Raw genomic sequence first — 72089 nt, 5'->3', positions numbered from 1 at the left:
ACAAAAAAAAGAAGTTATTAACAAAATGGTATATAGTACTCACAACCCTCATGATAGTAACTTTGTTTGTATCTATGTGATTTAAATGGTAATCTATTAGCAGTTCTTCCCCTACACTGATTGATTTTATTGCACAAACAAAAACTTCATTCCTCTCACGCACCTCAAATATGCAATTGGGTTGCTTACTAGTTGAGGAAGGTCACATACTATTTATAAAACCTACAATATTACTTGTTTCTTTTGGTCTCCCATCAATGTACATAGAAAATCTTTGACTTTGATCATTTTCTTTTCGTTGTACATAATTAGCTAATAGTGCATACCTATGCATACTTTTTTTATATTGAACAATCCACATCCAATCATTGTAATTGTTATGTGGACTAACATACTTGAACAATTCAACAACTTTTTTGTAACATACCTTTATCCCATCCATGGAAAATAGGCCCAAACCATGTAATGAGGATGGAGCAATGTGATATATCCTCTCATTATCACAAAAATCTGTGTTAATTGGAGGTAGCTCATTGGGTACCCATTCTTTCTCAATGTGTGTGTACCAAAAGGGCACCTTGATTTTGCCTTTGGTCTCATCATCATAAGAACATGACCCCCCATTAGCAAGGAAAATGTGCATGTGTTTATCAAATTTTTTTCTAATTTTTTGACCTCTAGTTGATCTCCCTATTTTAGCCGTACTACATGTAGAGCTTTCATATACCATTTCCTCATTTCCCTCATTCAATGTAGATAGATCTGTTAATTACCTATTTGATGGGTCCTGCAATCCATCAAATGGAAAGTGAAAGTGACAAATATAAATTGTAGTAAGTTGAAAGTGATTATACAATTATATTTCTATACAGACCTTCTTTGTCTATATATATATTATATGATTATATAATATGTCTATTTATAACATACATGCTCAATGATAAGAAAATTATGTCTATTTATTGACTTATACCTATTGATCCATGTCACTATGCACGATCCATGCCAAAGGGGTCAAATCTCTTGCATATGTTAATCATTTATCTTAAGTTAACTAAAAATTACATGATATGTGTAAACATGAACAAATTTACCTTATATATGGAATGCAAGATCGTCAATAGAAGGGGTGATGATGTACTTGTAGTCAATTGACTATTTGCAAAAAGGGTGATAATCATATGGTATAATCATTAGAAATGAACACAATAAATATGTAGTCAAATTTCTTGCATATGTTAATCATTTACCTTAAGTTAGCTAAAAATTACATGATACACGTATGTTACAAATAACTTAGAAGACAACATGAACAATAGGAAACATCATAAACATGAACAAATTTACCTTATATATGGAATGCAAGATCGTCAATAGAAAGGGTGATGATGTACTTGTAGTCAATTGACTATTTGCAAAAAGGGTGATAATGAGACACAATATAAACATTGGTAATTATAAATAACATATGTTGTAATCATTAGAAATGAACACAATAAATATGTAATCAAATTTCTTGCATATGTTAATCATTTATCTTAAGAAATTACACGATACGTCTATGCTACAAATAACTTAGAAGACAACATGAACAATATGTAACATCATAAACATGAACAAATTTACCTTATATATGGAATGCAAGATCATCAAAAAAAGGGGTGATGAAATTTGTAGTCATTGACTATCTTCTTCTTCATCATCGTCATCCTCATCATCATCATCATCATCATCATCATCATCATCATCATCATCGCCATCATCACCATCATCATCGTCATCATTGCCATCATCACAATCATCATCACCATCATCACCATCACCACCATCATCATCATCACCATCATCATCATCATCATCATTATCATCATCACCATCATTTTCATCACCATCATCATCATCACCATCATCTTGATCTTCATCATCTGCTTCTTCATCATCTTCAATATCTTCTTCTTCCATAACATTATACTTTATCGGCCTTCCTCTTGGATCATGTCTAACAACAAATAACCAACCCTATTTATGCGGAACCTCTGAGTAAAATAGTTGCTCACATTGGCTTGGAAGAACATAGGGCTCATCTCCAACTGGCTCAAATGACCTTGTATTAATCATTGTAAATCCATTATCATGTTGAATAACTATTCTATTTGGATCATTTTGATTTAGTTGTAACTTGTACCAATTGACGACAAATAGAACTACTTTGAAGGTGTTAAAGTCACACTCAATTATATCATCCAAGGTGCCATAGTATTGATTTTAAGATTGTTGAGGATGTATGTCATTTCTAGATGATATATTGGTGACCTCGAAAACTATAGTTATCCTAGAATCACAAGTTTTCTTTGTCTCATCCAAATTTTTTATGTGAAATTTGTGGCCATGATAGTACATAGCTTTGTGGTGCTTGACCTACTATTTTTGAAGTGTGTGTAAATTATTTGCATCATGAGTTGATACGAAACATACGTCAAATTATAATCATTAATAAATTTTTATGTACCTCTCCACCTCTTAAACCCTTTACTAGATTAACTATCATCAGCATAACATTGGAATCTCCATTACAATGAGATTCTATGACCAATGAAGCAACACCTTCCCATGTTAATGAGCAACCATTTTGTTGACATCATTCAATCCATTCTGTCATCCAATCGAGATTTTTCATAATATACAAATGTATTGCATCCCACTCTCGACCGCCTATTTTAAAAAAAAACACCAATTATAAATAACTTATATTGAATATTATAAGAATTAATTAACTACAATAAAATCTTAGATTTACCTCACTTTCCTCAATCTACCTTTGCCCATCAAGTACTCCCCTTCAAATTTCTTAATTGAGTTGGGATCCCAAATACGATCTACATGGATCTTTGCTGCAAACTTAGAAATATATTCACTAATGTACACCATGGTCTGGTATACCATATATCCCTTGACCATAGAACCCTCAGGATGTGCTCTCTATCAAACAAATCCTTTCAAAAATTTCAAGTTCCTGTCAACCATCCACATTGACCTGGTTGGTACAGGTCCACACAATTCAATCTCCTCAACTTCATGTATGAGGTAGTGTTCTTGTGCATTGAAAAAACTTGGAGGTAGACACTTTTGCATTTCACACATAAGAAGATAAATTTTTCTCTTCCAATATGTTATATCTTCTTTATTGATTTCTTTAGATGACAACCACCTCATGTGTTTTCCAAGATCATATATAACCTATTTGACATTGTTGGTGAAGTGGTGTGAGAGAGATAGATGTAGAACATACTGCAATATTTGTAAAATGATATTGTCAATATTTTATAAAAGAATGCAATTAAAACTACATGTAATATATAAATATATAGTGAATACAAAATAACATGAATTACCTTAATAAATGTATGCCAATTGTGTGTTTTCAACCCTGGCCCAAATTCACTTTTCTTTGATATGAGATTGTTTATGTTCGTAGCAAATCCTCTAGGAAATCATATTTTTTTATGACTTCTTTTATAGCATTGCTTTGCTGCTCTGACAATAACCAACTAAGGGCACTTGTATCAATTTGGTCTCCATTTTTATTTGATCGAATGCCATTTTTCATTGCATGGTTGGATTCTTCAATGTGACTACAAGTTTTGACAATTTGGTCTTTGTCATGCCTTCCATCCAAGATTTTCCATAATGTCTCTATTACATTCTTTCCAATATGCATAAGATCCAACAAATGCACAATTGGGAGTTTCTCATAGTATGGAAACCTAGTAAATTGTGTAAGATAAATTTTTAGTCCTTTTGGAAGTTGGTCATTAATGCCTTGATGACCTTCTCAAGCATCAATCACATCATCAATAAACAAAACACAATATCAAAATATAATTTGAAACAAAAACCATCAAATGGAATAATATTACCTCAACAATTTATTTTATTGTATGCCAACTTCCATAGGTGAGGTGTCATTCATTATGGCTTTGACATAGTCTGTTCTTTCCCATTGAAAAGATGTCTTTTGGTTATTCGGTACTTATTATTTATGTGCAAAAAGTGTCTATTCTCATTGAATGTCTGCTTTCTTAAACTTTTTGAATGATGAGATTTTTTCTTTGGACCACAAACTAGACATGCAAATTTTCCCTTTGTTTGAAGACTTACAAGATCATGTATAATTGGATTAAATGTGTTAACTTTGACATACCAAAAAAGAGGTGTTAAGAAGAGAACATACCACAAAAATGTGTTATCCCTGGGGCGTCATGTATTGTCCATACAAGCATTGCATGAAATTGAAATTGTCTTTTTCCTATTGGTCTACAGATGTCATACATAGTAACTCCATTCTATAACACAATCAACTCGTCGATAAGGGGTTCAATATATACATTGATATATTTAACTTGGTATTTACTTAGTTGAATGAACAAAAACATTACATAATTATTATGACCATTTTGATGGATTAGTAATAATAAATTAATTTAAATGACCATTTAATCAAAAAATACCTGGAATAATCAGTGTCAACATTATGTGCTCTCTCTTTATGGACAACCAAGGAGGTATGTAATTGTTGATAACAAAAACAAGCCACACTGAGTAAGTAGATTGCATCTCTCCAAAAGGATTGACACCATCTATTGCCAATGAAAGCTTGAGATTATGAGGTTCTCCTTTAAAGTGTGGCCATTTTTCCTCTATTTCCTTAAATGCTAAACCATTTGTAGGCATTCACATAATGTCATCTTGACTTCTATTGCATGCATGGTAATCCATAAATAGTGCCAAGCTATTGCACTTGAATAATCGTTGCAAACGTGGAATAATGGGAATATGTTGAAGAACCTTGCAAGGCACCTTTTTTATTAATCAATCTGATTGATATCTACTAATATGAAAAATAGGGCATTGTGTTGAAAATCCATGCTATTTATGATATACAATACAATCATTCAGACATGCATGTATTGTTTGATACTCCATTCCAATATCTTTCATGATGGCAGATAATTCTTGGTACGAGCAAGGTAGAATGTTTGATGGTGGTAACAATCACTCACCTATCAACCTATGACCAAAAATATAATTTGTTAATTTAAAGAATATTAATTGCTACACATACCCAATGTTAATTGTAAGGGAACTATGAGTAAAATAATGAAAGACGATGGCATACCTTAACATACGTGTCATTGTTGCATTGGATAAACCTTTCATAACCTTCAAGTTCACCAAAAACAATATTGCGGCAAGAAGATTTGTTTTGGAGCCTTCATATAGGCACTTGTGTTCCTTCTCAAGTATAGGTACATCAAGCTTTGCATCAACATCATCATCATCATCATCATCATCTTGATCATCATGATCTTCATCATCATGGTCTTATTTCATGGTATCATTACCTTCAACTTCTATATTCACACCTCCATGTTCCCTCATTTGAAATCCGCATTCTCTGAATTCTCATGGTCCATAACATGAAACTTAGGGACGTTGACCAATATGAAAATGATGACCTTATATTAACCATGACCATGATATCATCATCAAATCATGTCTTATGTAATTTATAAACTATTAAAATACATACCAATGGATGATATTCATTTCCCCCTTCAATGTGACCATGTTGCCTACAATGTTGCTCAGTTGTTGTGATTAGATATCTTCGAGTCTTTAAGCCCTTACAAATTTTTAAAGGAAAATAAAATTTTCCATCACCTTTTCTTTTTAAGTTAGACCACAGTCTAGCAATTGTCTCCCTATTTTTTTGTGCATTGATATCATCAGACATGGTCTTTCTTGAATGGAATGACTCATTGGTGGAAGAAGGATGATTTGTTTGCAACCTGCAAATGGAGTAGTAAGAGGAAGACACATATAGAAATGAATATTAAAATGAGATAGATAGAAAGAGGTATAGATAGAGTGATAGATTGATAAAGAGATAAAGAAATATAAAAAATGAAAAGAAAAAAATACTTAGTTGACCTTCCATAACTCTACCTCTACATATTGCACTTGCTACATATAAGCACATCCTAAGAAAATGGGCACGAAGAGCCAAGAAGGGAATAGGTGAGTCCATTTGGCTCAAGAGAAGGATGCACAAAGTGAGCAAGGGGAAAGAGGAAATGCTAATCTAGAGAGAGGAGAGTCTCTAATGTTCAATAGAACCCTACTAAAGACTATCACAGAGCAAGAACCTCCCCAAAGAAATGCATTTTTCAGAACTCTTTGCAAGGTAAGAGGTAAGGTCTGCAAAGTTATTGTAGATTTTGGTTCAACTAATAATATAGCCTCAATAGAAATGGTTGAGAAGCTTGTATTGAAGAAGTTTCCTCATCCTAACCCTTATAAGGTTTCATTGCTAAATAATCAGTAGCAGGTCATAGTAAATGAACAAGTTCATGTACAATTTCAAATAGAGGAGTACAAAGACAAGATTGTTTGTGATGTTGTAGCAATGGATGCTTATCACCTATTTTTAAGCAAGCCTGGCAATTTTTTGTCAATTCTAAGCCAAAAATGGGAAGGAATACACCATGAGACCACTACTAAAAGATAGGAAGGAGATCCAACATGCATCTAGTGTGATGATGGTTGGAGAGAAGGATTTTTTGAAGACCCTCAAGCTCACAAATATCCCTTGCTTTGCCATAGTAGTAAAGCCAAAACTTGAAGAAAAAGGAAAGGAGTTAGGTCTGTGAACCAAGGAGGAGTTAGGACATGTTGGAGTGGGGTCAGCCCAAGATATTTTGGAATCTTCAAGAACCTGGTAAATGGTATCTGAAAAGGTGAAAATAAACAAGTATTTTTATAGCTACAAAGGAGGAATTTATAGCATTATAAATAATGAAGAAGAAACTTAAATCCATATGGCTTCACCTCTATTTACAATTTGACCTTTCTGCATGTGAAATATGACAATATAAAAAATTTCCAGTCGCATTTTCACTTTAAAAAGAACACCAAATATATCTTTGCTACAATATCTTCTTCAGATTCTTCACTATCAGATTCTTCAAAACTGCAAGCTCTTGTGTAGAAAAAAGATGAGATGTACTAAGTAATTTTTGATGGGCAATATATAAACAAATCAACTATCAAAAAAATAATTTATGAAATTCAATTTCTTTATTATGTACTAAAGACTTGGCAAGATGTTCTCACTTCTATCTATAGAATGCATATTTGCATGGTTGTTTGCAAATAGTCTAGTATGGTGCCACTTTTGAACAACAACAAATGTCACTAGGGCTAGTAATTTTCCTCAAGAGATGCACAAGCTTGTTGAAACCACATAACTTTTAGTTCATGTAGCATTCAATTTTTTTCTTTAACAAAATCCAAAGAGAATACAAAAAACTAATGAGTCGTGTCAATCTTGATTGAATAGAAAGTACTATAGTGAGTATTAGGAAACTGACCCTGCAAATAGCATCCAGTTTATATAGTAGAACTTGGTAAAACTGTCCTTCACTTACACCATCTTTGAATAAATACCAAAGTTGTCACTAAGGAGACATAAGAAATGCAGAACTAAATCTCACCACAAAAACCAATCAAAATGAAATAAATTACCTATAAAATATGATTCGTAGAGGCTTTTGTCCTATTGCTCTGTGAAAAGAAATTAGTAGCTCCCTATAAAGAATCAAAGTGAAATAATCATCTAAATTTCATAATATCATACTTTAAATTTTGAGTAGCAAGTGAATTTCCAAAAATCATATTTTTAATTTTGAGAAGCAATAACTTGTCTAAGAATTTTCAATTTCATTGGTTGGTTCAGTGTTAATAAAATGCATAATAATCAAGGCAGAAATTGTGATCTAGAGGGTTTTCTCCTCTTCATCATTTAGTAATTTAGAACGTGTCCCTCATCCATGGTGTGTGAAGTTGTAAAAGTTTTCCCCAAGTTAATTCTTTTTTATTTCAGGCCAGTCTTGAAATGCAACCACCTAACATTTGCACCAAACGCAAAATATTGAGATAAGCAATTCTCATATATGAATTGTGTGAACCAAAACAACAGCAAACAATGATCTATATTGAAAACCTACTGCCCCTATTGATGTACTAGAATATTCTCTAGGGTGTGTGGATGTGTAACATCTACCCCACAAGAGTCTAAAAGATATTGTGAAATTTTTAATCAAGTAATGTTTCTTACTTGTAAGAAAACCTCAAAAACACAAAAGTCGATAATCTAAAAAGTTCTCCACAATTGCACATTGAATAAATAGCAATAGATCTACAAAATAATAAAAAGGAAATTCGACATCAATTTGTATCAAGAATAATTGATCAAACTTGGATCACCTTACGTGAAAATTCATTTAAGATATGGTGATTAAAAGTTAGGTTTTTTCTCAAAATCATTGCAACTTAGAGGACCAAAGCTTTGTTGAATAGTTTAACATAGATTGATGAACAGAAAATTCATAATAAAAATCTGATTTTTTTCCACACTTGTTCAAACCATATAATGAATGACAAAAAATGAATTGTATACGAGTCACTCCAAATCCTTATCTTTTAATATGCTTCATAGATGAGATTGCATTATATGGTTTGAACAAGATATGGAAAAAAATGAAATGACAGAGTCACTCCAAATCCTTAGCTTTTAATACACTTCATAGATGAGATTGATCATGACTCTATTGATGATTTGGAGTGATAAGGATACAAATAGAGTGTAGTTTCTTTGTAAGCTCATGGTTTTTAAGTCATTTTGAAGGTCACTATGTTGGAATAGTCATAACCAAAGGAGTGTATGGAACAATTAGAGCTTTAAGTAATATATGAGATCTAAAATCACATGTAACATCAAACAACCACTTTGATATGGCTTAGAGAACCTAAAAATCCAAACATTATAGGGAAGCATCCAACACAAACAAAGTATTTTTCACAAACATTATAGGGAAGCATCTAGCCCAAACAAAGTATTTTTCACATACTTTGCATGGATGATAATTTTAAAAACTTGGAGACAAATAAAGTTCACTTAACCTTGAACAAAACTAATATTTGTTCTTCAAAAATAATGAAGATAGTAGAATACCCAAAAAAATTAACTTAGATTTGGTTGTATTTAATAAGAAGGTTCTAAAGACAATTCATTAGAGAAATCAATTCAAAGGTGATGTCTTGTTGCATATGGTAAGAGAATTTCACTTTCTAAAAGAAATAGAATGATTACTAGCTTTGTGACAGATTTTGATACAAAGAATAATAGTGACTAGTCAAAATATCAATATGCTTAATTTGTTATTATATGTCAAATTTTATAGTGCAACTTGACTTTGAAAGGCATAGGTACTATCTTCAATTTCTTAGCTCCTATTATTTAAGTAGACTTTGATGCAATGAAGCTTGAACTCTATTTTGAAAAGAAAAGAGTTGTTCATTATTTAACTTCCACTAGTGCCACTTATCCAATTTATATAAAAAGAATACCATCAATATTTGATAATAATTTCCATGATAAGTTGATGTAAAAAGAAGTAGAATGAAAGTATAGTAATAGTCCAGATTGAGTTGAAGACAAATTTATGGTATTCATTGATTGTGAAGGATATCAAAATCATAGATAATAGTTCAAAATTTTGAAATAGAAGAAGATATGAATGTTAATTTTAGTTCTAATCCAAGATATAGTTCCAGATATTTTTAATGGTTATATACATACTCTTGTCAAGAAATAAGGTTATTATTTTTAAAATAACATTTAATCTTCAAAGCCACCCAAGTGAAAACACACAATATTTTGGTCTTTTTGTTTCAATAATCCACTTATCCAATGAGCAACCATATTATTAAAAGCTTCATTACAGTATTTATAAAGGTCTTAAATTTTGTCAATTACAATCTTCCATAGAAAGAAAAGAAGTTACCAATTGCCCAGCCTAGATAATTTTGTTGAAGGAGATCTATGTTGTGGAACACTTCCAAGAAATGCAAGTTACACTTCAAAACAAACAAAGAAACACAAAGTCATATGGTACTTTTTGCTTCTATAAATTCCATTTAATCCTAATATTAACATAAAATAGAATGAGTTTAAATGACCATAAACAAATTGGCTTTAGAGACTTTCATTATTTCTTGGAAATTTTTGAAACATTTAAATTGAAACCCAAAGTAACATGAATATTTGGACTTAGTTATCAAACCTTATTTTAGTAACATACTAAGGACTCCAAGAGCCTTACAACAACCAAGGAGGGTGGAAATAATCCACCATTGGTAAGAAATAAAGATTGCATGTGCATATAGCCTCACTCAAAGAGGATGATCTTAACAAGAACATCACATAAGAAATAAGATTAAATATCAGAAACAATGATAAAAAACTTTAGACTGGCCATTATATCAAGCCATCATTTGGATTAAAAAGTGGATCATCACATACACAAAATTGGCGAACATCATAAATAGTGATGAGCATATTACTTTCAGATTGATTTAAAGTTCTATATTTGATTGAAACAATATAGAAATAATATTCAACAATATAAAGCTCTTCGTCAATCAGCAGTAAAAACTTCAAGAGATGATACCAAACCCTGTTGTAGCCCTAGGCTTCTTATATTTTTTGTTGAATTTTTTTGTGTTCAAATTCAATTAGGGTTCAAATACATTTTTCTATTTTAGTGTTAGTTGTCACTCTAAGAATGATTCCATTAATACTTCCTAATATTGTAGTCAATGTCATGAATCTCTCTTATCAGTGACTTGAAAACCTCACTTTTCTTTTATAGATGCTTGTTATGTTGCTAAAGTTTACCTAAAAATTTTGTCCTTAAAATAACAATTTTCTTGACATCTTAATTCTATTTGATCAATAATTGATTATCTCATATATCTTTATATGCACATTTTTAGAAAATTTATGTGATCTATTTTGCATGGTGCTTCCAAATTTGATAGTCTACACATACAATAGTCTACACATACATGTTCAAACTATCTATGATTATACGTTAAAAAAAAGTATCAAAAAACCACCTTAAAAGTGCATATAAATAGAATAGACAATTAAACCTACCTGATGTACCTAAGAAGAGAAAAGTCATCAATCCTTAGGCTCAAATTTAAAAGATTGAAAGAAAATTCTATAATATGCAAAGTCTTGCCTCAAGAAAGTTTGTCATTATTTCCTTAGAATGCTTCAACAAGAGAAATGGCTCAAACAATGAGTGGTTTATAAGATGCATAGACTATCAACAATTGATAACTTATTATGAAATATATAATATAAACTACCAACAATTATGCATAAATATGTATAATACACAAAACTAATAACCAATGTAACCTACAACATGTGCCTAAGGAAAGAAAGTTTCATCAATACATGAGAACATTTTAATGTACAAAGTCTTCTATCAAGAAAGTCTATGCCTATTGCCTAAATATATTTTCAAAAATGTAGCAATTTACCAAACAATGGTTGGTTATATAATGTAGTTATCAACAATAAATAATCATTAAGACATTTGAATGCAATAAAAATTTGATTGAACATTAAAGATCATGATGATGCATAAAAAAAACTACAGTCATCTCTCACAAAATTGCATCATCATTTGTGTGCAATATGCATGCCTACACACTTAGACAAGGAAAATTGTTTGATGAGAGGTGACTGCAATTGTTTTATGCATCATAATATTCTCCAATATTTATTCATCACTTTTATTATACTAATTCATACCTGTATATTGTCAATGGCTATATTAAATTTCCACTGTTTGATGAAAGAAACCAAATATATCCATCGTGATGCTAGAAACTAACTAACAAACTAACTCTGTGTGTGTGTGTGTGTGTGTGTTTGTGTGTGTGTGTGTGTGTGTGTGTGTGTGTGTGTGTGTGTGTGTGTGTGTGTGTGTGTGTGTGTGTGTATGTGTGTGTGTGTGTGTGATAGGTTGCTCTTTGTTACTACAAGGGAAAACCCTACTTTCCATAGCCTAGTTCCATGAGAGCGTCAAGTTATGGTCTGTACTTGTATATAAAGATATATAAATACACTAAGTGTATAAATTGTGAAAGACAATTGCATTTTGTTTACTACATCATTATGATCTTCAGTAATTATTTAACATTCTTATTTCTCTCATTCACTATCTTTTCCTACTCATATATCTATGTTGATTACCTATAAACTACACACTAATTAATGAACTATTTCTCTTCTAAGCATGTGTGGAAAAACTTTTTCTAAAAAATGAGAGAGAGACAACTCCAGTTTGTTTCTTGCATTATCATAACTTCAACATTTTTAGTGCACCATCAATTGTCTCTAACTCTCTGGATTAGCCTATATACTATGCAACTTAACACCAATAAGCAAATAAAATTGCTTCTTGTTTACACCCCAACTGCCATGCACTCTTAACTTGTTCAAACTAGGTAACTGAAATAAATTGTTTACTATTCACATCCTAGCTACTATATATTCTCAACTTTCTCATATTGGGATCTCAATGATCAAAAGAAAAAAAAAAGTGTTATCATTTGTATTCTATTTCTAAAAATTTAGCAAAATAAGCTAATACATCAGCTTGGCTGCAGTACTAATTCTCTAAGATATATTTATTAGACATCCTTCCCAAGGATGGTTCGTAGTCAAATTTCATTAGATTTGATGCCTATAAGAATCTAAAATTTAGATACCAACTTAATGCCTTCTAAGTTCTATAGTTAACATGTATCTAGATTCCAATGAGAAAATGGAGATTATGCCTTCCAATTGATCATTGACCATATTAATTTTGTACAAGTGATTATGCCTTCTAAACTTGACAATAGAACTTATTGATTTAATCATAGTATCCTAAACCCTAAACCCTATCGTAGCCTCTTTTACTGTATCTTGAGGACCTAAGGATGGATACTTGGATAAATCATCTAAAGCTCCCACCTTGGCCACAGTCAATTTGTTTGCACTATTGAATTTTGAAATCTCAGTCAAGAAACTAGAACAAGTGATGTTGCATCTAATTGATTTGGCATAGGCTTAAGCTTCTCAAACTCCCATTTTTTCCATGGCCAATTTCCATATTGGATTTTGAAATCTTAGTCAAGAGAACTAGACAAGTAGAGTTGCATTTGATTGATCTAGCATAGGCTTAACTAAACAAAGAATAGATTTACAAGTAGTGGCAACCACCATAATGTCATACACTTTAAAGAAATATTTATCATCATCCTAAACAAAGTCACACAAAAGAAAATTCTTCAGATAATGCATCAAGTGTTGATACATTCAATTTCTTATAGCCAAGCACTGATGTCAAACCTCTAGCTACTTTTGAATTTTCTTTCACCAAAACTGAATTGTATATGAAAGAGCAGGTAGGGCAAATGAAGAACCAACAAAAAGAAAAGATTTCAAACCATCACAATCTGATGCCCTCAATCTTCCATAAAAACCTCTTCCAATTTTATCAATTCGACAAGGAAAAGTGAAGGATGAAGTTAGCCACACGGGTTGCCAGACCCCAATCATATTCACATTGCAAGCCATTTACAAATAAACTCTGCACAACAAGCCATATTATAAATTGAAGCTACATATACCATAGAAATAGTTGCATTTTTCCCTTACCTTTGATGATGGTAAGTTTTGAAGTGGCCCTATATGCTCGAATGATGCTCCAATTGATGAAGAATGCTAAATTCTTTGCTCAAACGAAATGCTCTCAAGAAAAAATTTAAAGCCCTTTCCTGACTGCATGAAATTAAAAGGGAAGAAATTACTAGAGAAAGACTATACACTATCTTTGAAACATACAGCAAATAGCACTACATAATGTATAAAATCTCCACTGTGCCCTCATGTGAAATGTTGGAATGCTCTAGAACCCTCGATACTAACTTCTCAAATGAAATGTGTTTTTGCCTCTTTTTTTGTCTTTATGTTGCCGTGTGAATCGCAATCAAGACCAACAATAATTGGTCACAATTATGACCAACACTAGCATGTTATTAAAAAAACACAAAAGTTTTCTTTATAAATCCAGCAAGCAAGCCATTTAAAAGATTTGGTCAAAATTTAGAGTCAAAATTTTGGGTTAAATGCACTCGTGATATAATTAATTATCTTAATGAGTTCCTATTATAATTAATTAGGAAATCCTCAAGGCAAACTCAAGGAATTGTTTTGAGGACTTGGTATAAAGGAAGGTTGTTTTCCTTTTGGTAAAGTGTGAATTGCATGTGTATGTAGTGCAAAGTGTGTGAACAAGAGAAGAGTAGTTGGTAAATGAGAGCACATGATCCAATGTATTATTAGATATGAAGTTTGTGATCTAGTATTGAGATCATAAGAAGATAAATTTGGTTGATAGGATAGAGGAAGAGGAATTTTAAGAAAAATTCATTTCTATTATTCTACAAGGAATAATATAGAGATCATTTGGACAATGATTTCAGTAGTCTTGCCCCTGAAGCTATTTGGATAGTGGGTCCATTTGACTTCTACAACTCCTAATGGGGTTGGAATCTCCTAATAGGGATTCATATGAACTGAATGTATTTTATTGACTCCTAACGAGGTCCATCTTCTAACAAGGAACATTTATATTAGGACATAATGTTGTGGATACCATCCCCAATGAGGTTTTCCCTCTGATCAAGGGCTTCCCTAGTTAACTTATATGGTATTATTGTGTATGAGTATCTTTTTATGGTTGTTGATTATATTGTTTACATACTTAAGGATTAATAAGGTTTAAATTTTTTATAATACTTATATAACTAATTCACCCCCCTACCCTCTTAGTTACATTGGTGGACTTTACTTGGTATCAAAGAATCAAGTCCTTGAAGAGAAAGATTAACAACCTTAGGATATCAATGGCAGGTCATTTTAAAAATAAAGTCCTAAGTTTGATGGAGTTAACTATGATAGCTAGAAGGAAAAGATGAAGATTCATTTCCTATGTATGGGTCTAGGAAATTGGCTTTTGACAAAGAATGACAAAGCAATTGTGGAAGAAATCAAGCTTAAGGAATGCGCTGAAGTAGAAGGAGATCTATTTATGTGCAATATGTGAGCCAGAGAAGTAGTACTAATAGCTCTTCCTAAAAATGAATATAGTTAGGTAAGATCTTTGGAAATTTCTTTTAAATTTTGGAATGCTTTAGAAAATACTTTTGAAGGAGATAAGCATACTAAGATAATGAGATTACAAAATTGGATATGTTTGTTTCAAGATGCTAAAATGATGGAAGATGAATCCATGAAAAGCTATATTGGTAGGATATTTGAGATTGTTGCAGGAATTAAGTCTTGTGAAGGATCTAAAGAGGAAGATGAGATTGTATGGAAATTTTTGAAAACTTTGAAATCACCACTCAAACAAGTAGCATAGATGATTGAACTTTTGATACCCTGTATTGAGAAGTCTATCGAGGAAACTTTTCTTGGAAGATTCAAAGCAGCAAAATCAGGTTTGAGGTAATTTGGAGAATTAGCCAAAGTGGAGACAACCTTTAGTGTATTGAGTGTTCACCCTTTCTTTACAAGAAGTCCAAACACCAACGGAGACTATGCCAGCATTAGTAGATCCAGATTTGAAGAAGATAGAAATATTGAAGAAGGAATAGACATGCTTGTAAGAATAGAACTAAATGGTAAGAAAATTTTCAAATTTTGGACTTGTGATGAATTTGGTCATTATGCTTCTAAGTTTCCTAAAAGAGAGAAAAAGTATAAGAGAAATTTCAAGCCTATAAGACCTAGACATTGTTTGTGTGCAAATGAAGATGATGAATTTGAGGAAACAATACATAGTAAAAGTGATGATGAGTTAGGATTTGTGGCTATAAAAGAAGAGAGTTCTAAAATTAAAATTAGATAAGAAAAAGCCCTACTATCTCAAGTTGAAAAGAAATTTGATTGGATTATAGATAGGGGATGTTCACATCATATGAATGGTAATATGAACAAGTTTGTTAAGTTTGGGGATCATGATGGAGGAATTGCTAGAGTGGGAACTAATGCAACTTGTCACATCACAGGGATAGGATCTATTATTCTTGATGGAAAGACTAACACTGATGATGTTTATTTTGTTGATGGATTAAAACATAACTTGTTAAGAGTTGGATATTTGGTTGATAAAGGCTATTAATTGTAGTTTACAAAGAGGACTTGCATTATCAAAGATAAGGATGGTAATCTGATTGGAATAGGTACAAGATCCAGAGGCAATGTGTTTCAGGTGAATCCTACTGAGATGACTTGTTTAGATGTGGAAGTTGATAGCAGTTGGTTGTGGCATAGAAGGTTTTGTCATATAAACCTTGATAACATTATGAAGGGTAGTAGTACATTTACAACTTGGGAGTTTCCTTGAATCATGAAGTCTTCTAATGTTGTTTGCAAAGAATGTATCATGACCAAGTAGAAGGTCACATTTTCTAGCAAGAAGTTCACTACTACTAAAAAGTTCATACAGACCTAAGTGGTCCTACCATAACAAGAGGATTCTGTGGAGAAAGGTATTTTATGATTTTTGTTGATGATTTCACTAGAATGATGTGGGTGGCATTTCTTAAAGAAAAGTCTAAGGTATTTTTTAATTTTAAGATATTTAAGAATAGAGTTCATAATGATTCTCATGTAAAGATTAAATTTTTGAGATTAGATAGAGGTGGAGAGTTCACTTCTAGAGAGTTTAATATGTTTTGTGAAGAGATTAGAATCAAGAGACAGTTATCTTCACCCAAGACTCCTGAGAAAAATGGGACAGTAGAAAGAAGGAATAGATTTGTATCAAAGGTAGCAAGAGTAATGATGTTTGAGAATGGTGTATCTAATAAATTTGGCAGGGAATCAATCAATACAACAATATTCACCATGAATAAAGTGCAGATCAGAAAAGGTACAAACAAAACTCCTTATAAATTATGGTTTGGTCTTTCACCCGTAGTGAAATATTTAAATTTTTTTTGAAATGTTACATAAAGAGAGGTGATGGTATTAGTAAGTTTGATCTAAGAAGAGATCAAGATATATTCCTTGGTTATTCACTGAAAATCAAAGCTTACAGTTGTTTTAATAATAGAACTGAGAAAGTTGTTGAGTGTGCAAATGTGAAAGTAGATGAAAAGTTGGGAATCAAAGAAATAATGATGGATTATAATTCTAATGAGGAAGAAGATAATCCTATACTTTTTAAAGAAAATTTAGAAGTTTTATTTGACGCTAACAATGACTTGTAGAATGATGTACAAATTGTTGAGTAAAGAGGAGAACAAAGAACTAGACCAAGAGAAGTGATAAAAGTTGAGATAGAAACTCCTAGACCAAATAGGAATTTGGAAAAGAATCACCCCCTAGAGAATATTATTGGAACTAAAGACAAAGGAGTGATGACAAGAAACAAAGTACATGAGTAATTATGTCTAGTTTCTCAAGTTGAACCTAAGAGCACAAATGAGGCGTATAAGGATGATTGTTGGATTCAAGAAATGAAAGATGAACTAGATCATATTGTAAAGAATGAAGCAAGGAAATTAGTTCCTAGACCTAAAGACAAGAATGCTATAGGAACTAAATGGATATTTAGAAACAAGATGAATGAACAAGTTGAAGTTGTGAGGAACAAAGCTAGATTGGTATGAAAAGCATATTCACAGCAAGAAAGCATAGATTATGAAGAAATGTATTCCCCTAGAGCTAGAATGGAAGTAGTAAGAACATTATTGGCTTATGCAACAAATAATGTTTTTGGATGTCAAGTCATCCATTCTAAATGGAGAACTTGAAGAAGAGGTTTACATTAAACAACCTGAAGGATTTCCTTTGTCAAAAGAAAAAGACATGGTATGCAGATTGAAGAAAGCATTGTACAGTCTAAAGCAAGCACCTAGAACTTGGTATGCTAGATTGGATAAGTATTTGACAAAATTAGGATTTTATAAGGGTACAACAGATAACAATTTATATTTGAAAGAAATCTATAATGGTTTTTTGGTCATTGTAATATTTTTTGATGACATAATCTTTGGAGGTAATGATGAAGCAAGCGATAAGTTTGTTGGAGAGATGAAGAATGAGTTTGAGATCAGTATGATTGGTGAGACGAAGTTTTTCCTAGGTTTATAGATTGTTCAAAATATTTGGCTTGGAAAGTTGTAAGCATGTTGGTACACCAATCGTAACTGGTCACAAATTATCTAGCAAAGATGAGACACCTATAGTTGAGCTAAAGTATAGCTCTATGATTAAATATTTGCAATATCTAACTCATACCAGACCAGATATAGAAAATGTAGTTGGGATAGTAGCAAGATTTCAAGATTATCCTAAGGAATATCATTATACAATAGTAAAGAGGATATCAGATATTTAAAGAGTACAAAATTATTTTGAAAAGCCAAACTATTTTTATTAACGAATCTCTCAATATATTTTTTATTTTAAATATTATTTACATGGGCTATTATATTGGAATCATAATTTTTGAGCAGAAAATATTGGTGAATCTCAATAATAATACGAAGTTAGCTAATCATCATGGAATATTATAAATCAAACTTGAACATGTTTTATCTCATGACAATTATGAGGATAATTACATTATATTTTAAATCAAAAGTGAAAACTAAATATTGGTAATATATCCCTAAAGTAACTAATAATAATGATAATTATTGGTGAATTAATGTTAATTTCTTCGTTAATATATAATTTGAGTGAATCTAATCTAATCATGTATCAAATATTGTGGAAAATCTTTGAGTTTAAATTTTTCAATAAAATAAACTATTGAGCATTTTAAATATTTTAGAACTAAATTTAATAAAAATGTGGTGATTTAGGTTGCATCAAATCTTAAATTATTAGCCAAATTTTTTAGCAAAAAAATTCTAAAATTCACAAAATTACCAATATTCACCACTAAAAAATACCCTACCATTAAGTATCATGTTTTGAGAGAAAAAGTGGTAGAGAATAATCAAATTGGAATATGTAAGTACAAAAGATCAGATTGTGGATATATTTATGAAGCCCTTGCCTAAAGATACATTTGAGTATTCGTGAGGTATGCTTGGGATTATTCCCCTACCTACTTCTGAATAGGTATCATAGAAATTACATCTATCTAGTGGTACAGAGCATTATAGTTTGACTGGACTGAATGTTGATGCTTCCTATATGGGTAAGTATCTAAGATGAGAAGAGTCATCTAGGACTCTTGGTAGTTGATCTAGAACAATGTCTTTGGACATTGAAGCTGATTGAAGACTTGGAGTAGATGATTGACATAATGAATCATTTTTCATTGATGTCAATGGGGAGAGTATGCATGGAAAAAAATCTCCTTAGTACTATGGGCGAGAGATGGCATAGAGAAGTATCATGAATAGGGGAGAAGATCCTCTAAGAACAATAAGGGAGAAAGTATTATTGATGTGAATGGGGAGATTGAATGTGGGAGAAGTTGAGTTGTTCTTGAGAATCAGCATGTGAATAAAAATGCTGATCCTAAAGACAGATATATAGATAGAGTAGTGTTCCAGTGAGGTTTAGATTTGATTGATGAAGAGGATTTAAAAAGAAGAGAGCAACAACAATGATAGTGTGTTGATTTGGTATTCTTGGAACTTAGAAGTTTTTCATCTATGTTTCCATCAATGCGATAGAGGGAGATTGTTAGCATGATTGATGATGGTATTCCTTTGGGGGATTATCCTAAGCATTTCTAGAACACAAGGGTGATTTTTAGCATGATTGACATGTTGCATGCATGATTGTGTTTTTTAGTGATGCCAACATAGCAGTATTTCTGTGAACACTAGAAGAATAGTAGAAAAAGAATGAGGTCATACAGATAAAGAACTAATAATTATGGCAAGTGCAGTTAAAGACGTGTTCTACACTATGTCCTGATGACAAGGCTAAGTGTGCATGAAGTAAGTCAAAGACATGCACAAGATATGTTTAATTTAAATAAATTAGTATATAGATAGAGTATCCAAGAAGCAATTTCTAATGTCTGATTTTTATCTCTTTACTAAGATAGAATCATGATATGTACAATAAGACAATAATAGTAGACAACCTAATGATGATGTTAGAAAGTAAGCAAGGTCTTAGGTCAAACGTGTGAGAAGTTGTAAAGATTGTGAGTCGACTATGTTGTGTAATTGTAAAATAATTAATTATTTTAATGAGGTCCTATAATAATCAATTGGGAAAGTCTCAAGGCTGGCTCAAGGAATTTTTTTGAGGACGGGTGAACCCACAATAGTGGGTTACACTTTTTTGCCTAAATTGACACTGAACTCTAAATTTTTAAGAAAACGTTCACTTTCAAATGCAAATTCATGTTTAACGGTTAGGAATTTGAAGATGAAGTAAACTAGAGTCTTTTAGGATTTTGTGTCTAGATTCTAAATCTATTTTTTTTTTTTGAAAAAAAAATTATTTTATTGAATTATTTTTTCTCCTACGAAAATTGGTATGATATCAAAAACCTGATTTTTAAAGAGTGACACTGTTTTTGACACACATAACTTTTTTTCTACAATAGATATCAATGTGATTCTTTTGAACTTAGTTTTTTAACATCCATACCTAAACCGTAGAGTTGGTCTTATATCCTTATCATTAGTATTTCATATTTTATTGTAGTTTAAATTTGGCATAACACTAATTTAGACATACGTGGCTTTTGACACATGTAACTTATTATATATTTACCCAATTTTTAAAAAGTAAAATTTAATTGAAAGGTGACTCAAATACGGAGACCATACTTATTTTTCAAAAAATTTATTTTTATATTTACTATTTTTCCATGAGCGTTGAATATCGTAGTTTATTTTTTACAATAAACCTATATTTAATTCATGTTAAAAAAATATATACCTAAAAAATTTGAAAAGCACCAAATTCATAGTCATTAGAAATCTAGTTAAGAGTACTTCAATCATGTACAATTTTAGGTCTTTAGTCCTCCATTTGAACCTCGTAATTCAGCTCCGAAGAAAGGAAATCATTGAAAAAACTTCAAACTATTCATGGGGGCTTCTAACTAGCTAGTTTCGATAGAAACTTAGTTTCTATCGAAATTATTTTACAAACTTTTGATAGAAACAAAATTTCTTAGTTTCTATCGAAACTATTGCGAGCTTGACCACATGGTTAGCAAACCGCTTTCCTAGTTTCAATCGAAACTAGGAAAGTCGGTTAACCCCTTAGAAGCAGACCATAGGGGTGTTTTTCTAGTCGGCTCCTTAGGATTTTTGTCTAGTCGACTAATAAAGAGGTTTTTTTTAAAAAAAAATTTGTATATAAATATGAGTTTCATTTTTTACAATTAACATTTATGTGAAATCAAGTTATTGGCTTTTGAATTGGGTAGAAAGAAATATTTGACAAACTTCAACCTATTTTCAAATTTTGGAAGAAGAATTTATGACATGGGCAATAAAGATAAAAGAGCAAGTAAATATGCACGAAGAAGAACTAAGGAACAAGAAGATGAAAATCGTTAAAAAATGCTAGCAAGATACTATCTTAGATCAGGTACACATGCACAATATTTTTTCCAATGTATTTAATTAGTTTATTTAGTTAGGATTAGGGTTTAAATCCAATTAGGAATATCATATTTATCTTAAATTAGCATTACTAGATTAACTTAATATTAAGAGTTTATTTGAAATTATGTTCATATTTAGGCCATTAGGGTTTATCCAATTATGTCCATATTAGTCCTTAGGGTGAATATTACATTATGAATAAATTTAAATTATGAATTTATTTAGCATGGAAATTACCTTGTTTATTCAATTATGTTAATAATTTATAGTCCATTAAGGTTTATTAGATTATGATTAAAATTAAATAAATGAATTTATTTAGGATGTAGTCAACCAGGAAAACCTATCGACATTGGAGAATGTTCATCCCAAGTTCAAACAGGTACATGTGCATCTCTTGCAAGTATATAATATAGATCTTTCTAGAATTCTAGGTCTCTATCAAACTTTATATCTTTAATTTTTAAATTTAGTGAGCTATATTTCCCCTTATAAACTTACTTGATTTTATTTGTTATATCGTGCACGTGCAATTCTAGTAGATGATGAAAATGTTGGACATGAGGAAATTGAAGATGAAGCAATGGATATTGAAGAAGGACCATCTGAAGGTTAGATAATTTAATCAAGTACATAATATTTCACTCTTGAGTTAAACATGTATATATGTATACATATATGTCCCCTAAATCTAGATTGTATCTTAAGACTTTGTTTCATTTTTTCTTGTGCAGCCCGAGATCAAACAACAAATGAGAATGTTAATTTAGCTCAAAAATTGAAGAGAAAAATTAATCATAGAAACATAGATCATTTAATTGAAATGGATGTGGAAAAATTGAGAGAATATGCTAATCAACCTACACATACTACGAAGAGGAAATTGAATAAAAAGTCTAAAGACATAATTGCACAATTTGAGAATCTATCAACAGTGGAGAAAACTCAACTATTATCAATTTCACTTCTCAAAGATGAATTAAAAGAGCCACTGAGACTATTGGGTATAGATACAAGTATAAAAAAGATGAGGACTTCTAAACTAGAAAAAGATATTATTGAAAGTGTTAAGGAAGGGTTACATTCCATTGGGAAAAAAACTAGATCTACAGATAAATCCATTGCACGAAGAGTGATACTAACATCTATTTTAAATAAGAAAACATCCCAAAATAGACAGATCTCTTCATTATCATCTCATTTCGGGTATAGTCGGCAGACAGTACTACATTATCTAAAAAGGAGAAACAATTTGAATGATAGTACATTAGAAGGCAATTGGGCACTAATGTGTAGAGCTCCTCGATCTGACATGATTGGGGAAACAGTTAAGAACTTAGTTATTCAATTTTGGATTGATAATACTCGTCCTTCACCAAATAGAAGAGATATCATCAAGCAGAGGATTGGGCCCAAGGAATATATTCAACACACAAAACATTGGTTGGATGTCACTCAACACGAATTGTATCTCTCATTTTGTAATTTAAATCCTAACATAAAGATTGGAGAAACAATGTTTGAAAGATTGAAGCCCTATTTTGTGAAGATAAATAAATCTTTTGAAACATGTTGTTGTCGATATCATGTTGAATTTGATCTGTACTATGAAGGGTTTTGAAAGATGATAGAAGAAAGTGGTGAAACTTCTCAAAATACTTTTCCTAAACGACCGAGTCAATTCATAACATCAATCTTATGTGACAAACCAAATGATTGTGTCCGTGAAATAGATTGCATAAGAGGAACTTGTGAAACATGTGGTAACTTGACTAAATTTCCTTTGAGAGAAGAAGATACTAATACGACAAGGATGGTAAAATGTAAGAGATATAAGTACATAAAGTCAGAAACAAAAGCTGGAAAAGAATCAACAAGGTTAGAATATGTAGAGGATGAGATATCGGCTGGAGAATTTATGTCAAATTTTTGTAAATTGATTCAACCATATATACGCCATGCATTTTTTGCTAAGTGGCAAGCAGAACAATTTCAAACACTAAGAGAAACTTTCCCACTTGGAACAATTCTATCTGTTGTTGACTTTGCAGAGAATTACTCTTTCGTATCTCAAAAACAACTTCAAGCAGAATACTACTATATAGAGCAGGTTACTATTATGGTTCAAGTGTCTTATCGACATGCACAAATTGATCTGGATGGTGTGGAAAGTACAAATCAAGCACGAGTCATTAAAAAAGAGTATCACTTTTATATTAGTGATGACAAAGAACATGACACACATTTTGTGGAACATTGTTTTAAGACATTTTTTGAATATTTGAAAAACAAAAACATTAAAATAGAAAAACATTTGGTATGGTCAGATGGATGTGCAGCATAATTTAAATCAGCTAGACCATTTTATGCATTATGTAGATATCATCGATACCTTAATATACCACACATTTGGAGTTTTTTTGAGAGTGGACATGGAAAGGGTGAGCATGATGGTGCAGGAGCTTGTATCAAACATGCTTTAAGAAAGTATCAAATGGACTATAAAGGATATCACATTAATAATGCTCATGATGTGGTTGAGTGGTGCAAAACACATTTTTTGGTGCCAACAAATATAGATAACACATCATCAGAAGCGGATCGAGTCATACCATTTAGAGTGTTTTGGGAGGTATCAGGTATATATAAATTAATTTGTTCATATTTTTAAATTGAATCTTAAATTTATACTTAATATGTTACCTTAGATGATCTCTAACTAAATTATGGACCTTGTGTACACATTCAAGTGTTGATAGAAGATCAATGCATGCATGCAAGAGGGTAGAGAAGACACGATCTTTGCATTTAGTCATGAGTACAAATAGTAATGTGTGGTCATTGTATACAAGAGAATACTCATGTTTTTGTCCTAATTGTATTGATGAAGACTATGGTGGTTGCATTAATCAAAAACGTGTATATGTGGGTGAATGGACTTTGGTGCCACTAGATGTTATTAATACGAATAAGTTTGAGGACGAAAACTATGATGATATTCCATTGATTTCTAGTGATTATAACCATATTTTAGGATTGATCAGAGTTGGCATGTATGAACTATATATATACTTGGATCATGTACATGTATACATTTTTCATAATTTTGGTTAATTTTTATTATATATATGTACTTATGTAAATGACGTGTATCCAGAATTTTGACATATATAAGTTTGTGTAGGAAATGTTTTTGCAGTCATAGCAGAATCAGAAAATGTAGAAGGTGCTAGCTATTATTTATTACGTTGCACCATGGAAAGAGAGAAGCTATCAAAGACTGAAATAAGTGATGAAATTGTTTTGCCCACAGGTTAGTATATAGTTGAATTATGTATATATGTATGTCAAGTATCTATATTTTTAATGAATTCAAATTCTTTGACTTAAATTCAAGATTGATGTATTTTTTAAATGTGTACATGTGCAGGTTCTATTGTTGTACAAGGAACATATTTGAAGAAAATAAAAGTACTTAAAAGTGGGATTCATTTCACTGATTATCAACCTAACAATAAGGTATATCAATATAGTAACCATGTTATTGCCACTGGTCTAACTCTTCATCCAGTCAAAGGACCTAGAATACGTAAGTTGAGGCTCCATATTGATGAACATGAGAAAATATTAAATGTTATCCAAGAAAGATGTTGATCCACTTGATATGAGATAGAAACAACTCCTAATTTGAAATGTAACTCAAGAACAATTTGAAATTTGGTTCAAACTATTTGAAATTTGGTTGAACAATCATTTGATCAATTTGAAATTTCGTGGAATAACTAATTTTCTAAATTGAACTTTTACTCTTTCATTTTGAATTTTCTAAAGCAACTAATTATAGAAATTATGAACTTATATGTACATGTGTGTACACTAATTACCTGACATGTGCACCTTGAGGGAAAGAAATTCGAACACCACTTGTCTTAAGAGGATGAAATTAGGAGTTTGTAAAATTAATTATATTGAACTTTTTATTTCACTTAACTTGTCAATTTTTGGACACATGTACGCTTTCAATTTAACTAATTAGGACATGTGCTTTCAATTTCAGGACATGTGAGCTTTCAATTTAACTAATTACCTGACATGTGATCTTTCAATTTTAGGACATGTGAGCTTTCAAGTTCAAATTGCGATTTGTTTAACTAAATTTTGAACATGTACATGTTTTAAGTTGGACTTGAATTAGAACATTGGGCTTAAGGGGATAAAATCCTAGGATACATGTGTGCACTTGAATTAAAATTTCACTATGATTAAAATTTGAAATGTAACTCAAGAACAATTTGAAATTTGGTTCAAACTATTTCAAATTGTGTTGAACAATTTGAAATTTGGTGTCCAATAACTAATTTTCTAAATTGAACATTTACTCTTTCATTTTTAACTCAATGCAAGAATTCATTTAACTTTCTAAATTATATTGAACTTTCTATTTCATTTAACTTGTCAATTTTAGAACACATGTACACTTTTAATTTAACTAATTAGGACATGTGCTTTCAATTTTAGGACATGTGAGCTTTCGATTTAACTAATTACTTGACATGTGAGCTTTCAAGTTCAAATTGCAATTTGTTTAAACTAAATTTTGAACATGTACATGTTTTAAGTTGGACTTGAATTTTACAACATCAATAAGGGGATAAAATTCTAGGATATGTGTACAAATAAAAGGGATGAGTTCTATAGATTTACTCGAGTTAGGAATTATGTACAACTAATTACCTGATACTTTAACATTTAATACATGTTCAATATATTACCAAACATTTAAATTACATGAACTATTTATGTATGTATATATATATATATATATATATATATATATATATATATATATCTAAATTTAATCAATATATTAAACATGCACATACATATCTAAATAAATTACTTACATATCTTAGATAGAAACAATTTATAATATACTAGATCTAGATCTAGTATGTACATTAGAGATTCATAATAACATTAGAGGCTTAAGCATGAATAGTAAAATAAAATATACAAAGAAACATATATAAAAAACAATAAAATATACGAAAAAACATATAAATTTTAACTAAAATAATAGAAAAAAGGAAAAAACAAATGTTTCATACCTTTTTCAGATGGTCGATAAAGTGGATGCCAGGCTCTCTCCAACTTTCGATCAAAATAATGAGGAGAGAATCCGACTGCGCCGCTATTTATGCTAGCGGTAAGTCCATTTGATAGGACAAAGGAAGAGGAAGTTCAAGTATAGTTAATTTCTATCATTCTACAAGGAATGATACATAGATCAGTTGGATAGTGGGTTCAATGGTCTTTCCCTAAAGTTGTTTGGACAGTGGATCCATCTAACTTCTACAACTCTTAATAGTGTTGGTACAACTCCAAACAGGGTTGGAATCTCCTAACAAGGATTCAAAGTCTCTTAACATGGACTAGTATGTATTGAATTTACTTCATTGACTCCTAATAGAGTCCATCCTCTAACAAGAAATATTTATATTAGTACATCATTTTGTGGGTACCATCCCCATAGGGGTTTTCCCTCTAATCAAGGGTTTCCCTAGTTAACATATTTGGTGTTATTGTGTATGAGTATCTTGTTATGGTTGCTGATTATATTATTCACATGCTTAACTATTAATAAGTTTGAAAAGTGTTATAATACTTATATAACTGATTCAACACCCCTCCCCCCACCCCCTCATAGTTATATTGGTGGACTTTACTTTCTAATAGAGAAGACTGAGTTTGATGAACTTGGACATCGTCGAGTCATTGTACCTACCAAGCCAAGAAAGATTGATGAGGTATGTGCCAACATCAAAAGCTCTACAAGTCTATCAAGTTATAGATATGTAAAGTATGATACAATGAGAAATGTTGATAAACAAAGGTAGAGGAGGCTATGATAAATATGATGGCTAACAATAATCTTGCTCCTACTAAATTGGAAAAGAAGATTCCAAATGATTTGTACAGTAGACTAGATAGAAAATGGCAACATACAACAGAAGTAGAGAAGACACATTGACCAAAATTATGCCTAAGTTGACAAATAAGCATAAGACAACATTTTTGGAGAAGCATAGGAATAAATTCATTCCTAAATTTAGAATATTTATGATTTCACATAATAAGATTGAGTTTGTTGTCAAAAAAATGAATTGTAATGGAAGAGTATTTTTGGATTAACTATAAAAAGAAGTTGAACAAGAGAAAATAGTGACAATAGGAATTATTGAAGGTGATCAAAGTGATGAATAAAGTTCAAGTGCATCGATCCCACAAGGAAACATATCCCCTATTCATGCCACCACACTTGACACTCATGTTGAAGAACAAAAGAAAACCTCAGAAGCCGAGGAAACAATAAAGGAAACAAATGTAAAAGTTGCTACTACAAGTCAAGATGGACCACATGTCTTAAGACCTCTAGATGAGGGAGATAAGAAGACTAGACAAGAAGAAGAGGAAACAAAGAATGTAGTAGAAAGTGATACCATTATTGTTCCAAGCACTTAAGTTCAAGTAAGACCAAGTGGTGACACCCCATCACCTACTCTTACTCTAGCAGTAGAAGTTTCTACTATAGGTCAAGATGGACCACATGTCTCAAGACCTCAGGATGAGGGAGATAAGGAGACTAGACAAGAAGAAGAGGAAATATAGAATGTAGTACAAAGTGATACCATTATTGTTCCAAGCACTGAAGTTCAAGCAAGACTAAGTGGTGACACCCCATCACCTGCTCTTACTCTAGCAATAGTAGTTTCTACTATAGATCAAGATGGACCACATGTCTCAAGACCTTAGGATGAGGGAGATAACAAGACTAGAAAAGAAGAAGAGGAAATAGAGAATGAAATACAAAGTGATACCATTATTGTTCCGAGCATTAAAGTTCAAGCAAGACCAAGTGGTGACACCCCATCACCTACTCTTACTCTAGTGGTGTTGAGCATCAACACTCCCAAGAAAATTAAAAGAAATAAGATAAAGGGAAATTCTCCAAATAATATTGTTAGTCTGGATGAAATAATTGATATTCCAAAATGGGATCTAGTCAATCTCACTTTTGAGCAAATTGTCATCATGCAAGATATATTAGCAAGGAAAAAGAAGCAGAAAGAAATGAGGTGTGAACAACAACAATAAAAAAGTGTTGCATGACATCAAAGACATATTTGTTTATGCTTTTGATATTTAGACCACTGATGAGTGGGCCTCCATTATCTCTCAGTTGGGCCAAATTGTAGAAAAGGTTAACTCTGAAGATATCAAGGGAAAAAAACTTATGGTCTGGTTTGAGAAGAAATTTGAGAAGAGAGTATTGGAGAAATTTTCTACTATTATTGTAGTTAGAAAAGTGGAGTTGTAGGTACTTATACATAACATTGAAGAACTTGTGAAAAAAGTACAAGATCTATGCAACATACTTTGTGATGTGCCAAGATTCACTAACAAATTTTAGGCAAACATACAAAGGATTCAAGCTGACATGAAGCAATTAGGAGGATCTATCTCTCAGTTAGTTGAATTAAGATCAATACATTATAAAAAATTATTATTTTCATGAGGGAGGTTGGTCGAGTTACAAAGAGAAGATAGTCGAATGAGGTCCAAACTAATTTCCATACAATCAATGTTGATACCTCACTTGGAGGTTATGCAACAAGAGCTACTTTCAAAAAAGAGATCACAATCTTTTGATTGTTGACAACTTAATTGACTTAGCAACAAATTTGGAGTTGAAGATTCATGTTTTGGAATCAACATGAATGACATGATCATGCACTTTCCATGATCAATAATATTCATAAATCATTTACTCATAAATATAGTTTGATTCCACCCTTACAACATAAGTGTCAAAAATAAGGGCGAATGATGAAAGAATAAAGAAGGGATCAATTTTAAAGAAGGGAATGATTAATATGAAATTGAAATGAACGAAATTATCATGAGAGAATGATGAGTTCAGAGAGAAGAAAGAAAATAATGTATGAAAAAGCTACAATCAGACTATTTTTTAGTCATGTAAACTATGTATTATATTGTGCTACATAGAAAAGTTTTGAAAGTTCTGTACAAACCAAATCATAGGCTCAGGGGGAGTGCTCGTATTCTTTTATTGTAAAGATGTAATCATGGCAAAGTGTTTTTGCCAATAATGTCAAAGGGGGAGATTGTTGATATCTCTGTCTTGTTGTCTATCAATGTCAAATACTTAATCATATATAAGGTAGAGTCAGTCAGCCATCATTGCGACCAAGCTACTCTATATAATTCAATTCATATAAAGACTTGTAAATAATAATGTGTATATCGATCTCTATAGGAGTCAAGCATGTCTTTCATCATCGAGTACCTCTATACAAGCCGAACCTAGTGAATGCCAAGAAGACAGAGCACATTGATACCAAATTATATAGAAGGAGCCTAGTACAGTTGAGGTTGAGCAACAAAATAAAGAATAGTTATGACCGATCGTTAGAAATAGTAAGTGCTGAGTAACACAAAGAGAACACAAAATATAGAATGGTTTAAACTTTGAGCTAAACCATTTTGAGCCGACATGGACATGATATTTAATAATTGTAGAGTTTATTAGAGAGGTTGTTACACATCTATGATGAGGACCACCAATCCCTATGAAGAATGAACAATCAATCAAATGAAGATGTAGAAAGAGAATCTTTAGATGTATTTAAATATGCAAATCCAAACCCTATTGTTGATATAGAGAGAGAGCTATTACAAAAGAGATTTCCAAGTGTGTGAAGAAAGAAAAGTATTATGAGAAGTTTAAGTATTGGATGTTGCATACAAGACAGAATTGGGAAGAACAGAGTTAGTGACCTAATGAAGTAGTGAAGGACTAAGTAAAGACATATCAGATTGGAGATTAGATCAGAGATTGAAGAGAGGCAATTCGTAATCAATAATCACAGTGCAGACCAAAGGATCTAGTACTGAATTAGTTTTAATAGATTGAATCAAGGCAAATCTCTTAACAAAGTGGTTTTAATATTACTAATTTATTCTAACTATAAAATCCTTTAACAAGCTAAGACCTAATATTTTTAAATGCCTTTAGTATGGTAGACCCCTCATAGGGTAGATCATCAGAAGTGATCAAAATTGTAACCCTAACAAGTTAACTCTATTACAACAATAGTGAAGATTTTTGGGTGTCATCCCCACCCCAGTTTTATCTTCACCTTAGAGGGTTTCTAGGTAACCAAATCTTTTGTGTTATGTGTTTATATTATGTGGATGTGATGCATAGTTAGATCTATTACAACATTTGATTTTACAAGCTATGTTATGCACAAACTAGATATGAGATGGTCGATATGGTGAATGCAGTAAAAGTTCTATAGATCCTAATTTGCCCCCTCGACACCCCCCCACCTGCCCACTCTTAGTATCTTTTTCCCAATTAAACATCCAACACAAATGACACACAAGCTTGGTGGAGTTGGGATGTTCCTTGATCTAGAGATGTTATTAGTATGTGCATTGAGTCTAATTTCAAAGGTTTAAAGAAGGATTTGATTATTTTGTGTGAGTGGATTTTCTTCATGACACTTACCACCATTGAGTGATAGAATTACATAAAGGACATTACCTTCCTCTACTAACCAATGCAAAAAGAGTGAGACACTTTTCTTCAAATTTTCTTATATTTTTGCCCAACTTAGTAATTATCAATTGTGAAAACATCTGCTAATGATTTGATTAATGTTCTATTAAATTTCATTCTCAAGGCCTAATTTTTTTAATATATTGTACTAAAACTTTATTCTCATGATTCTAAAATGAATCTTTAAAATGTCATATGAAACCAACTTAATCTTGGTTGCCAATCTATGACCTCAAGAATAAAACACTATTTTTGAGATATTTATTTTATTTAATCATTCTATAATATTGTTCCAAGCATGGCACAAGTAGAGTGGATTATGTAGACAATTTTTTTTCATTAGTTCTCCTATCTATTTGACACTAATCAAACATCACATTCTTCAATAATCAAATGGCCAATAACAATTTTATACTTCATCCCTACCAAACATGATAAATAAGTCAATAAGGACTTGTTAAAGGAGCTCAAATTACTAATTAAATTCATTTTTAATAACACGAATTGTATAAGAATTACGTAACTCATTTTAGGTATTTTTATATAATTTTAATTAATTTATGTTTTTTCTATTTTATTATGAATATTGTATTTATTTTTGCAAAGTATTAAGTATATTAATAAGAATATTAGATATATTGGCAATCACACTTTGAACTTTATTATGACTAGTGATATTCTCAACTATTCCAACATGCTATAAGATACATTTATATTGAGATCAATTACAATACTAAGTTCAAAATTTTAAATATAATTTAATTTGATTATAATAAATTTTCCATTATAATAATTTTAAATTCAAAATCCTCTTACTTTAATTCTATTTAATAAACAATAGGATTACAAAATATGTACATTTTATATCCTCCTTGACTTGAATTGTATTTTTTTTATTGAGGGATAAGTTCTCATTATCATGGAATATTCAGTGCGCCATTTTTAACATTAGATTTTCCTTTAAGTGGGTGTTAGATTCTTCTTGTATTTGGTTGCCTATTTAAGGTGGTCGATATTGCTCACCAATCACACTCACCATTATAATCTTCATCGTCATAATTTGTTCTACAATTTGCACCCGACTAGTCGTATTAAACGGCACCGGCTACGGTGCAACTTTTTTGCACTGTAGAAAACTATGCCCACTGCTACCCTACCGCAATGATGTGCCTTCCTCCCATATCCACTACATGATAGTACACTATCATTTTTGAATAATGGCAGCAAATTTTTTATGTATTTAACTTTTATTTTTATATACACTCTGTGTATTTAATGAAATTCAACTTTTTAATATTGTATTTTTTAACAAATAACATTTAGATTTATGCAAAAAAAAATTGTATATATATATATATATTGAATTTCAATAAAGTAGAATTTGACTAATAAAGTAATTACAAAAAGTAGTAAAAATAATTTCATTGTTTTTTTAAAAATGAATAAAACAATATTATTTGAATGGAGTGTTTTATTATATGATATAAAATGTAAAAAAATATATTCCATAATTAAAGTAATTTTAAATCAGTAAAGGATAATGAACTATTGTTTTAGTTTTAATTAATAATAAAACAATATATAAATGTTTTGTGTTTTTTTTTTGAATCCGAAGCCTAATAAAGGATATATAAATGTTAATATAAAATAGAAAATTAAAATAAAAGTTTGAAATGATTATATTTATCAACTCAATTTTAAAATTAAACATATTTTAAATAAATTTTAAATATTAAAAAGATAGAGAATTTTAAATATAAGTAAAGATTATATTTAAAATAGAAAAACTTTCTATTTTAAATACATCCTACGAAATAGAATTATTCTATATCATATTAAAATAAAACTATTTTTTCAATTGAATTTGATTTAATTAAAAAAAATGTTACCCCTTAATGACGCAACATTTTTATTTGAATATTTAAAGTGGCTTGAAGTAAGTTTTTATATTTAAGTAAAGTTGTCATATAAAAAATGTTATAATTCTTAATGTTAATTTGCATTTTTCTACTATAATAATTATTTTTAATATTTTATATTATAAATATTTGAAGATTCTTTTGTGAGAATCTACATTTAATTTAATTCAATATTTTATCTAGTAAATATCTAATTCTAATATATTATAAATTTTAAATATTATATAATATTAAATTTAAGTTATAATATTATTATATAATTATGAGTTTAAGTGAGAAATAAAAACTTGTTACTTAAAAGTATTTAAATTTAAAAAAATTTAAGAGCACTCTTCTTATAAATAATTTACTTTTTTTTTTGGACAATATATTAGCATAATAAAAAATTCAACAAAATTTATTTTTTTGAGTTCTTGTAATAGAATTATAGAAAATAAAAAATTACTCTTTTTTTTTTACAACATATTAGCATAATAAAAAATTCAACAAAATCTTAAATTATATTTTTTTTCAAGAAGTGAGCAAAATAAAATATGATATTAAGATAGAAGAAAACATAGTAATATTTATTTAAAATGTAATATCCATAATTAATAAATCTATAAATTAAGCAATTTAATAGTTGAAAATTTGATAAGATAAATAATAGTTATAAAATTTTGTCATCACAATTATTTTTACATACCTTTATTTTCTATCAAATTGTTAATAAATTTATTTATATTTTAAATATAATCTTTACTTATATTTATCACAATTATTTTTACTTACCTTTCTTTTTTATCAATTTGTTAATAGAATTTTTTGTATTTTAAATATTATCTTTAGTTATATTTAAAACTCTCTATCTTTTTAATAGTTAAAATTTATTTAAAATATGTTTAATTTAAAAATTGAATTTATAAATATAATCATTTGAAATTTTTATTTTATTTTTATATTTTATATTAACATTTATATATTCTTTTATTATTAATTAAAACTAAAACAATAGTTGATTATCCTTTGTTCATTGAAAATTATTTTAAATACTTAATATATTTTTTCCATTTTATACCATATAATGAAACACTCCATTCAAATAAAACTTATTTATTCATTTTTTGAAAACAATAAAATTATTTTCGATACCTTTTATAATTATTTTATTACTCAAATTTTACTTTATTGAAATTCAAAAAATACATATAGAAATAAATACAAAATTTTATTACATAAATCTCAATGTTCTTTGGTTAAAAAATACAATATAAAACATTGAATTTTATTAAACATACAATATGTGTATAAAAATAAAAGTTAAATACATTAAAAAAAAAATTCCTATCATTATTTGGAAATGATAGTGTATTATCGCTCACTATCACCTAGTGTATACAGAAGGAGGACACATCATTGTGGCACAGCAGCAGTTGGCACAGTTTTCTACAGTGCAAATAAGTTGTACCATAGCCAGTGCCCATAATCATGAGCAAATAACCTTCGCTTGTAGAAAGAGGGATCCACTTTGCAAATTTATGAAAGACCAAGTAAAAAAGAAGATAAATTATTGTCATCTCCTCATTTTTTATTTTCAAAAGTGCTTTTCACATTTAAGCTATTTTGGGCAACGTTTTCAAAGCAAGTGTTTTTAGTATATGTGGAATTATCCATGTGTCACAATTTGATCTTGTATTATAGTATGAATCAAAATGTCATAATGTGGGGATGGATTGATTATTAGATATAGATTCTCAAATTTGTGTATTCAAAGTTCAACATAAACTATACCAACCTCACCCTCTGATCAGGGGAAGATACCCACCCATGTTTACCAACAATGAGAAGTGGTCACACTAGTAAGAGTAAGTGCAACTCCATCTATGAATGGTCAAGGAGTCATTTGACTTGATCAATAAAATCTTTAAAGTACTTAACTCATTTTGCATTGGCATTTCTCTTATGGTTATGAAAATAATGTAGACCCTATAATCCTATATTTCTTTTATTTCAAAACCACATTGATATTTATGATTAATGATGACTTGTAATCAATACACTCTTGAGAAAATATCATGAATCTTGCATTTATATAGAATAAGCCTAAAGGCGAGACTAGAAGTAATCTTAAACAATTGTCATTGAACAAGAGACAAACCATATTATAAAGGATTCTTTAGCTTTAGTACAACTTGTCAAACTTTTTATAGCCATAATATTCAAGTACAATGGAAGAATAAAAAGTGCATTGTAGGAAAAGCTTCCAAAGTGTTGGTGAGTGTAGATACAAAACAAGGTCAAAAAAGATAATGGTCTATTTCCTAAAGGTTTTATATTGATTCTTGTTATGGTAGTTTTGTTATAATTCTGAAGAATAACTGAGAGGGTGGGGGGGTGAATCAGTTATCCAAGGTCCAAATTCCCTAATAATACTTTTTCTACAAATCCTTAATGGCACATAACTGAAATTATCATGCATACACTAGAACATTAAGCAATCATGAAAAGTAAACATGCATCACACCATAATACTAAGAATTTGATAACCCAGAAACCCTCCAAGAATAAGAAGGTAAAACTGGAGTTGGGATGATACCCACAAAATAACTGTGCAATTGATTTTAACCACTTCTGATGGTCTGCCATGTTAAAGGCTACAACACATTGTTAAATGTGACCTTGTTAGAGGATTTCACCATACTGTTAGGAATGGGCTTGGTCAAAGGACTTTAGAACATTCACTTGGAATGTCACCCTGTTAAAGGATTTACAACATGGCTATTAAACCAACCTAAGTCCATAGGATTTATTTTAACTGTTACAATTGCTAGAGAGTAACAATAATGACTTTTGATCTGATACAACTTACAACATATCTTGCAGATTACAGATCACACTTCAGTTCAATCCTTTGCTTGGGTTTAATCATTTCAGCTTTGTAAGCTTGTCATCTCAAGCTTCGTCTCCTTGAGTCTTCTTACTCATTATACCAATGCAATCATATCTATGGTCACCTATCAAAGCAGAGTATCTGTGCTCTCTTCCACCTTAGCACCTTCTTCAGCACTTCATGCTTTCATGCTTGACCCTAACCTTATGATTCCTTAAATACAAATTTGGAATACCTTTCCCACTTGATTCTCCCTCTCCAACTTTAGGGTTTTCAATAGATTAGGTAAGATACAATGTATCTATCTCATATCTTGCTTTTATCTAGAAACTTCATCTAGAATCCAATTGTATTCACCAAAAACATTTTACATAGTGTTCTGTGCCACTAACTCATCATTCTTATCTTCTATCTGATTCACAAAATTCTAGGTAACAACCATGTTGGCTCAGATCTAGTGAATCTTCAATTTTCAAAATAATGCAGCAACTCGGCATTATTGATTTACTGATGCTTGGCACCTAAATTTTTTTTGTGAAACTTGGCTCTTGAAATTCAGTTGGCACTTCAATATCACTTGGTACTTATATTCTGCTCGGTACTTGAAAACTTACTCGACACCTATTTCTTGCTTGGCACCTAAAGACTACTCGACACCTGCACTTGATCTTCACTCGACACGTAAAGATCACTCAACACACACTAAATTGAACTTTGCTTGGCTTCAACTAAGAATATGTTCGGCACTAACTAGCTTGCTCGACACCTTCTAATGAACTTAGTTAGGCTTTACAAATGACTTAGCTAGACCTTGCATCTTTGATGTGTTTTAGTGTGCCCACTCTCTGCACGTCTGTCATCAATATACTATTTCATCAATGGCTTATTTGTTCCTTATACTTCATTACAACATCATAACTTCAACCTTTCTCTAGGTACTCTAGTTACATGTTATTGATTGCCACCTCCTTGTCAATCAACCAACTTATAGTATTTGGATCACTAAAGCAATTGTCATTCCTGTAAGTAGAAAGTTTGACATCAATGAAAAAACAATGATTGAAAACATTCTTTACCAGTTCCATTACTCTTCATTCATGAGCTTTTCAATCATTTCCAACAATCTCCCTCTTTGGCATTGATGGCAAACCAAACTGATCACTTGATCAACTTAGTTGTCACCAAAATGATATACATTTTCTGCTACATTCTGCTTCCTTCTTGACTGTTGCATCCTTTATTATTGATCTTGTATATCTCCATATCTTTACCTTTTAGTTTCTCATATATCTCCCTCTTTCATATATATCTCCCTCTTACATTGTATTGATCAGTTTTCTGCATATATCTCCCTCTTTGACATAAATGCCAAAGATGTAGCGTCTTTGACATGTGAAATATAAGCTTTGCATCTCATGTTTTCTCCCTCTATCACCATGCTTGTGACTGATTTGGAGTTTCTGCTCCTATTGTCATCCTCTACATCATTCTTCTGATATTTCAATGGTTAGTTCCTGCTGATGCAGGGCAGCTTCTTTGTTGCTTTAAATTGCTTGAGTTAGGGGCATTACCCCCAACTTGCCTCTAAGATATTCATAAGCATCCTTGGGCAATGGTTTGGTGAAGATATCTGTAGTTTGTTCTTTTGTGTGAATGTACTCCATTTTCACTTGTTTGTCTTCTACCAATTCTTTGACATAGTGATACTTGATTGCAATATGCTTGGCTTTTGCATGCATTACTGGATTCTTGGATATGTTTATAGCACTTGTATTATCACAATACAATATCACAAGTTTGGTTACCTCTTCTTTCATTCCTTTCAATAGATGTGTGAGCCACACAATGTTTGTGCAATTGGCTGCTGCTACCACATATTTTGGTTTTGCAATGGACTGAGATGTGCATGTTTGCTTCTTGCTAGTCCAAGTAACTAGTCTTTTACCTAAAAATAATGCTCCTCCACTTGTGCTTTTCTTATCATCAATGTTGCCTCCCTAATCTGCATCTATGTATGCATTGAGCTCAAACTTTTCATTCTTTTTATAATATAGTCCAAAATCATCAGTTCTTTTGAGATACCTCATTATTCTTTTTACTACTATGAGATGATTCTCTTTAGGATTAGCAAAGAATCTGGCCACTATTCCAACTACTAGTGCTATGTCTAGTTTTCTATGTACAACATATTGTATTTTTCCAATCATGGATCTGTACATTTTTTGATTAACTTCAGCTGATACATCATTTTTGGATAGTTTATGTCCTGTTGCCATTGGTGTGTTGATTGGTTTGGAGTCTTCTAATCCAAACGTTTTAAGTATCTCTTTGATGTACTTTGATTATGTCATAAATATACCATGTTTTATTTGATGTACTTGCAATCCAACAAAAAATTTGATCTCTCCAAACATAGACATTTCAAACTCATGTTTCATTTTGTCAGCAAAAATTTTGCAAAGCACTTCCTTTCATCCAAACACTATGTCATCAACAAAGATTTCAAATACAATAATATCCATACCTTCTTCTGATTTGATGTACATGTTGTTGTTATCATCAGTTCTTTCAAATCTTATTTGCACTAGATACTTGTGAAGTCTCTCATACCATGCTCTAGGTGCTTGTTTCAGACCATAGAGTGCTTTATGTAGTTTACAAACCATATCCCTATTGTTCTCATCAACAAATCCCTCTAGTTGTTCAATATAAACTTCCTCTTCCAATATACCATTTAGAAAAGCAGACTTTACATCCATCTAATAGACTTTAAAACCTTTATATGCAGCATATGCAAGTAAAGTTCTTACTCCTTCCATTCTCACAATAGGGGCAAATGTTTCCCCATAGTCTAATCCTTCTTCTTGAGCATAACCCTTACATACTAGTCTGGCTTAGTTTCTAGTAATCTCACCATTCTCATCTAGTTTATTTCTGAATACCCACTTAGTGCCAATCACATTCTTGTCAACTGGTCTGGGAACCAAACTCCAAGTTTTGTTCTTCTTTATTTGATCAATTTCTTCTTCCATAGCTTTATACCAGTCACCATCTTGTAATGCATCATACACTGTCTTAGGTTCAAATTTTCTTAACAGACATGATTCATTTCTTAGTCTATTCCTTGTCATTGGTCTTGCATCTTTGTCACCAATTATCTGTTCAGCGGGGTGATGCCTCTTCACATATTTGGACAATCTTGGTTCTGCCCTTGTTTCCATGTTTGATCTTTCAAATTCAGGATCACTATGCACTTCGTTGTCAGGTAGTTCTACATCTCGATCATGTGGACTGACTTTAGAGTCAGAATGAGCATTTCTTTCATTTTGCAACTCAGCTTCTGAATGCAGCTCAGCATTCACTAGTTGTGACTTGGCTAAGACTAAAACTTGTTGTTGAATCCCAATTTGATTGGTAGTATCCTTGTCAATAGGCATTTCTTCATAAGAATACACAAAGGTTCTATAGTCATCCATTATCTTTGGTTTTTCAACTTGGACATCTGCATGCTCATCAAAGTTTACATTTGCACTTTCCACAATTTTGTCAGTGTTAGTATTTAAACACTTATATGCTTTACTTCTAGTGGAGTAACCAAGGAATATGCCTTCATCACTTGTTGCATCAAATTTTCCATTTCTAACATCTTTAAGGATAAAAAATTTGCAACCAAATACTTTGAAGTGCTTTACATTGGGTAAGTGACCATACCATAATTCAAAAGGTGTTGCATTTGTACTTTTCTTGACTTGTACTTGGTTTAGTGTGTGAACAGCCACACTTACAGCTTCTCTCCAATATTTTAGAGCAACAGTCTTTTCCATCATTAATGTTTTGGCACAGTCAATCACAGATCTATTTCTTTTCTAAGCAATTCCATTTTGTGGGGGAGTTCTAGGAGCTGATGTTTGTCTCTTGATTCCTTTGTCATTGCAAAATATCTCAAATTCATTTGATGTGAATTCACCACCTCTGTCTGATCTTAGGAATTTCAAACTCTTTCCTGTTTCTTTTTCAACTCTAGCCACATACCACTTAAACATTTGAAAAGCATCAAATTTTTGCTTTAAGAACATAACAGTCATCATCCTAGAATAGTCATCAACAAACAACATTATATATTTATCTCCTTTGTAAATCTGTACTTCTATTGGACCACATAAGTTAGTATGGACTAACTCAAGTACTTCTTTAGATGTATAGTTTTTACTCTTGATACTTGACTTGGTCACCTTTCCTAGCTGACATTGTTTGCACATGATATTGTCAAGTTTCTTCAGTTTAGGTAAACCTCTGACTTTCTTCATTTTACTAATATTGAGCATATTATCAAAGTTGACATGACACAGCCTTCTATGCCATAATCACACATCATCAAATTTTGCAACAAGACAAGAAGTATTTTCCATATCAAGATAAAATAGATTACTTCTTGTTTGATCTCCTTTTCCTATCAATTTACAATCAGTATCATAGAGTTTTGCAGTTTTATTTCCAAATTCTACTTTGCAACCTACATTGCCTAACTATGAGACACTTAACAAATTGTATTTTAGTCCTACAACAAAGTATGCATTATCACATGAAATTTGCTCTATAAGCTTAATGGAACCTTTTCCTTTGATTTGACATGAAGCATCATTACCAAATCTAACACTATTTCCATCATACTGAGTAAAGTTAACAAACTTACTTTTGTCTCTTGTCATGTGATGTTAGCATCCACTGTCTATGATCCATCTATCATTCTTGTTCGTACATGTTACTAGTGTTGTAGGCTCTTCTTCATCAGATTGGTCCTTCATGGCCACATAAACAACGTCATCATCATTATCATCAGAATCTTCTTCAACAATATAGCACTTCTTGCCTTTATCTTTGTAATCTCTCTTATCATCTTCTCTTCTATGTTTGTACTTTTTGCCTTCCTTGTATTCCTTTTTCTGTGTACACCTTGCAGCAATATGTCCTACTTCATTGCAATTAAAACAAATGATAGGCAGCTTACCTTTGAATTTTCCTTTGCCTCTATGAAATCTTCTAGCTAGTAAAGCTTCCAATTGTTCCACATCTTCCTCATCAGTGCTATTGTCACTGGATACATATTTCATCTTTCTTCCCTTCTTTGATTTCACCTGATCAACATCTTTCAGTGATAGCTTGGCCTTGAAAACAGATTCAACATTCTCAGGTATGTAGTTGTCAAAGTTAGATAACTCAAATGCAGTGAGTCTACCCACTATACCTTCAAAATTGAGATTGTTTCCTGGCACACATCTTAGCTCTTGTATAGCTGATACTCTAATAGCATAGATAGGGAGCAAGGTTCTTAATAACTTACTATTAATAGTATCATCATCTAATTGACCACTCAAACATCTTATTGCACTTACCATTTCTTTTATTCTAGTAGCATACTGAACAACATTCTCACTTTCTTCCATTTTCATATCATCAAACTTTCCTCTGAGGCTTTCTCTTTTTTCTCTTTGGACATTTTGATCTCCTCCATAAATGTATGATAGGGCTTTCCACATCTTGAATGCATTGTCACATCCTTTGATATCATCAAATTCAGCATAGTTGAGTGTAGAAGCAATTTCCAGTATTGTCCGATTGTCTTCCTGTTTGTTTTTCAAATTTTCTACAGTAAGAGTACCAGTTGGATCAAAATTTTAAGTAACAATTGAATTTTGGGCATAATCACCTATGGATCCAAGATGTAACTTCATCAAGATTTGCCATGCAACAAAGTTGTCTTTGTTGAGCTTGGGAACTTCTCTCTTAGGCATTTTGATCTTTTATGCTTCTAGTCCCTTTAAAGTAAGTCAACAACAATGCTCTAATACCAATTGTTATAATTCTTTAGAATAACTAAGAGGCGGGGGGGGGTTGAATCAGTTATCCAAGGTCCAAATGCCCTAATAATACTTTTTCTACAAATCCTTAATGGCACGTAACTAAAATTATCATGCATGCACTAGAACATTAAGCAATCATGAAAAGTAAACATGCATCACACCATAATACTAAGAATTTGATAACCCAGAAACCCTCCAAGAATAAGAAGGTAAAACTGGAGTGGGGATGATACCCAAAAAATAATTGTGCAATTGATTTTAACCACTTCTGATGGTCTGCCCTATTAAAGGCCTCCACTGTTAAAGGCTACAACACATTGTTAAATGTGACCTTGTTAGAGGATTTTATCATACTGTTAGGAATGGGCCTGGTCAAAGGACTTTAGAACATTCACTTGGAATGTCACCCTGTTAAAAGATTTACAACATGGCTATTAAACCAACCTAAGTCCATAGGATTTATTTTAACTGTTACAATTGCTAGAGAGTAACAATAATGACTTTTGATCTGATACAACTTACAACATATCTTGCAGATTACAGATCACACTTCAGTTCAATCCTTTGCTTGGCTTTAATCACTTCAGCTCTGTAAGCTTGTCATCTCAAGCTTCATCTCCTTGAGTCTTCTTACTCATTATACCAATGCAATCATATCTATGGTCACCTATAAAATCAGATTATATGTGCTCTCTTCCACCTTAGCACCTTCTTCAGCACTTCATGCTTTCATGCTTGACCCACTCACTTTTGCTTCATGACCTTATGATTCCTTAAATAGAAATTTGGAATACCTTTCCCGCTCGATTCTCCCTCTCAAACTTTAGGGTTTTCAATAGATTATGTAAGATACAATGTATCTATCCCATATCTTGTTTTTATCTAGAAACTTCACCTAGAATCCAATTGTATTCGCCAAAAATGTTTTACATAGTGTTCTATGCCACTAGCTCATCATTCTTATCTTCTATCTTATTCACATAATTCTAGGTAACAACCATGTCGGCTCAAATCTGGCGAATCTTCAATTTTCAAAATAATGCAGCAACTCGGCATTATTGATTTGCTGATGCTTGGAACCTAAAGAAATTCTATGAAACTCGGCTCTTGAAATTCACTCGACACTTCAATATCACTTGATACTTATATTGTGCTTAGCACTTGAAAACTTAGTCGACACCTATTTCTTGCTTGGCACTTGAAGACTGCTTGGCACTTGCACCTGATCTTCACTCGGCACACACTAAGTTGAACTTTTCTTGGCTTCAACTGAGAATCTATTCGGCACTAACTAGCTTGCTCGACACCTTCTAATGAACTTAGTTAGGCTTTACAAATGACTTAGCTAGACCTTGCATCTTTGATGTGTTTTAGTGTGCCCACTCTCTACGTCTGTCATCAATATACTATTTCATCAATGGCTTAGATGTTCCTTATACTTCATTACAACATCATAACTTCAAACTTTTTCTAGGTACTCTAGTTACATCTTATTGATTGCCACCTCCTTGTCAATCAACCAACTTATAGTATTTGGATCACTAAAGCAATTGTCATTCATGCAAGTAGCAAGTTTGACATCAGTGACAAAACAATGATTGAAAACATTCTTTACCAGTTCTATTACTCTTCATTCATGAGCTTTTCAATCATTTCCAACAATTTCTACTAATAACATGGGAGGTATAACCCCAACTTGTTTATTGTGACATTAGTAGTGAGTTCCTAAAGACACTAAATAAAAAAAAGAATTACCAATAAAACTTGAGTATATTGCAAAAAGAGTAATTAAGGAGTAAAACATAAGATATTGCATCTAGCATGAATACCTTTCTACAAGTTTCATAAAGCTTTAATTCCAAGTTCCCAATAGTAGTGAGCTAGATGAATTAATGACATGAGGCCACTATAAATTCTAGTCATTAGAGGAAACTACTTCCTCAAGAAATTGCTAACCCATTTAAGAAAGCATTATTTGATTCATGAGATTTGAAAATATTTTGAGCAACAAATGAAATTTTAAAATTTTTCATGACAAAGGTGTTGAGAATGGTAATGATCTCACCTTGGTTTTTCAATGTGACAATTGTTAGGAATACCAATTGAGGGAAGGAGGGGTGTGGGAGGGGAGAGGGTTGGGTGGGTGAATTAGTTGTGTAATAAAACTTGATCCATAAATCTATTCACCACCAAAACATCTTAAATCTAAAACATTAGTATTAAAGCAAAGAAAGCAACACACCATAACAAACAACACTAGATTTTTTTACCTAGAAAACCTATTAGGGAAAAAACTATGGTCAAGATTAAACCCACTAGATAATATACTAGCACATAGACCATGTTAAAGGTACAATGTGAATGTGCATGTATTTAGGCTCACTCCCTACAACTCACTTCTCAAAGATATACAAGAGGTTAAAAAAACCCTTATATTACAACAAAGGAAACAACCCTAGAATGGACAACAATCCAATATGTTATGAATTGATTGATAACATCTTTGCTATGGAAATAAAAATCCTATGAAGTGCATCAACTCTCTGTCTCAATAGATTTCACTCATAATTATGTTGCAATCATAGATATAACATTATCACACACCTTAGCATCTTATACTCTCATTTCATCACCCATCAATTGCAAATACAAAATAATTGTTGATTTCTAAGCCATGTTGCCTATTAGTGTCCAACACTTAGTCATTTTCTAGTTAGAGTTGGTTGGTCATCACTGCGATCGAGCAACCTAATGTAGACAGAGTCATAGTTTATGCCAAGTAAAGATAGAAGATGTTGAGAAATACAAAGATAGTGCATGCCAAGTGAGTTAGTTACTATTGAGCATATAGGAGTTGAGGGACAACATAAATATTAGTTATGAACAAGCGTTAGGATATTCAAGTGCTAAACCAGATTTGACATATGTGTTTGTGATGATGTAGATACTTATGTAAAACATTTTTGGTTGACTTCTATGCAATATTTTAGGATTGTGGAGACCACTAAGGAGGTAATTACACATTTTTTCAGTGGACATCAATCCCTACAAAGGTAGAGTAAGAAATTAGAAAAATGGAAGGACTAAGCAAAAAAAGTGAGAACTCTTGAACATTGATCATGATCTAGATCATTCTCCAGTTGTTTATTTTAGAAGGTTTAAGGCCCTAAATCATAAGATAATGATCATGTATGTGTTATAAATTCAAGGAGAGAGAGAGAGAGAGAGAGAGAGAGAGAGAGAGAGAGAGAGAGAGAGAGAGAGAGAGAGAGAGAGAGAGAGAGAGAGAGAGAGAGAGAGAGAGAGAGAGAGAGGAGGAGGAGGAAGGCTATGTTTGATTACCAAAAAGAAGAGATTATTAGAGAGAGAAACCTATGAGTGAAGGGAAAAATATAGTATATCATATAAGGAGATCAAAATAATCAAGGAAAGATGAGATCCATAATATAGCATCAAGTGCTAATCGAAAGATCAGGTACTAAGATCACATTCTAAAAAGTGGATCAGGGTAAATCTCTTAACAAAGTGGTTTTAACAAACCTGCTTAAATCCCTTAATAGGGTGCTTACTTAATTGTAAGTTTAAATTTGGCAATTAAGGTAGAATAAATAAATCTTGTAAGCTCTTAACAAGACAGACCCCTTACAAAGTAGATCACTAGAAGTAGTTGATCATTATAGCCTTAACATGTACAATTTTTTATTACAGTCGTAAAGATTTATGGGTGTCATCCCCAACCCAGTTTTACCTTCACCTTGGGGGGTTTCTGGGTAAGCAAATCACTTACCTTATGTGTTTACATTTATTTTAATGTTGATAGATGCAATGCATACTTAGAGCTATTTTAGTATTACAATTTATGGTTATATGGTATATTATCCATATGAGATGGGTAAATGGTGAATGTACAATTTGTTTTGTTTCAAGGAGTTAAAAGTTTTATAGATTTTGATTCTTTTCCCCCCCCCACTCTTAGTATCTTACTTTCCCATTAAGAGTTTCAACAATTGGTTTTAGATCCAAGTTCTCTTAGAAGAATTCTAACAGCTTGAGTGTTAAGATCTTGGAGACAGAGGTTTACATGTTGGGAAAGATCATTGAGAATTAGAAGCTTGACATCTAGATCATACTAAAGTGGCTTGAAGAAGAAAGAGAGGAATTTAATAAATCCTTAAAGATGAGACATGATATGACTATTCAAAAAAATGACACTTTATAAGTAGAAGACACTAAAGGACTACTTGACAATGGAAAATCCAGTGAAAGTGATGCAGCAACAGTGGACCTATTGGAAAGAAATAACACATTAAATGAAGAAGTAAGAGCACTAAAGAGAGAACATAAAATTTAGTCAGTAAGGTTATGTGAAGTGACTAAAAAGAAAAAGAAATTTGGGGAAGACAAAGTGATGGCAGAAGAAGACAAGAGATAAATGGCTACAAGACTTGATGAAAAATTATCTAATGTGTAGAAGCTCACAAACATTCAGTTGGACATGATGAATCAACTTCTACTTGCAAATTAGGAACTAAACATAAAATATATAGAGATTAAAAATCTAAGATCATAAAATGATCAATTGAAGAATGAGTTAAGATATGAGAAGGAACTAATTAAGAGGATGAAAAAAACTAATGAAGCTATAAGATACTTTGAAGAACTTATGGGATCACCAAGAACAACTAGTGATACATCTTAACAAGGATGTACCAAGCATTCTTCATCCATTAAAGAAAGAGAATCATCCAAGAGTGGAGATAAAATAAAAGAAAACTCAAAAGGAATACCTACATGCTATCATTGTGGTAAGTTGGGGCACATAGAAAACATTTTTAGAAGCAAGATTGGTAAGCACAATCTAAAACCTAAATTCAATTGACACTATTTTAACTACAAGAAGCAAGGAAACCAACCACATGAATATAGGTCAAAGGGAAGCAATATACCTATTGCACCTATATTTGAAGGTCATTGCTACAACTAACATAAATATGGACATAAAGCTCAATAATGTAAATCGGCGACATAATCTAACTAGAGATACAAGAAGCAAGGGCATGGACCTAAACAAGGTAATTATGATAACTAGGATTACAACACAAGGTATAGTTGTTGTTATTATGGAGAATATGGTCACATTGCACAAAATTGCATTAGAAAACATTTCAAAGGTAAATATAGGAGTTGGTTGAATGGAAGCTTAGTTTGCTTTAGTTTTCACAAGATTGGACATATTAGTAAGAACTACAAGACCCAAGCACTAGCACCAATCAATCAACACATCAAAGGAAAATTCAAAGTTGATGTAGAACAAACAAGGAATGAGATTAATCAATCCTAGAGAAATAAGGTAGAAGCTAGAAGCAGTGGATTAATTGAAGCCAAGGTCACCCAATCCAATGGATCAAGTGATCACACCACTTCTAACTAAGAAAATAATGTATGTAAGGAACTGCATATTTAAAAGCCATATTATATATCAATTCTTGACATGAGATATGTTAAAAGTGTATATCTGCATGAATCAAGATGCACTAGGACTTATATGAGAAAAGAACCAAGAAAATGAGATCATATGCAAGACAGATGTCAAGTATTAATATTAGTTTTAGTAGCAACTACATATTTCTGTATGAATTGAGCTCCCCTACAAATCAAGTTGACATATTGATTGAGCTAAGAATGTAAATGATAATGAAGACCGAGTAGTGGTTATAACTAAGCAATGTAAAGAAAATTTTTGTGAATAAAATTTTATGTGAATGTCGAGACAACTGTAATGCACCTAACACAATATGAAGCATTTATTGAAGACCTAAATTTGATAAATTGAAGGTTTATATCAAATTGTTGAAGATCATTGTCATTTACTAGGCAACTTCAAATATTTAGAGCAATTCAAAGGCAATTGAAGAGTGATTTGAGAGAAAGTTTGTGTGATTCTACACCATGGCAACAAAAAATTGTAGAGTGAAGTAAGACTTGAGAACTAAGTTGAGTTATTTTTGTGAAGTTGTTGAAGTTGTTTTAAAACCTCATTTCAAAAATGGCATCATCTACAATTGGAATTGGAAAGGAAATGTTAAAGGACAACAATGCATAGATCATGAGGAATGATCAATGTTCCCCATCAAAGTTCGCAACATACCCTAACATCATGATGAATAGAGATGCATCAAGCACATTATCATCAATCCTAACCAATATTTATGGTACATGATGTTTTCTCAAGTTACCTGTGCAAGGTAAGAGAAATTGGAGATGTTGAACTGAGAAATACATATGAAAAATTATGTGAAAACAAAGCTCTAAAAGATGAAAACAAGGTCGTAGATGAGAAAGGGCTTACTCATGCCATATCATTTCCAAAGGTTTTAAAACTAGAATGGATCAAAATTATCTTAAGTAGAGTGCACAACATGAAATTGTGGCTAGAAAGTGGGCTAGTAAAAATCAATAAGGCAATAATTAATTGAGTTACAGGGTACCCAAAACTAGATCAAGTGAAGACAATGGAGTGTGGAACAAGGAATATTATTGAATATCAAACAAAGGGGAAGAGGAACAAATGATGAATGTCAATAGATAGCATTAATGATCCTATTCTGGAATTCACTATATGCATAATTGCACAAAAGTTCTATCAATCGAGCTGAATGAATAATGTTCAAGGCATTGCAGTGGACTTAGGTTATAAGACTATGAAGAAAGACCATAGCCATGACCTTGCTGAGCTACAATTAACATGACCAGCCAAGAATTTTTTGGGTTTTGAAATGCTATAGGTTTCAAATTATCCCAATGAGAACAAGACATATCTAGGGGTAGCTAACTCCCATCCTTAACATATCATTTCAGACACTGGACCAACTATAAGGCTAGACCCTTCTTCTACTTCAGGCTCTGCAAAACCTAAGCAGGTGGACCTTAGATTCAATCTATATGGTACCAGTGCTAAACATATTCTTGAATCTATTACAATAGATTTAGCCCTTATTTCTCCTAATGACTCATATAATAACATAGATCTGTGGTAGCTAAATGCAAGAAAATGCAATTCATAAGCTAAGTGTAGGTTAGACTTTGAATAAATTTCAACATAAAGGAAAAGATGATTTAATATGTTGATAACAACAAGACCTAGGTATGAGCAACAAAACTGAATGATCTTGTAGTTGATTAATGCCTTATCTATTGGGAAATTACATGAATTACAACCATACATCTTATGGAAATCTTTGACATAACTCCTACATCAAGATCCTTGATCTATCTTTCACCTTGTGAATAGACATCTACATCAAAATGAATCTCATACTCGACCTATCCCACCATGAAGTCTGCAAACCCTGTGATAAATATCAAGCAATTACAAGCCCCTTTATTTTGCAAGCAAGACATTTTAAACACATGCATTTCTAAACAAAATGCAACCTAATTCATGCTCTCGCTTCACAAATTAGAAGAAATTACAAACTCATGAATAGGAGACACAATCCAAAATGAATGTAAACCCTTTTCTTTGCTTTATTCATTCTCTTTGAAAAAAAATACATGAAAGAGGTATAGAACTAATTCACAAATCACCTAACAAAAAAGAACTATCTGCATAAAACTTAGTGTTGCTCAACACAAGAGAAAATGCTGAAGGGAATGGTATCACAATAGTGAAAAAAATTTATTCCTAAAACTAGAACCTCTACAAAAATGAGAAAGAGAATGATATAGAGGAGATTGAATTCCTAGATTTGTTATGCATCTAACATGTGTCCACTTGGAAAACATCTCCTAACAATGAAAAGAATCTTTCTAATCTCTCTCTGCAACTAGTAAATCAAATCTTCAATCATTTTGGCTCTCAAAAGCACAAAGTATCTCAGATATTTGATTGAAAAACATAACTAAATTTAATCAAGGAAAAAGTTAAAAAACAATTGAATATGACCTTTGGAAGCCAAGAAAACTTTTTAGAATTACTTTTCTCCACATTCAGGCTTCAACAGTCTTTTATATCTACTTCCTAACCACTTTTGATGCTCAATTGTGAAAAGTGTTGATTATGTTGAGAATGCCTTGAAAAACATAACTTTTGTTATACCTCAAACTAGTGAGCACCTATGAAAAATCTAACCTCATTTAGAAAATTCATTTCCTCCTAGTTCCAATAGAATATTGAAGTTCCTATTTTGGATTAAAATTGCCCCTATGGTGGCCATTTGAAAATTAGGCTCTTGTTCATGACTTTCATATTACATTTGGACAAAAATTGAGTTTTTGAAAAGATCAAACTATAGAATTAATTCCAATCTTATTTAAAATTTGGTTCTATACATACTTTATGGGAGAATATTAAAAAATAATAAACTTTTATGCCTTCTAAAATTTCACTCTACTTTTTCATCTAGGTCAAACCTAGTTTGACCATGTTGACACATTTGCCACAACATCATGCCACATTACTGTGCCACATCATTGATCACTATTTCACTATCCTAATCAACATTGTACCACATCATCAGTGGCATAGAAACCATGTGACATGTGTTACCTACTGTCACCTCAGCTCCTCGAGAAGTATGCCATGCATAAGCCTCTACCACATGTCACTTTCAGATTCATCCATCTCAGCACTAGTTGGCATCCAGTCACTATCCACCTAGCTAACATGTCACTGCCACCTAGCTAGTCGCTATGTTACTATGCTTATCTCATGAGCAACTTCGCTTGGTGACATAGTGAACACCGTTGGATCTACCATGCATCACGATCTGGTGCCTTTGTGAGATCTGCACTACATCATAGCCTCATCAAAATTTGTGCTACATGGCACCTTGTTATTTGTCAAATCTTACCTCATCACTGTTCCATGTGTGCACCTAGATTTGCATGTTTGTCAAAAAATTAGTTGACTGACCTACCACTTACTTGCCTAGGTCCCACCTATGAGTCTTTCCTTTGAAAAAAGCTTGTCTTATTAGACATTATAATTATCATGTGTTTTAGTGTTTAAAGAACAAGATCGCCCCTTCACAACAGATGTGGGATATATGGTTTGAAGCTTATTTCAAACTCTACACTTTTCCTTCATTGGCTACCTGCAAATCTATCCAAACTACTTTTCTAGCCATTAGTACCAAAAGGCAATGTTGCAGCTATTGCAAATCGCAAAGGATGTTCTCTCTTTCTCTACCTCTGAAAGACACTAGGAGCATTCGATGGGGTTGAGCTTTCAAAAAGAAGTTGATTTGAACCAGAGCCTAGGCATTCTTACCAAGTCACAAATCAGCAAATCCCTAGAACAATGGTATCTAAACTCTCCATCACATTCCTTGAAACTACAATACCAATTAGAGAAATAGATTCCCTTAACTATGCCAAAGGAAAGTGAGGGAAAGCATGCCAATGCTCTCAATTTTTGAAACTATCGATGCTTCCATAGCTACACATACCCTGTTTTGCCAAACTTTTTCTTGAATAGTTGTAGCTTCTTCATCACATATTACTCCTTATCCTTTTTGGAAACATTCAAGTATTTATTTGTATTACATTTTCAATTCAATTCAAATTTCTCCTTGATGTGGTCTTCTTCTACCTATGGCTTTCCTTGTGTGGTCAACATGGACCTGCAAGCTATATTGTTGCCTTTTGAATGGAGCTGCATTCTTGACTGTGAGTTGCTCCTCTTCTTACATTCTCCAAGCTTCTTTCAAAGTTAGCAGACAATGCATGTCATTCTCTTTGGTTCCCTTTGTTTGTGGATCTTCATGTCATGCCTTATTCAATTCACATGCCACCTTCTCTATAGCATAGAGGTCCTCTACCCTTCTTTAGTTGTGGCTTCCTCCTACACATTCTCTTGAGTTTTGGATAAGCTATTGATACTTGTCTCCATGGTGGCTTATAACATTGATGCTCTATTCCTTTTAAAACTTCGGGCATCCTTAGCAGTTCTGGATGTTGGCAGCTGCCTTCAAATTTCACATTTATGATTAAAAAAAAAGTAGGGAATTGAAGTGGGGAAGTTAGTGAAGAAAATTTCTTCGAGTCGGCATGCCTTACTCTTACAATTTTCAATCTCACCTCCACATTAATCCTTATTCACTTAGCAGTGCCATCAAAATGGATGATATTAGCAGCCTTTGAGAAATTTTGACTGTCTTTATTCATCATCTATGTCTTCAACATGCTACACATGAGACTCAATGGTTCCTTGAGCAATAGGCATTTGACTTGGCATCTTGGACATATTCTCTACATCATGTCAATTTATTTCATCATTTTTTTCTGCATTTACATTAATGGGAGTGGAAATATCATGTATTCCTCATAACACTTATTTTGTATGGGAATGACTTCAAACTTTCACAATCATTTCCCTCTTCAATTTTCTTCTAACCACACCCCCTAAACAAAATAATATTATTCTTGGCTTTAAAATATATTGTCCTCACATTTCTATTCTATCAGCCTGGTGCAAATAGTTGGGACCCGTAGTGGGTTCGGCTAAACAAAATTTTGTTTTCGAACACCTGAATCCTCAAAGTGGTCTACTGAACATCCAACATTGATTGGATTCAAATTTGATCAATGCTCTGCCATTAAAAAAATCATTTTATCATTAATTTGCAAACTTGTGATTTTTAGCTAATAGGGCCTATCGGCTATCTTTAAAAACTTACCCAAACAGATAACTGGGCTTTGAAATCAACAACACTGAATCTTTGTCCTGCACACTTTTACCTTGTCAAATCTTGTCTCATGATGAAATCAAGGTCAAAATATATTGACCTCCAAAGTTTCTTATTTAAAATCACCTACACATAAACATGTCAAAAAAAAAAAAAAACATTTGGAATCAGCTTCAAAAATTGGGTAAACTGACACTTGGGGAAATGAAAACTAGGGCATTGGTTCACTATCATGAGGACAACATAAATTTTGTATTAGGGCTCACAAAAAATAACTGGACACATTTGGTGAGGGGTCAAAGTGGGCTACACAAATTTGCAAACTAGAAACACTTGACAGAAGAGCATTTTTTTTCAAATGGAATGGACCTAGAAAAATGTGCAGATAGATTCATCAAAATTTAAAAATTGGCACATTTAAAGTATTTTTAGTGTACAACATAGTGGTACAATCCATTCAATTCTTATCTATCATAGATCTCAAGTTATAACATCTTGAACAGGGGTACTAACCAATATGTCTTTCTTGACAACAATAAAAAGCTACAAATTGCATTTGAAAACTGATCAAATAGATTCTTCATAAGCTCAAAATTAAAACATAGTGATTCTTTGACATCTAAAATGAAAATAAAAAGGAATTTTCTCAATTCAATAAATTGGATTAAAATTATAACGAGTCAAATAGGGCTTCCTAGAATTTAGAACAAATTGCATCAGCATGACATCAATAAGTGACCAACTTTGGGGAATTCAAAACCTAGTCAAATGGATTTAAAATGACTCAAAATCTGAAACATAGGCTCTTTTTTATGGACATTAAACACTCCCACAATGACAAGTCATAAAATGCTATTGGGTGTGAGATATTCAATTGCAAACACAAGCTCCTATCACTATTTGACACAAGCAAAAATGTAGAATTAGAAATTGCTCAAAATGAGACTTCACAGAATGGCTCAGAATGGCAATTTATCTTCATAGGATGAATGGATAAACTAAATGCAAGGTGTTATAAACATTAAACACCTCTTAGGCCTTAAATGGATAGCCAAGTACACATGCATAAAAAAGCATTGATAGGACTTGATTTTCCAATGGTACTCAAAATTAGGGCTTCAATTTTGAGTCCCAATAGTGGCTCTATCTAGGGATGCCTGTCGCTTGTGGTCATGGCAAGGATTTAGATCTCTAGAGGAAGCAGACCATTCCAAAAACTTCTCTCAAACAACTTTATTGAAAATAGGGAAACTACTCCTACTATGCACAAACGATGGCCCCAAGCCATCCAAACTTGTCAAAACTTCTTACCTCTGTCATATATCTAATTTTCACCTAACCTTTCATGAGGTAAATTGAAAATATATCTTCTATTATTTTTACCAATATAATTAATGTTACCCATTAGCTCATTTGGTAAAACAAAATAACTTCCTTCATTCTCATAGTGCATGTACAAATCAGCATTAAACTCTACATCATGCTCACTATGAGAAAACAAATTAGCATTCTCATGTAAATTAGAATCATTATGAAAACTATCTTCCACATATGACTAATACATTCTTTCAATAAAAAACACAAATGATTCATATTCTACTTTGTTCAACAAGTTGTATATGTCAAAACTTTGACACTCACCTTGTGTAACCGAATGTAAAGAGTATGTAAAATTTGATCGCTGCCTACTTGCAGTCATGTTACTCATTAAATCAAAATTACCTTTTGCTAAAACATCTTCACACTCAAACAACTTATTAGTTACCAAATATGAGAGCTCATTCTGAAAGTACTTGTTGGGCAGTCGTTATGCATAAGGTCAATGGCAGGAATCCATTGTGCAATTCTGCTCTTGAAAAGCTAATATTTTGGGATCAACTCCATCAATTATTTCGTTTGCATGAGCATTATATTGTTTCTACATTTTTGATGTGTTCAGTATTTGTCTTGCAATGTACCAAAATCCACACGGTTGAAGATAAATTTGATTGTTCATAAGGAGGCCTTTGTTGGTTCTATTATGATCTCAAAATGAAGTAAAATATGTTTGCTATCTCAAAATAACACATAAAAGAACAATGTTTTATACTTTCTATTTTCAATTAATGCAATTCTAACAATGCAAGTAAAATGATTTCCTACTCTAACAAGGGGTTAGCAAAGAAAATAATGAGACTGAAAGCTAATAACATGAAATTGAAAACCTAACAGACATAAGCTACAGAAAATAACATGCTGTGAGTTAAGATTTTTTTAATAAATCGGTAGGAAACCAATGAAAATAGGAGCAACGCTTCCTAGAATCCATTGATGCAATCGTTGGTGAGAAATTTTAACAATCATATGATATTTCACCTCTCATCAAATAGCAAGGCCATAGAAAGTGCACTCATGTGAGATGAAAAGTTATGCAGGCACAATTTGATGATCTCTTCTCAAGCTAGATACATCATTAGAATTTGTAAATCTATAGCAAACACCAGAACTAAAAGATCACACAACCATAAACAATGTAATAAACCTTTGGCTCAATCACAATCTCGTGAACAAAATTCACAAAACAATGACACATTTAGGCAAGAATCACTACACTCCAAATGCTAGCACCAAATGCATTATTTTATTGCATAATAATAGCAGTCCTTGTTACATATTACAATGGGGTATTTATAAGAAATCATCTCCCCAATTTGTGTTGAGAGTGAGAGATATCTTCATGCAATAAAATGCTTTTAAAATATTAAAACAAACTAAATATATACAATCTAACAGTTAATCTGGTGCTTAGAGGGACTTAATCCATATTTTATTCATTAATTGGATGCATATCCCTTTACATGTCAAAAATAAAGAAATTATGAGAGAGAAATAGGAGGAATCCTTTAGTCAAAGTAGGAGCATCTAGAGGTGCCAAAAATAGAAGTTGGTCCTTTACTAGGCATGTGTCAAAGTTAAACAGTTGTCAAAATGAATTCCCAATGCATGGAACGCATTATTTTTGGAACAAGCAGTTAACTGTCGGCACACCTCTAAATTGTAGAGCTACAGACTTGTAGAGCTGCAGACCTCAATAGGGTCAAAATCTTAACATTTTACTGAGTGTCAAAATTAAAATTTTGGCATCTAGATTTTGCTCTTCTTCATCCCAAAGCTATGTTTGGATCTTTGCCCTTGAATTTCTCTATCATCTCAGTAATCTTAGCCACATCCAAAAGATCTAAAGCCTCATATTTATCTTTTACCTTCTATCTATAACTATCTACCTGAATTCGGGTATCAGCAAAATCCTCGAGTTTGGTATCCAATTCTAACAGTGCCTCTTCAGTCTTGAAAGCTTGTCAGATATCTTCATCATTAGCAAGTTCCAAAAAAATCTTCCTAAAATTATCCACTACTATCTCTATAGGTAACAACTTTTCTCATTCCTCATCTTCAAAAATATCCAAGCATGCATCATTATATTGTCTCTCTACTTCCAAAATTCACTCTTGGCCTTGGTCCTTGAGCTAATGAATCTCCTCATGTAATGTTCCCATTACCTTATTGCTATCCGCTATCTTCTCTATCCAATCATTGATCATATCTAATTCTTCTCCAGTATATATATCAATCAAAACCTAGTATCTTTGGCCCTTTATGGCTTGTAGAATCTACAAATTCTTACTCCAGGCCTATACCTCATCCATGATACTAAATTCCTACTTCAAAATTGCTACGATCTATTGACGTTCTCCTACATGGCATGTAGTAACTTAAAATTCCCTATGATGATCATAACACCTTTCTCCTTAAAACTTTCTCACCACTCCTGACAAGCCTTAAACAATGGATCAGGTTGTACACCTCCCCCTTCTCTAAGTATAGTGTTCAAGGTCTACTCAGGGTGTTTAGGATCTAGAGAACCAACTACTTCAGCTAGATATCCCTTTAGGATCTTAACCTACCTTTGTAGTGCTTGGAGTTTAGCCTCATCCTATTCCATATGCTTAAGGACCTCTTTGACTCTCTGAGTCATCATCAATAGGGTTGAATCTCATGTAGGCCTCTCCAACATAACATCCTTCAATTCATAATCCTTAAGACCAAGACCTTCTGAATATGTGCCTTTAGGAGGGAGAGCCACTTATGCAAACAATGCCTAGTTCCTTGTGCTAGTGATAAATGCCAATGGCATTTCCTCATGTGATGGAGACTTGAGTTTATTCAAAATATCTACAATGTCATAAATGTCTTCTTTTGAATCAAAAATTGAGGCTTAGTACTCCTCATTATTTCCTTTTAGATCCATCTATGGATGCATCCTGCTGAGGAGTTGGCTCTTCATGATGAAGGAGTATGTTCTACAATTTCCTTCCCTTTATCACTCCTACTCAGAGTTGTCTCCTATTGGGAAGGTTCCTCTTTTGTAACCTCAGTCTCCATAGACCCTGTAGCTTGAACCTCAGTGTCATAGAAAGGTAATTGAGAATATTCCACCATTTGTCCCTCCTTTGACACTTCATCGGTCACCCTTTTGTTCCAATTGATCTTCTAATGATGGCTCCTTCTAAACCTACTCTTCCTCTAAGCTCTAAGGTGGAGGAGTCACCAAGCCCTATTCTACCATTACAACTCATGGTGGAGATGGAGGAGTAAGATCAGGACCCTGTGTATCTGGTAGCATTATTGTTTGATCTTCTTATTGAGGTTTACCTATAGGGGTGTCCCTGATCTTATCCCCAATCAATTCTATACCTACAGGCATGAAATCAAAATCTAACATTGAGAAAACATCATCACCCTCTTCACTTTTCTCATCCACCCATTGTTGTACTTCATCTTCCAAAGAAGAGAATTCTAAGGGTTCTACTTGAGTGAATGGTGAGGTATCTATAGCACTCTTTCTCCTTTGCAACTCTTTGGCTCTAGCTAGCTGAGTTCTTCCCTATAAGGACACTTGTTCCTCTTCCTCTTTTGATTCTTCTTTTTCCTCCTTTTTGTCTCCCTCTAGAATGGTTTCAAGAGAAAATGGATTAGGCACTAATCTTCTATTGATCCTTTGTCTTTTCTTCATCAGAATCTTAATCCTCTTCTTTTGTTTCTTGGAGGTAGAAGGAGAAGATCACTCTTCTTGTATAGGAGGAATGGTGGCCCATGGAATCTCTTCCTCTTCTAGTTGTCTAAGTACAATGGGAGGTAATTGAGGTTCATCCTTGACTTGAGTAGCTCTAGTATCTTTAGACCCCTGTGCATTCTATTCCTACTACTAGGGAAGTGCTTGTTCTATCTGAATCCTCTAAGGGAGGTCCTCTTCCCTTTGTTCTTTCCCTAACTTTTAGAAGGGTGATAATATCTAACTGGGTGATCAAGCTAGTACACTATCTCGAGCTTGATAGGAGACTAGGTTGGGAAGGTACGATTGTTACTTTCTTCCCTCTACCTTTTCTTGGGTGGACATCTGCATGGAAGATCCCTATGTCAAGAATTGGATCAAGTGGAAAAGGTTTTTTGATTCAATCCTTCCTCATTCTAATGACATGCCTTGCTTGATCATTAATATCATAAGCCTCCTCCCTATCAACCTTTGTATTCATATTGGGTCTTTCATCAATTTTCTCAGCATTAAAAAGGGGGTCTAGTAGCTCCTTAGAATCCTGTTGTCTTATCACCTCCAAGATGTTCAACTAGAGAGCCTTTTCTACTAGATACAAAGTCATCCTACAATAGTCCTTAATGAAAACATCATAGTCATTTGTGGCATTCATCCAGTGATCTTAAATAGCATCCTCATGATGGAAGTCCTTTCCTGCTAGACTCTCCACTCTCCCAACATTATCAAAATAGGGCCGAGGAGAGTTGTATTCTTCAAGGGGAAGTTCTCCCACTCCCACTTGAAGGATAAAATATCCTACTTCCTGTTCAACTAATATGGTCCAATGACCAATGGCCATGCCTAGCAAGGTCTTTGTTGCCTCTTTATTTTCTCATAGGCTAATTCAATTTGCTAGGAAATCTCCACTAGCACTAGTTTGTCACTAGGATATCTCAGGAGCTTCTTAGGATTGATGGATGCACTAGCTACCTACAGATATGTGAATTTCTTGAACTAGATGAAGTAAGCTTGAAGAACTATGATTTGTGCTTTGACTTCATCAGATAACCTCTTCCCATAGTCTCCCTCAATGAATTGAATGATCACAAAAATAAATGCATCATTCACAATTTTGTATTCCTTGCTCTGCACTGAAAGTTTCTTCTTTACTAGCTAAGGGTAGACTATGTATGGCCAGGCATTGGGATCCAGCATAGTGCCTTTCCTGTACAAACCAAGGTAGTTTATCATCCTTGTTGCAAGCAGGTATACCATATAAGAAGTCATGTAAAACTTATTATTATCCTTCACTATCCTCAATTGCTCAAACAAGTTTTCACTTCGTGTGGTGACCCAGTCCAATGGTATCTTTTCCTGTCTAATGGTCTCAATGAAGTTGACCATGAAGGTACTGAAGTGGCTTACTGCAAGTAAGCCCATGACTCTACTCAAGAGAATGATAGAGTATCCAATGTCCTCCTTCATGTATCCCTGAGTCATGTCTATTTTTCCTATTATTCTTCCCCAAGGCAACTTCTCAATGAGGTAAGGAGACTGAATGATGTCAATCAATTCCATCAAGTGTTCCCTATACCATCTCTCAGCTGCTTCATATGAGAGCCTAATGAATTGATCTATTCTCAGAAGATGAAAGACCCTTTCAATGTTGTCAGGTCGTAGGTCCAACACAACCTCTCTTGTGGTGCTCTTGCCTACTCTTTCATCAGGAACAAAATGTTGTGATAGGGCCATTATTAGTTTAACCAATTGTATAAACATGAGATGTGAAGCTGCATTCACCAACCTAGAATGGATCATAGAGGATACAAGAGTTGATCTCTCAGTGGGCTTGTTGGAAATTCTTAGGAGTTCTCCCAAATCCTTGTGTCCTAAATTAGTATCTGATATTTTTGTGTAGTCATCATAGAATTTTGACTTTGAGGGTACGCCCTAAAACTTGAACATGACAAGTTTGGGTGCTACTCCAGATGTGGATGCCATTTGATCACCTAGACATCATAGGAAAAAAAAATCTTAGTAGGTCAAGATAAAAGTTTTAAATTGAAAATAAAAAAGAAATTGAAATGCCCAATTTGGGAATTTTTATTTATTTATTTTTTATTATTATTTTTTATTTTATTTTATTTTATTTTATATTTTTTATCATTTAAAAAAAAAAGTGTGTATAGGGCACAAGACATGGAGCATGGTGCATGATGCACACATGGCTAGTGGTGGTTAGAGTTTAATGGGCATGCGCGCATAATGGAAGAATGGCACACATCGCCAATGGTGGTGCTACTTTGTTGCTTGGCGCGAGTGTGTATGTGGAAGGGTGTGCCACGCCAATGCCAAATGGTGCATGGCATCAAAGTGATCGAGAGTGCACGGTGCCAAAGTGGGATGCATAGCGCCATTATCATATGCAGGCGTTGCAGCACCGAAGTGGGGGGTGTAGGCACGCAGTGCCAAAGTGGGGCACAGGGCACCAAAATGGATGTCACACCAAAGTAAAGTATGTGGCACCAAAGTGGTGGCATGAGGTTCCAAATTGGATGCCATGCCAAAGTGGGTTACAGGGTGCCAAAGTGGTGGCAGGGGTTGCCAAAATGGGTGCCACACCAAAGTGGGGTGTAGGGCACCAAAGTGGGTGCCACGCCAAAGTGAAGCACAGGGTGCCAAAGTCAGTGTCATGCCAAAGTGGAGGCATTTAGTTTGAGCATGTTACCTTAAGTGCGCGGAGAAAACACAAAGACTTGGCAAAAGAAATGTGAGCATGAGATGAAGGGAGGGGGGTTTTATAACCCCCTCCACCGAGCCTGCACTAGTGTTATGTGTGACACGATTTTTAAAAAAAATTATATATTTGTATTTTTTCCAATTTTTGATTTTTTTTGTCCTTTTCAATTTTTCAATTTTTTTGTGTTTTTACAATTTTTAAATTTTTTTGGTTTCTCTAATTTTTTATTTTTTTGTGATTTTCAACTCTAACATTTTGACTTCTAATATTTTCTCTTGACTCTCTAACTATGAGTTCGAGAGTTAGAAAAAAAGTAGGGGGTCCCCATTCCTTACCAGGAATGGGGTGTGTGTTGTGTGACCACAAAAAATAGCCCCGAAAAAAGGAAAAAATGATGAAGGCATTTCTTCATCAGCAAACATTCTTCCAACGTGTGTCAAACACCAACCAATCTTCAAAAATCTCAAGCATATTTCAAATGGCTTTGTAATCAAAATATTAGAATTCAAAACCTTCAAGCTCCATATGTGATTTGTATATTCATTACTTTTGACATCTCAGGATGCAGTTTGACAAAGTTTTTTGACAACTTGAAAAAAATCTTCCACTCTTGTTGGTTCATTCTTTCAGAATCTCCACAAAGGCTATTCATCAATCAATAGCTTGACCAAATGAGAGAATAATCACTCCATGTCATTTAGAATGTTACTTTTGATGAAGAAATATTTTGAATACAAGAAACTTTATTTTGAAGACGTATCTTTTTCCATTTCAGATTTTTAGAATCCTTCAATCTTAACACCATACTTTTCTTTTTTATTTTCTCTCTACTTTTTTCTTTCATTTTCTTCTTTTTTCTTTTTTTCCTTTTTTTTGTATCCTAGCTACACTTAGACTGTGTAGTCAAGACATCAATGTCATTTCTTGGATCTGATCTCTTGTGAACATTCCTTGCGTTCCTCCTTTTAGAACTTCCAAAAACTCTCATGCCAAACAATGATCTTGGCAACCTTTTGAGGAGACCCCTCCTATTTGAACCAGTTGAAGCTTGGATCATCCCTCATCATCTTTTACTCTAATTCAACAATACCTAAAATAATCAAACTTTTAAATTTGCAAAGTGTTGATAACTTGTTGGTCTAGGCTTCTAATTTCTTGACTGAAAGTTTTCTATTTGCACAAGAAATATAGGTTGATCAGTTGGCATAAAACACATAATCATCTAAATGTTTTGATAAAGAAATACCTCTTCCTAAAATCAAAACCTAAAAGTGGTTAGTAAAAATCTTGAGAGAAAATCTCAAGTACACCTTACCCCCTAGGACTGACACAACTTGAAAAGAAACACATGACTGAGATCAAACACGCAACATGAAAGCAAACTTACTTGTAGAAATAAAAACACTTGCCAAAATAAAAATCTAATCTAAATGACAAATAAAAATCTAACTATTTTTTTTTTGTCTTTTATGCTTCAAAATAATGCTTCAAAGACTACCCATTTATAGGCAAGGGAAGAAATTCCCCTTGTAAGGAACTGAGCCTAAAAGTGTTTTCTCCAAGAATTTCTACAATCTAATAAGGGCCCATCCACTAGTGTTGAAACTTAGTATGGCTGCTCAACTTTTCTTTTTCATTATCCCGAAGTAGGACAAGGTCAAAAATCTTGAATGATTTAATCATGGCTCTCTTATCAAACCATCTTTTCACAATAGCTTGATGTTTAGCCATGTGCTCCAATGCAGCTATCCATTTCTCATCCATCTCTAAAAGATTTATCAATCTAATTTGTACTTTGTCAGCATCTTTAGCATACCCACTCATGAATTTCAAAATAGGAATTTTGAGGTTAAATGGGAACACTGGCTCTTGTTTGTAAACAAGCAAGTAGAGAGAAGTTCCCAAAGCATTTTTGACTCTCACTTAATCTGTCCATAAGGCATATTTGAGTTGTGTATGCCAATCCCTAGGGTTCTCTTTTGATAGTCATCTTATTACTATGATCAAGTTCTTATTTGTAGATTCTGCTACCCCATTTCCTTGTAGGTAGTAGTTTGAAGAGAACTTGATAATGACTTGATTTTCAAATGCCCACTGGGTCAAGAATGTGGATGTGAGAGAAAACCTATTATCGCACAAAGGGAAAATGGAATTCCAAATCTGGTAAAATATTTTCTTCCAAAAAGTCAGTCACCATGTTAGCAGTGCAATTTCTAAAAGTTTTTGCTTTCATCCATCATGTGCAGTAATCTATAGCTATAAGAATAAATGCATGTCTAGTTGATGATGGTGGGTTGACTAGACCAATGAAATCCAACCCTCACTTTGTGAAGGGGCATATCTCATACATAGGCTGTAAGGGCATTGCTAGATTCATTTCTTTGTTGGCACTGGTTTGATAGATATGGCAAGAGCGTACATGCTCGAAAGTGTCTTTGAATATCGAGGGCCAAAAATATCTTGATCTTAGAATCATGTGGGTCATTGCTTCTACCAAACCATGTCCTATATCATACTTATCATGAAAGTGTTCTAAGACTTCCTTTGCTTCCTCATGGCCTAAACACTTTAGATAAATCCCTTCATAGTTTCTCTTGTACAACTTGTTGTCATGTAGCTATTAGAAATGATTAAAAAGATCATGAATGAAGAGAAATGGAATTCATAAAGAACGTTTCAATCATTGTTTTTTCATTGATGTCAAACTTGCTACTTGCAAGAATGACAATTTCTTAAGTGATCCAAATACTATCAATTGGTTGATTGACAAGGAGGTGGCAATCAATAAGATGTAACTAGAGTACCTAGAGAAAGGTTGAAGTTATGATGTTGTAATGAAGTATAAGGATCAGCTAAGCCATTGATGAAATAGTGCATTGATGACATACTCTAAGACATAGAGGATGAAAACACTAAGACATATCAAAGATGTAAGGATTAACTAAGTTCTAGTTAGTGTAGAGCAATCTTCAGGTGTCGAGTGATCTTCAGGTGCCAAGTAGTCTTCAGGTGCCAAATGAAGATTAGGTGCCGAGTAACACAGAATCCTTCAGAAGCCGAGTAGCAGAAAAAGATAAAAGATGCCGAGTAAATCTTCAACTTTCGAGCAAAGCCAAAATGCTTCAAGTGCCAAGCACTAGTAAATAACATTAAGATGCCAAGTAACACAGAAGGTGTTGAGCATCAGTAAACCAATGATGCCGAGTTGCTACATTATTTTGAAAAGTCAAAGATTCACCAGATCTAAGCCGACATGGTAGTTATCTAGAATTTTGTGAACCAGATAGAAGATAAGAATGATGAGATGGTGGCATAGAACACTATGTAAAACATTTTTGGTGAATACTAATGGATTTATCATGAAGTTTCTAGATAGAAACAAGATATGGGACAAATACATTGTATCCTACCTAATCCATTGAAACCCTAAAGTTAGAGAGGAAGATTTGAGCGGGAAATCATGAACAAAAATTCTTTATAAGGAGTTATAGATCAAAGATCAAGCATGCATGCATGAGAGGGAGTTGGTCATAAGTGTAATCATGTGAAAAAAAAATGAGGAGAAAGAACAGAGCATCAAGACTCTAAATTGATTGAGTGACCAGAGAGAGCATTGGCATAACGAGTGGAAGAACTCAAGGAGATAGATCTTGAAGGGTGAACAAGCTATCAGCACTGCAAGGGAGGAAAGCCAAGCAAAGAAAAGGACTGAATAATGATCTAAAATCTGCAAGGTTGAAGTTGCAATCTGTATCAGGTCAAAAACTCTTCTAATACTTTCTTACCACTATATTAGATATTGAAACCCTACATTACTAGGTTAGCTTAACAGCTAGGTGGATAAGCCTCAAGAAAAGGATAAAGAGATCCCCAGAAGAAGGATAAAGAGATCCTTAAGAGAAGGATAAAGAGATCATTAGGAGGAGGATAGGAGATCCTTAGAGAGGGATGAAAGATTCTTTTGAGTAGGTGACTACAAATCCCATGGACTTGGGTGAGCCTAACAGCTCTATATAAATCCTTTAACAGGGTGACATTCCAAGTTGAATGTTCTTAAATCCTTTAACAAGGTCACATTTAACAATGTGTTGTAGCCTTTAACAGGGCAGGCCTTTAACAGGGCAGACCATCAGAAGTGGTTGAAATCAATTGCGCAGTTATTTTGTGGACATCATCCCCTTTCTAGTTTTACCTTCTTATTCCTAGAGGGTTTCTGTGTTATCAAATCCTTATTGTTATGGTGTGATGCATGTTTACTTTTCATGATTGTTTAATGTTCAATTGCATGCATGATAATTTCAGTTATGTGATATTAAGGATGTGTGGAAAAAAAAAATTGTATTGGACATCATTGGACCTTGGAAAACTGATTCACCCCCCCCCCCCCCCCCCCTCAGTTATTCTAAAGAATTATAACAGTAGCAAATAAGATTCACACTTTTTTTTAACTCCCCTATGTTGTGAACTATTCATCCAACTAGGACATCAGTCTTATAGAAGATAATAAACAATGTCTTGATACCAAACATCTGTCACCACACCCTGATTAATGTCAACTTGTGATACAACCATCTTCTTCTAATCATCTTCATTTGTTTTATCGTCAAACTTAAATTCCTTTTCATTTCCATCCTAGCTATCAACTACCATTCTTGACAATCCTTAACCTTTGACTAATCTCATAGATTAAATTTCAAGATCAAATTCTTAGAGTATAGCCAGATCCACTTTCCTCTCCTTTCACTGATTTCATTATGCATCAAGAGTGTCTTTACTGCTAGATGAGGTACAATTGCATACACCTTACTTCTTAGTATGTAATGACAAAATTTCTTTACCTCCTTGATTAATGCAAAGGATTGTTTATCAAGGTTTAAATAATTCAATTCTACATTCTTCAAAGGGCAATTCATAAAAGCAATTGGTCTTTCATCCTCCTTTTCCTTTTTCTATGTGAGGATCCCTGCACAAGAGTATTTGAAAGCAAAGGAATAGATCTTAAAAGGTAACTCGTAATCAGGACTCACTAAGACTAGGGCCATATAAATGGCAACTTTGATATCTTCAAATGATTTCTTTATCTCTGGAACCTATTCTATCTTAGCCCCCTTTTTAAGTAAATTATTAAGGGGACAAATTATCTCTAAAAATCCACTTATGAATTTTCATACAAAATTTATCTTCCTAAAGAAAGACTTCAATTCCTTCCAACTGTGTGGAGCTGCTAATTTTATAATAACTTCTACTCTGTCAGGATCAATAAATATTCCAACTTCAGAAATGACATGTCCTAGGAGCTTTCCTTTAGTAATTCCAAATGAACATTTCTTGGGATTGAGAGATATGCCATATTTATGACACCTATTGAATACCTATCTCAAATCAGCAATGTGGGTACTTTGATCTTTTCAAAAGATAGTCAAGTCATCCATGTAGATGACTATACATCTGTTAATCAATCCCTTGAAAGCTTCATCCATCACTCACTGAGATGTAACTCCCATGTTAATTAGTCCAAAGGGCATTCTTCTATAGGCAAAAGTCCCCCACTTTTTTGTCAAGGCCATTTTTAGTCTACCTTCTTCATTGACCATCACTTGATTTTTTCTTGAGTAACCATCCAAGACTGACATCATTTTCAAACCATTTACAATCTGTAAGACCTCATCCAATGAGGGCAAAGGATAGTTGTATTTTTGAGATGCTAGATTCAAGTTACAAAAGTCAACACAAAGATGAATCTCTCCAGTCTTCTTCTACAAGGGAACCAAATTCTCCACCCATGTGGAATGGAAAAAAGAAAATATGATCTTAGCATCCAACAATTTCTTTACTTCTTTCATGATCAGTGGTTTGATGATAGGATTTACTGGTCTTTGTTTCTATTGGAATGGTTTGGCATCTAGTTTTGGTGGGATGTCATGTGTGATAATCTTAGGATCATAAGTCTTCAGCTCTTCATAGCTCCAAGCAATGGCATCCTTATACTTGATCAGTAATTTGAGCATGTCTTCCCTTTCCTATGAGTTGCATGTTATTTCTATCTATACCATTTTTGGTTCTTCATCAGTACCCAAATTGTACAAGTCACATTCTTTGATTCCCTTTTCTTGGGTTACCCTTCTATTGAGTGTTGACTCATCATGATCAAAGATGCATTCTAGTTCAACCATTCCTTTTGGAATAGTGTTGGTTTTTAGATTAATAATCCCATCTTCATCCTCAAGCTCATCATCCTTAGGTTTTTCATCTGATGTATCATCAATCTCTTGTCCCTCAAAATGGTGGTTGCACATGATAAACTCAAGTATATTTTGATCATCTTGAAAGACCTAAAAGTTTTTGATATTATTAGGAATGGACAGAACATCAACCAATTCTACTGAGAATCTTTTCAACTTGCTTCTTTTAACTAGTTGCAAAGCACTTGCTGAAATTGCAAGAGCATCTACTACCATGTTCTTTCTTCTTGGAATGGATTTTATGTTTAAAGCTTCAAAGTCATCCAATATATCTCATACCCTTTTTCTATAAGAAAGTAATCCTTTATAATATATGGATTTTACTTGTCATATGACCAATTGAGAATTCCCTTCAATTATGAGAGATGTGACTCCTTTCTCTAGTGCAAAGAGAAGTCCTCAAATTAAGGCCTCATATTCTATAGCATTTTTAGTACATCTAAACTATAATCGATATGTGGCATAGAAAGACCTACCTTTTGTGTTGACCAATTTGATACATAAACTGATTCCCATCTTGCACCTAGAACCATTGAAGTGGAGTGTCCAAATTGTATTTTCCTTGAGTTTTCTAATTTTATGCTTATTTTTCCTTAGCTTTTCTTTCACTTGAGCCTTGAACAACTATTTCTTAGGAATCCATTGTAACTTTCCTTGTGTAGGACTCGATGACTCACCTTTGTAATCGATGGATAGAGGAAGTGTATGTTTTTCTTTTTTATCTTGGACTTTCCCTATCAATTCTTTGATTTCTTCAACTTTAGGTTTAGGACGAATGACTACTAAAGTCCATCCTTTACCTTTCACATATTGTCTTCTTCTTTGGAATTTAATCATTCCTAGAGGAGGAGAAGACAAACCTCTCCCATCTAAAGAGGTATCACTGTATGACACATTTAGATCTTCACCTTCTTCTTCAATCTTTTCAACAAGGTTGGATAAGTTCATCAAAATTTGGCTTTCTATGAATTCAACTGTTGAGGTCCTTTTATCCTTGTTCTCCATTATGTGTGTCGATACATTTGCTACTACTTTTTGACATGATGAACATTCAAATTTTGAGTGATTAACTTTATGCAACTAACAAAATCTTGGAAGGAGGAGGATTCTAGGATCAACTTCCTCTCCTAAACATTGTAAATTAATCACCATAATATCTATGAATTGTGTCATGGTTTCACTTTTGGGTACTAGCACCTTAGGTTCTTCATTCTGATCTTGAGATGTATTGGTTGGAACCATGTCCAATACCATCACTTTGTATGAACCCAAATCTGATTGTAAGAATCTTATCTCATTCAGGGCATTATAATCTATAATCATCATTTTCAATTTGGGCTCAACATCTATCTTGATTTGATTATTCAATCCTTTCCATGGCAACCACAATTAAGTGAAATCTATAGAAAACCATCCTCTTAGACATTTTGTCCATTCTCTACTTAGAAGTAACCCATATGTTTATGGGATATCAACCACATGTATATCAATAATGTCCTAAATTTGATGGTCAAATGTCAATTGTATCCACACATCTTTCAATACACCAATGACTTTTACCTTTATTTGATCAAACTGTATCACCACTTGATTAGAGGGTTGAGAACTAACTCCTAGCCTTTGAGCTATTGATAATTGCATTATGTTACACGAAGCTCCTAAATCAATGAGGCAATTTTTAGGATTCTTCCCATATATCCTAATGCTAAGCAAAAATGGGGGTACCTCAACTTCGTCTTTGAACATAGTAGGCATCGCTTCTGCAACATTCACTTGTTGAGATACTATCTTTTGAGGAACATTATTCATATTGTGGGAAACCTTTATATGATCCAATGTCTTCATAAGAGCTTCTTGTTGTTGTGGACAATTCTACAACATGTCAAACATGGACACATTTGCTTTGGTTCTTTCTAGGTCTTTGACAACACTATACTTCTTAGTAGACGAACCAAAAAATTTCAATATTGTTGGTACATTCACTGGGTTCTGATTCTGTTGTCCTCCATATTGTGGCCTAATTGGTGTTGTATTGTTACTCACTCTTGGATCAAGAGGAGCTGGTTGTAAACCTAAAGGAATCCCATCCATCAAAGGTTCCTTTCTATTTCTTATATTATACATATTTTTATTTTCATTATGAAAAGAAAACATCTCATCATGTTGAAGATCAGGTTCTTGACTAAATGGAAAAGACAACTCTTCGCTAGCTAGTTGTTCTACCTACACATTCTGTGTAGAATCATAGAATTCTAGTAACATAGTGTTAAACTACACAAGAGGAGCATTATCATTCGCTTGTGAACTTTGAGCCATCTCTTGATTCCCATTGTAACATAAACCATCATTGTTGAGTGCATTTTGACCATCGTCATACTGATTGATATCTGCATACTAAACATTGTTATTATTGTTGTTAGTAGGAATACTTTCATTATTCAGCCAAGTGTTGCACTATCTGTTCTATCTTTGGAAGCCATTATTACAATTAGAAGGATTGAATTTTTTTTTCCCATTGTTGTTTCCTGCATTATTGTTGTCGTTCCCACTAAAGTTCCTATTATAATTCTGGCCATAATTGTTGTTGTATAGGTCAGCATTGTTTCTTTGAAAGTTGTTGTTTTGTCCTTGAGACAACCTAATATGAGTCAGTGTGTTGTTCATTTGAAACATAGTTTTTTTCATCTAACCAAATTTGGAAAAAAAATCATTGTTTACTTCAGTGGATGCTGCTGCCTTTTGCTCAACGAAGGCAGCTTTTAGAGGTTCAAACCCTGGGTATGTTATAGTAGGATTTTGTAGAGTGGGTACCTATTGCAATGGAACTGGATTCATAGGTATCAACTAACTAGGCATTGTGGGTACTCCAACAAGGTATTTTGACATTGTTGTGATAGTTGGAGCTAGAATCATTAATCGTCCTTCATTAGGATTAGCTTGCTTAGTGAAGGTAACTGACTCTATGAAGACTTTATCCAATGTGTTGATATTTTTTGCAGGGAGTCTTCTCAAAAAAATCACAATAAGGTGGTCCATAACATTCAGATAAATTTGAATGGTGACTTCAACTAGTATAGTGTATAGCTTTTCTAGCTTGTGATATGCCATATGAAAGTGATGGTTGAAGCAGGAGACTATCTCAACTGGGTCCCTTTTGATCAATATGAATTGTTGGTGTATCATAGTTGGGTTGATGAATGTTTTGAATTTTTCCAAGAACAATTTTATGAATGTTTCCCAATCTCCAATGCATCCCAGTGGAAAATTGATGTACCAATTGAAGGTAATTTCCCCCAAGAGTAGGGGAATAAATGAAGAATCACGTCTTCATTAGCAACTTGTTTTCGATTGCAAATTTCCTTGAATACCTTGACATGATCTTCAATAGTTCGTATCACACCATAGATGAATCTTGGGCAAAACTTCTTAGGATTTTTAGGGAGGTCATGGAGTGCACCTCTCAAGTTTATTGGTGAGTCTATAGCATTTGCGAAAAAAGCCATTGGAGGGTTTGGCATACCTAATGGTGGTTGTTGAGGAGTAGCTATTACAATATGTGGTGGTCCACTAGGTGATTGGATTGGAGGTGGAGTTGCAGAAGATGATGAAAGTTTGAATGGAAGTGGTTGAATTCAGGATGTTCCCTTGTCACTACATGGTTTGCAAAAGTGGGTAAGCTTAAGAAACTTGTGTGGACTTGGCATAGACCTTAATGCTCACTAAAATGGGGATTTTGGATCAATATCCTCTAGCTTGCATCAATTCTAAAAAAAATGCACCTCTGCAGAAGTACACTTTCTCACCTCTCTAAATTTTGCACACCATAGAGTTTTGTGCACCTATGCACCTGTAAAGTTATGGATCTATGGACCTGTAGACCTACATACCTACGAAGCTATGGAGCTGTAGACCTAAATTTCTCAAAAACTCAAAAAAAAAATTGAACTTTTTTGAAGCACAAATTTTTGTAGAAGCAAAAAATTCTAAAACTTTGACAACTTTTCTTCCTTTCCAGGAGGTCTAAATGGCCCTCTTTCTAGCACCACTTATGTCAGGTGGTCATTTTGCATGAGGTCTATGGCAGGAATCCATTACACAATTCCTCTCTTGAAAAGCTAATCTTTCAAGATCAACTCCAAGGTTCAGTATTTGTCTTGCGACATACCAAAATCTGCTTAGTTTAAGATAAATGTGATTGTTCATGAGGAGACCTTTGCTGGTTCTATTATGATCTCAGAATGAAGTAAAATCTGTTTGTTGTCTCAAAAAAACACACAAAAAAGCAATGTTTTTGTATTTTTTTTTCAATGAATGCAATTCTAACAATGCAACTAAAATGAGTTCCTATTCTAACAAGGGGTTAGCAAAGCAAATAACAAAATTGAAAGCAAATAACATGAACTTGAAAACCTAATGAACATAAGATATAGAAAACAACATGCTACGAGTCAAGATTTTGAATAAATTAGTAGGAAACCAATGAAAACAGGAGTAGCGCTTCCTAGAATCCACTGATGCAATCGTCAATGAGAAATTTTAACAATCATATGATATTTTACCTCTAATCAAATCGCAACACCATGAAAAGTGCACTTATGCAAGACAAAAAGTTATGCAGGCACAATTTGATGATCTCTTCTCAAGCTAGATACATCAACAGAATTCATAAATCTATAGCAAACACTAGAACTAAAAGATCGCACTACCAGAAATAACACAATAAACTTTTGGCTCAATCACAATCTCATGAACTAAATTCACAAAATAATGACACATTTAGGCAAGAATCACTACACTCCAAATGTTAGCACCAAAAGCATTATTTTATTGCATAATAATGATGGCCCTTATTACATATTACTATGGGGTATTTATAAGAAATTGTCTCCTCAATTTGTGTTGAGAGTGACAGATATCTTCATGCAATAAAATGCTTTTAAAATATTTAAACAAACTAAATATATACAATCTAACAGTTAATCTGGTGCTTAGAGGGACTCCATCCATATTTTATTCATTAATTGGATGCATGAGCCCTTTACATGTCAAAAAAAAAGAAATTATGAGAGAAAAAATAGGAGGAAGCCTTTAGTCAAAGTAGGAGCATCTAGAGGTGGTAAAAATAGAAGTTGGTCCTTTACTAGGCGTGTGTCAAAGTTAAACTACCATCAAAATGCATTCCCAATGCATGGAAAACATTATTTTTGGAACAAGTAGTTAACTGTCAATGTACCTCTAAATTGTAGAGTTAAGCACCTGCAGACCTAAGAGTTGCAGAGCTGCAGACCTCAACAAGGTCAAAATCTCAAAATTTTACTGAGTGTTAAAATTGAAATTCTAGCATCTCGGTTTTGTTCTTCTTCATCCCAAAGCTATGTTTTGATGTTTGCCCTTGAATTTCTCTACCATCTTAGTAATCTTAGTTGCATCTAAAAGATCTAAAGCCTTGTATTTATCTTTTACCTTCTATCTTT

Source organism: Cupressus sempervirens, chromosome 4 (genome assembly GCF_028749045.1).
Source record: "Cupressus sempervirens isolate cs-2001-9-10 chromosome 4, ASM2874904v1, whole genome shotgun sequence".
Lineage (NCBI taxonomy): Eukaryota > Viridiplantae > Streptophyta > Pinopsida > Cupressales > Cupressaceae > Cupressus > Cupressus sempervirens.
This window is presented reverse-complemented; position numbering follows the sequence as displayed.